General features: G+C 38.6%; 4 protein-coding genes across 4 annotated transcripts; 2 read left to right on the forward strand and 2 right to left on the reverse strand.

Moving 5' to 3' along the window:
* The first annotated feature begins 12,935 nt into the window (after nt 1-12,935).
* On the forward strand, nt 12,936-17,061 carry LOC103433283 (uncharacterized). Its single transcript, XM_070820547.1, has 8 exons — nt 12,936-13,264; nt 13,994-14,482; nt 15,223-15,388; nt 15,566-15,863; nt 15,990-16,062; nt 16,132-16,222; nt 16,349-16,428; nt 16,604-17,061. Exons 1-8 carry the CDS (start codon nt 13,187-13,189, stop codon nt 16,832-16,834), a joined length of 1,506 nt encoding a protein of 501 aa, XP_070676648.1. The 5' UTR covers nt 12,936-13,186; the 3' UTR covers nt 16,835-17,061.
* Nucleotides 17,062-17,127: 66 nt separating this feature from the next.
* On the reverse strand, nt 17,128-28,595 carry LOC103433300 (probable catabolite repression protein creC). Its single transcript, XM_029101090.2, has 11 exons — nt 27,952-28,595; nt 27,161-27,475; nt 26,962-27,070; nt 26,773-26,866; nt 19,625-19,712; nt 19,438-19,521; nt 18,792-18,888; nt 18,596-18,683; nt 18,320-18,425; nt 18,130-18,222; nt 17,128-17,857 (listed from the first exon to the last, which is right to left on the reverse strand). Exons 1-11 carry the CDS (start codon nt 28,117-28,119, stop codon nt 17,462-17,464), a joined length of 1,638 nt encoding a protein of 545 aa, XP_028956923.1. The 5' UTR covers nt 28,120-28,595; the 3' UTR covers nt 17,128-17,461.
* Nucleotides 28,596-34,376: 5,781 nt separating this feature from the next.
* LOC114824373 (fasciclin-like arabinogalactan protein 11) lies at nt 34,377-35,592 on the forward strand. The gene has a single exon (XM_029101092.2). It carries the CDS (start codon nt 34,728-34,730, stop codon nt 35,466-35,468), a length of 741 nt encoding a protein of 246 aa, XP_028956925.1. The 5' UTR covers nt 34,377-34,727; the 3' UTR covers nt 35,469-35,592.
* A 9,179-nt stretch (nt 35,593-44,771) lies between these two features.
* On the reverse strand, nt 44,772-49,878 carry LOC103433282 (dnaJ protein P58IPK homolog). The gene is made up of 9 exons (XM_008371533.4): nt 49,660-49,878; nt 48,167-48,332; nt 47,192-47,393; nt 46,856-47,016; nt 46,677-46,770; nt 46,258-46,470; nt 46,027-46,107; nt 45,685-45,903; nt 44,772-45,402 (listed from the first exon to the last, which is right to left on the reverse strand). Exons 1-9 carry the CDS (start codon nt 49,784-49,786, stop codon nt 45,175-45,177), a joined length of 1,491 nt encoding a protein of 496 aa, XP_008369755.3. The 5' UTR covers nt 49,787-49,878; the 3' UTR covers nt 44,772-45,174.
* Nucleotides 49,879-72,089: the final 22,211 nt, after the last annotated feature.

The raw sequence follows: 72,089 nt of genomic DNA on the forward strand, positions 1-72,089 counted from the left end.
CATTTGGTTGTACCTCATTATTGTCAAGCATCGGCATGATATGTTCACTTGTATACCTGTTCACGGCAGTTTGATAGGAGCATATTTATGCGACTTAGTTAGCTTGTTTCTTGGCATTTATGTTGTTAGTTCGTAGTTATTTTAGTATTTTAAGCTATTTTCGTGTGTTTGTAGGTCCAAAGGGTTAATGTGGCAAAGAAGTGCATTTTGGAGCATTTTGGAGCATTTTGGAGCATTTTTGGGCATGGAATTGATAGCATATGCTTGGAGCAAAAGGAATGGACGAAATTTGAAGTTTGTGCATCATCTTCTCCCTATAAATAACCATTTTAGCACACTCATTTCACCCAACACATCCATTCACCTACCACTACATCCACTCATTTCACCCAACACCTTCACCTACCACTACATCCACTCATTTCACCCAACACATCCATTCTCCAAACATCCATCCACTACACCCATTACATCCACTCATTACCAAACACTCATCCACTACACCCATTACATCCACTCATTACCAAACATCCACCCACTACACCCATTACATCCACTCATTACCAAACACTACTCATTATCAAAGACACCACATCATCTACACAACTCTCCACCCTTCACCATAACTCACCTATATCCATCCACCACCACAAGAGACCATCCATTCACCACTCACACCTTGGTGCCGCATATTTGCAAGGAATGAGGATTGCTTGGAGTTGTGCTAGTCATTCAATTTGGATTGGTGGAGCATTCTAGGTGTATTCTACTTTGGTTTTCAATGTTTAATTTCAATTGTTTCTATTTAATTGCAAGTATGAGGAACTAAACCTCTTTTGGCTAGAGGAGAATTCGAAACCATGAATATATTTGCAATATGAATTGATTTCTTCCAATTGTGATTTGATAAGTTGTGATTGCAATTCAATTATCTATTTTATTCATAACGGATTTGTGTATGTTTATTAAGGATGCATACTTAGTTTTCATGCATGAATTTGATGCTAGGATATAAATAAGTTTCACCTAATCGTTACAAGTTTATATTCATGAGTAGTGAAGGTTGCTTGTCACAATTGCGTTAATTGAATTCTTGGCAAACGTATCATGCATTCATAGTTACAATTGCCTCGTCAACGCTTATGATTTTCATGGAACGTAATGATCTTTAATTGTATCTCTATTATGCATTCATATAGGGGACTTTTAGAGAATGATTTGGGTTGTCGCATGCATTCATCCAATTCAATGAGTAAAGGAAAATCTGAGGGTTAATTTGTGCATCACGGTTAATCTGGGGTGTTGAGCATCATAGTTTATTGAAAAGCAATTGGAGATTGATTTGTATGCAAGTGTGTCATGTATGGAGAAAGACCTTCTAGCTAGCCCATCATCCATCCAAAACAACCAATTTCGTGCAAATCTGTTTAGTTCTAGTTTCTGTTTTGTTTTACTTAATTTTCGTCCAAAACCCAATCCCCCTTTACTTTAGTGTATCTAATTAGTTAGAATCTATTTTAGTTTGTGTTTTTAAGTGTTTTGAGTCTATAGAGTCTAGTTAAGTGTTTTTAAGTTTCTTTTTGTAAGTCAGTTTAGTTTAGATTAGCAATCTCTCCTAATCCCCGATCCAGAACGATCCCTACTTATATACATACTACAATTGTCAAAAGCGGGTTTAATTTGAGTGCTTAACTTTCATCGCATCACAGTTGAACCAAATTCGTACTGCTAGGAATCAAAGTCCACCATGGTAACCAAATCTATGTCATCACCATCTTCAAAAGGCACCTCCATAGGATCCAAAACCCTTACTTTGGCTGCTAAAGTAGTCGTTACTTCAAACGCTGGATCAAGGCATAGTGGGACCTTAGCGGAAGGTCAGTTCATACTGGCTAGCTTGTCAAGTATCGATACATAAATAGGTGTCACCCTCGTAGCAATAATTGTTCGGCTATACTCCAAAAAATACCGTATGTCACTATCATCCCGAATCATTACATGTTTGTTTGCATGCAACCCTATTGGAAGAGAGTAAGCAAAAGTAACCATGTCGATACCACTACACGCGATCTTTGAAACAATCTCCAAAAACTCCATGAATTTTATAGATTTAGACACAACAACTCCTTTCTCTTTACCGCATACATACTCATTTTCCTTATCGGATGTAACCTACCTCCCACTAAGACAAATCACTACAAGTACTTCCCCCATATTTTGTTGCACAAACCTAAAATTACATATAACATACGTGCATCAGGACTAGTGGACATTCATACTTGTCATATTAAGTCACAGTCATGCACAACATATGCATATAACGGAAAATTTTGTCAAATTTCTGAATTGAAAACTTGAAATAGAAATTGGAACATACGTAGTATTCTAGCACATAAAAAATAAAGCTTTTTACACAACCCATAGGCCCCAATATGAAGCATAAACCCTAATTTAACCCTCCAAAACCGAGCAGATGCCTGGGGTGCCAAAATTGCATGCTGAAACTTCAGTCGCCGAAAAAATGGAACTTTTCCAGCCAAAACAGGAAATATGGTACAAACATCCTATATTTAAGGATGGAAGAATTTGTTGTGTTTGGTTATGGAAGAATAACACGCATAGCTTACAGGTTTGAGGCCAAACCCGAAAACTCCAACCTCAATCTTCTCACCTCTCTCTCGACATCCATGTGTTCGAAATCAGAGCTCTAAACTTAACCCAAAACCCATATCCCACTCTTCTCACCTCTCTCTTAACTTCCCTCTCTTCGAAATCAAATCTCACACATCTAAGCTCAACCCAAAGCCTACAGCTCACAACTCTCTCTCTCTTGACATCCCCAACTTTGAAATCAGAAAATGACTCCACAGATGTGAGCTTTTACAATTAATATGTGGGTATTTTTATTTTTATTTTTATTTTTTTTTTTGTGCATGGTGTGCATGGAGTGTGCATGGTCAATTTGTTCCATTTGATCCCAAGAACAATAAAATGGCCCATTATTGTGTTCATTTCCTAATATTGTTTGCCCTTTTTTAGACCAGAAATGGACTCGAAGTTGGCAGCATAAAACCAGTCGAACTACATAGATTTCATATGATTAATAGGCTTGGACCCAAGAACAGTCTATAGAAACATGTTTCCCTGGCCCCATCACAAAACATATGATTATTGGGAACAAATATTAGTACGATAGATTAGGTAGTTAATCCTGCAATCTAAAAACAACATTATGCTGCACACACCTTTATAAAAGCAGAAAGTGTATATAGCACATGGAGGAAATGATTTTGTTTTTAGAGTGTCAATATCAGTTCCATAAAATTAAACAAAGAACAAGTGATTAATGAAAGGGGTTTATGAAGACTAGCTAGAGATACCAAAACAAATAACACAAACATATGAAAATTATATGTTTATATTTAATGTTTACTTCACCTGCATATCACTCTTTTTAGGGTAGTGCTATTCATCCACCCATTGTTACCTCCCACACAGTCTTATTAATTTTTGTTCATTGATCTTCTTCAATTCATTCAATCTGACGACTGTAAATTGAGAGATGTGTGTGAGAGGTAAAAAAGGGGTGTGTGAATAGCATCATCTTAAAAAGAATGATATGCAAGTGAAGTAAACATTAAATATAAACATATAATTTAGAGATACCAAAACCAATAACACAAACATATGAAAATTATATGTTTATATTTAATCTTTTCTTCACCTACATATCACTCTTTTTAGGGTAGTGTTATTCACCCACCCGTTGTTACTTCCCACACAGCTTTGTTAATTTTTGGTCATTGATCTTCTTCAATTCATTTGATCTGATGGCTGGAAATTGAGAGATGTGTGTTAGAGGTAAAAAGGTGTGTGTGAATAGCACCACCCTATTTTTAATCGTTAAAATTTGAGAATTTTTTTTTTTATGTACCTAGTATTATTCACAATAAACATTAACCACAAAAGCTTTCTTAATTGCTGAAAATTAAGAGCGTGTACAGAGTTATAGCAGCTTCATTAGTGATTAAGAGCGTGTATAGAGTTATAGTAGCTTCATTAGTGAAATCTGCTATATCCCACATCGTCCAGGGGAGTGGATTATGTAAGCCTTATATGTATATTCTCATTTCTATCTAGCACGAGGCCTTTTAGGAGCTCACTGGCTTCGGGTTCCATCGGAACTCTGAAGTTAAGCGAGTTCACGCGAGAGCAATCCCATGATGGGTGACCCACTGGGAAGTTCTCGTGTGAGTTTCCAAAAACAAAACCGTTAAGGCATGGTCAGGCCCCAAAATGGACAATATCGTGTTACGGTGGAGTCGAGCCTGGGATGTGGTGGGGGACCGAGCTGGGATGTGACAATTTGGTATCAAAGCCAATCCCTGGTCGGATGTGTGCCGACTAGGACATCAGGCCCCTAAAGATGGTGGATTGTTACATCCCACATCGCCTAGGAGAGTGGATCCTATAAGCCTTATATGTATATTCCTATCTCTACCTAGCACAAGGTTTTTTGGGAGCTCACTGGTATCGGGTTCCATCAGAACTCCGAAATTAAGCAAGTTCACGCGAGAACAATCCCATGATGGGTGACCACTGGGAAGTTCTCATGTTAGTTCCCAGAAACAAAACGGTGAGGGCATGGTCAAGGCCTAAAGTCGACAATATCGTACTATGGCGGAGTCGAGCCCGGAATGTGGTGAGGGCCCGAGCTAGGATGTGACAAAATCTCTTAGCATTCGATGGCTAGGAAATTATCATATATGCTAGGGATTTGGAGTGAATCGGTTTTCACCATAAATTTAGTGAGAACTTAACAACTTAAATAAAAAGCCTTGCTTTCAAGGTAATGATGTTAATCTTAGACGGGGGCGTGTTAGGAAGTAGGAAGAAATTTCCACGTCCATATTTGTGAGTACCTTCGATGCACGTAGTCTTCACAATATAAGGTATTAAAAGTTGACAATACTCACCCAACCGTGGACGACCATCCTAGAATCATCCCAACTTCTTACACATACCTAGTTGATATAGCTAGTTACTCATAATTTGGCACTCACAAAGTGGCAGGTAAGCAGGTCAATTCCACTAAATAAAATATGGGACCAAAACCAACCGAAACCAAGAGCATGTTGCCCTCAGCTAGCACAAAAACAAACATGTCAATTATTATCGAAACATTTTGACAAGGTTTTCCATATATTGCATTTCTGTAAGTGCCTATATAGCTACTCCTGGATTCTGATGACTTGGTAGCTGAACTGGGTGGTGTGCTGACATGCATAGGTTTTGAAGTCCCTTTCAAGCCAGATGCAAACATTTCTAGCAGAAGCAACAAATTCTAATATTTTTTTACAAACAGAGAGGTGGAGACTAAGCTTTCATTACATTCTGATGGGAGTATACACACACACATACACATATATGTGCGTGAGGATGAGTCACATCTTTTTACACATATTTCTTAGCGGAACTCCATAATATGTATTTCAACGATTCAAATGTTTCTTTAAATATCATTCTCATAAAAAATTGAAACTATATGACAGCTGGATTGAATGGTAGTCATTTTTAGTGTTTCTTGTAGAGCTGTATTCGTCCATTTTTTCACTACAATCGAATGTCTTAATGATTGATTTGTCTAATTTTTTTTTTCTTTTTTGTAAAGATAATATGTGAATGATATAATGTAATATAAACGGTTCAGATCCTTGAGACAAAGTTTTAAAATATGAACCACAAGAAAATGTATCAAAATATGTGTAAAAAAAATGTGTCCTAACATCTGACCATTATATATACTAGCAGATAGCATATACTTTGTGTGTGTATGAACAATTTCTCTTAATAAGTGCATTTTTTTAAATATTACATAATTACTGTTTTGTCCTTCTTATGTAAATATTATGTATCAAAAGTGAGGGTAAAATTGAAAAAATAAGTATAAAAAATAGGGTAAAATAGGAAAATAGGGATATGATTGTCATTTTATCCAAAGGTATAAAATTACTATTTTACGCTCATTTTGTCGATAGTTTGTATCAAAATGAGAGCAAAATAAGAAAAAAAAGAAGAAAAAAGTTGATAATAAGAGGTTTCTTAATAATAGTATAGATATAACGAGTTTGATAATGGCCAATGTGCCACATTAAAAAATTGGAGGATAAACCTGAACCATTACTTGCAAGAATGATTTTTGTGTACGTTGACGTCCACAATAATAAAATAACAAAGAGTATCTAATCCCTGGGCAACCGAGCTTTCAATCTATTTGTGTGCGATTGATACTAAATAGTAATCTAATCCCAATTATTACAATGTATATAATTAGGGGGTTGACATATACTGGCATAAAGATAAAGGGCCAGCTTCTTTATTGCTTCTTCTTTGCTTTATGTGCACTACCAATCTACCATATAATTTTGTCCACAAAAAAAAAAAAAATCTACCATATAATTAAGTGGAATAATATGTGGCAGCATAATGACCTTTTTGCCAAATGATTAATATTTTTTAATTTGATTCGATTAGTTTACTCTAAATTTGGTCACGTGCTACGCACATGTCTTTATTTCAATGAAAACTGCGATGTCGTTTTGTTGAAGTAACAAAACATTGGATATGAGAATTGAGGTGACAATTTTTTACAAAAATAGGTCCTTGTAACTCTTCCTTCCTGTTTGTTAAAAAAAAGGAACATGTGGGGTAACAAAGTAACTTACTCTTTCAAATTATTTACAACTTCGCTAAGACGGGCTAGCCCCTGCTTGGGCCAAAGCGAGTGAGAGATAGTCTCATTAAATTTAGGCCCTACAGGGAACAAAAACAGGACTGGACTAACCCTTAGTCCAATCTAGTGAACTTTAGCCGGGGAAAACAAACAACCTCTAATTATGTTAAGTACCTACAATAATTATGAATTTGGTTGATTTTAATAGGCATGATTTCATGTTTTTTTTTTTTTTTATTCTCCCGTGAAATCCTTATTTTCATCTAGTTTTTTCAAAATGTTAAATAGTAGGTGCATTATTTGTGGGAGGTTTTTTGTTTTTTGTTTGGTCAACGGGACTGGACTAATCCTTAGTCCAGTCCAGTGAACTTTAGCGGGGGAAAACAAACAACCTCTAATTATGTTAAGTACCTACAATAATTATGAATTTGGTTGATTTAATAGGCATGATTTCATGTTTTTTTTTTTATTCTCCCGTGAAATCCTTATTTTCATCTAGTTTTTTCAAAATGTTAAATAGTAGGTGCATTATTTGTGGGAGTTTTTTTTTTTTTTTTTTGGTCAAACAATAGATTCTGTTATATTAAATGCTAAATTAGGGAACCGATGGGGTTCGAACTCATGCCGTGGTACAAGGGCAACACTCATTTATACCACTGTGGTAGAGGGCCACCTACTATTTGTGGGAGTTAAAAATTGGAGCTTCTTTCAAGAGTTGACTAATACAATTATAATTTATGATATCCACATAATTTATTTATGTTCTTATGTAAAATATAGGTAAATTAATTTTGAATCAAATATGTCTATGCTTTTTTTACTAATTAATTTTACCTCTATATAAATATACATAGGATTAGCACATTATTCATTTTTATAAGTAAATTATATAGGATTAGCATATTTTTGCATAATCAATTCAACCCATCCTTGATCATTTTTGCACAATCAATTCAACCCGTCTTCGACCATTTTTACAGAATCAATTCAGCCCTTCTTTGATCATTTTTGTAAAATCAGTTCAATCAGTCCTCGATTATTTTTACAAAATCATTTCAACCCGTCCTCAACCATTTCTTCACAATCAGTTCAACTCATCTTAAACCATTTTTGCAGAATTAGTTCAACCCTTCGTCGACTTTTTTTGCAAAATCCTTCTAAATTTTCTTTTAGTATTTTCTGGATCAAAGTCTCTGTAATCCTGCACTATACTGTACCTGCATCCAATAATTATGTCTATACCTAATTGTGTTTATTCAAAAAACAGATTGTCATTAAACAAATCAACAATTGATCATATTACCAAATCGTTCATACTACACCGTTTTTCTGTATACATGATCAGCATTTTTGTTAATTTTTTTTGTATATATATGGGTATATCATTGCTTTGGCAATCAAACAATTACTCATAGAAGCTTCATCAAAAACAAGATCAAACGATTGACAGTCCGACAAATACTGTTTTAGCCAGTAATCCGAAATCAATGGTAGGTTCAACTGGTTTTAATTTCGGAAAGTGCAGCAGTGAAGAAATTGAGATGGATGATGGGCCATTGAGCAAGGAATCAGGCTCAAGAAACCTGGATTTGCAATTAGGGACCGTGAAAGTCATAGACCTTTTCGCATACACTTTCATCCTCTCCTATTTTATGCAGTCACGGTTAAGCCACGTCAACATTTTATATTAATTTTTTTATAGATATAATAAGACAAAAAGCAATAATAATATAAAATATTGACGTGACTTAACCGTAACCACACAAATAGGAGGGGTGAGAGTGTATGGGAAGTGGGAGGGCAGAGAAGCCAGGTCCATAGAAGAGACACTTGAAGGACACCATGACGTATGCAATGGGCACAAAGGGCCTACCTTGGTGGCCATTTAGGCGAAGAAGATGGTATGCTCACAACATTAAAGGTTAAACCGTCATATAAAGTTTGTAGTTCATGTGGCGTATTATCATTTGTCAGTGGTTAAATTATATCTTCACAATAAATTATCATTAATATATTAGTTTCGTATGATGATCGAAGAAAGTTAAGATTTCATCAAAAAAAATCAAATTGGTGTAAACTAGTTTTTCTAGATAATGAGTCAAGACGTAAGTGTTATGCTTGTATTTCAAGATTCTGATTATAAAATTGCTAACGCCATTCTTATCACAACCTTCTCTATGGTACGTTGTCTGCTGGCAGCTTCCTGGATTGTCTTCATTTCTCATGCGAAAGGGACAAGGTAAACTACACTACAAGTTTTAAATGAATTGAATCAAGGCAAATCTCAAATTTACATACCACCAAACGGAAGTGTGTACATAAAGCACCACAAATTATATAAAATGTGACATTTAACTCATTCGAAATTCATTTTTTTTCTTTTTATCAAAACCGATTTTGTATCATAATGACGTCTTTTGCTAAGTTAAACAATTAATCATATCTTACGACAACCAACATAAACCGTTAATAGTTTTGCTAATTTGGCACATAAATTTTAGGTTATTTTGCTTTCGATTTTGATTCTTTTCCTTGTGTAAGAGTTCATAGGTTATTGTCTTTGTAAGTTTGAAATAGGATCTGTAGACGAGCAAAGGATAAAAATGACGTCTTTGCTAATACAAATTACAAAAGAGGAAAAACGAACACAAAACCAATCTCTCATGCATAAATAATAAATATCTTGCTACTTGAGATTTATTTATTTATTTTTGAAACGAACAATGTTATCTACATTAAATAGGTGGGAAAGTGAGCTAAGTCTCATGATAGACTAGCAATAATGTGATTTAAATTCATCTTTAACGAAAGTCGAACCTAAGACATCTCACTTAGTAATAAAAATGGATACTGCTAAACTGTAATATTAAGTAACTGTTACTTGAGCTATTAGACAACTGATTATATCTTTTCTAGTCAACGTTAAGATGTACTCATCATTAGCACCTCTTGTACTTGGTTATTCTTGAACGTGATTATTGTCGTAAATTCAATGGGTGCTCGATGAAATATTGCAATGAAATAAAGTCTAACCCTCCAAGTTTACGATGTGCTTAGGAATTTTGAGTGAAACACCTGAGAGTTCAGTACTCGCGCTGCTAGATGGTCTACTATGAAATCGACCTTTTCCCCCTATGACATTGATGGCTCGGCGGCTGCCCACTGTTTTCAGTAACCACACCGTTGTTTTCTTTCCCATTGAACTAGATCTTGAAAGTTGTATTAACTTATTTATTATAAAAAAAAAATGAAAAGATAGGATCTTTTATCATAGCATACGTAAAACATGGGGTAAATTACATAATAGCTTCTTAGGTTTGAGATCAATTACAACCTCATACAACAACTTTAAAACATTTCATTTTCATACCTCCAGTACCATTTTATTTCAAAATAACACGTCCGTTAGATTTTCCATCCATTAGTCTGTTAAATGCTGACGTGGCTGCCACATTTGTGCTGATGAGGCTGCCACGTGGCAAAAAAAAAATCTAATCTTCTAAATATTAAAAATAAAAAAAAATAAAAAATAAACCTGAAAGCTTTACCTGCAACCCCCAAAACCAGAAACCAATTAATCCCAAACCCACCTCCCCATTAATCCCCCCAGAAACCTAGTGCAGCAACCTCCTCCTCCCCCCAACGACCCATTCCCGTCAAATCCCCCTTCCCCCGACGACGCACTCCCGTCAAATCCCACCCCCCCCCCCCCGACGACCCACTCCCGTTAAATCCCCCTCCCCGACGAGATGGTTTTTTTTTTCTCCTTTTCTTTTCTGGGTTGCAGATACTGGGTGCGGAGGAGGAGGTGGAGGATGGGTGCACGGTGGGTTTGGGGAAGACGAGAGGGAGGAGAAAGGGGTGGGTTGCAGGGAAGATGAAGATGGGGGGTTTTTTTTCTCTCTTTTTTCTTTCTGGGTTGCAGGTTGGGCTCGGGTGGGGGTGGGGGAGATAGGAAGATGGGTGTGCGAAGGAGGTGGAGGATGGGTGTGAGTGGTTTTGGATTTGGGTTACAGGGAGGGAGGACGATTGGGAAGATGAAGGAGATGGGGTTTCGGCGGGGTATAGGTTGGGGGAATATGAGAGTGGGGAAGAAGAAAGTTGAGGGTTTTTTTTTTTAATTTTTTTTAATAGGGTTATATTATAATATTTTTAATGTATAAATATTTTTTTTTTACCACGTGGCAGCCACATCAGCACAAATGTGGTAGCCACGTCAGCATTTAACAGAGTAGTGGATGGGAAATCTAACGGAGGTGTTATTTTGAAATAAAATGGTACTTGATGTATGAAAGTGAAATGTTTTAAAGTTATTGTATGAGGTTGTATTAGACCTCAAACCTGAGGGGCTATTATGTAATTTACCCTAAAACATGATATAAGTAACTGAACAATATGGTATTCAATGTTACCTCACAAACAATCTAAATCAATATATATCTTATTGATGATGAACTAATCTAATATAAAATGTTCTAAGTTTAAATTTCATAGACAACAATTACGAACAATAATTGTTTAGAAAGCAATTCGTCCTAGACCTAGATCTAACGGTGTTGTAGGAGTCGCCCATTAGCATATCTATTGTTGGTCATATTATAGAAGATGCAAAAACTTTGTTGTTGGGGTCATTGAAGTTAATTCTACTTATGTTCGTCATCAAGGCGACGTGTTGCCTACCGCCTTACTCACTTTATAATGTATATTGTCAATGTCGGTACTTCGACTTCAAGTATTTTTTCATTTAATTTCGGAGGCTTTATTTGAGAATGCAATTGTTAATTTGTTGGTTAGATATTGGAGGAGCATCGGGGGGGCATTTTATCAAGAGTTTCGTTCCTTCCAAGCCAAGCAGGGGGTTAAATAGCTTTTTTTTTTTTTTTTTTGGGGGGGGGTGTTGAACTCGCACCAGTGTGCATACATTATTGCTTTTCGTAAAGCATTATCTGCTTAAATTACCAAAATTGGAATCTCTTCGAGTTTGAACGATCTTGAGCACACTTGTATTAAATTAAAGAAGCTTTACTTAGTCATGCAACATCGTTCTATCCATAAATAATGCGACGTCGGTTACAAAAGTTAGTTTTAAAGTGATAGTCTAATAACATAATACATTATCATTTTACACAATGATCTGATAATATTCTTCTTCACTTGTAAGTGAAAAGTCTTAAATTCAATTCTTTTAAAAGGAAAATTCGAACCAATTATTATGGTTGACACAACTTAAAGCCCCCCACTAAAATTAAGGAAGGAACGAGTGCATAATAATTTCTTAATTTTTACTTAAAGATCATCTTTACAAACATTTATTAGAATCAAACATCGTTTAGTCATTTATAATATAAAACAAAATAACAATATAAATATTTATAAAACAAAATAACAATATAAATATTAAGTAACATAATTATGATAAACCTTTCATTTATATGGATACTATTCGCAATGATGAGATATATATCCATTTGGAAAAATTAGGTTCTCATCCCTATTTTCTCTACTTCATTGATTAAAACCTTATTCATTTTTAATTTTTTATCAACGTCCTTTGATTTTAATAAACGCCATTAATTATTTCAATAATAAAATATTTTTTATTTCTAAATATATTCATTTAGTGTTAGAAACGTTACATTTGTTATATTTATATTCATGGCTAAATTTTGATCATATATTTTTATTTTTTAGTTTGTACCCATTTTTAATTTGCAACCATTTTTTAATTTGTATCAATTTTCTTTTCAGTTTTAATTTGTACTAATATATTAATTCCTTTTTTTGCCCATATTTTTTAAACTTTTATTTGTATTTGTATCCATATTTTTTTATTTATTTGTACCCATTTTAAATTTTGCTAAATGTACCCATGCTAATTATACGTATTTATTTTATCTTTTAAAATATATCAATAGTTAATTTTTAAAATATGTTAATAATTATGTGGGTACATAATTTTTTTGAAGAACAATATTACTCTAAAATTAATTTTTAAGTATTTATTATATTTAAAAATATTATTTGAATTTGTTTAAATTTCATAATTTGTGGGACATTAAATGCATGAATTAAATATCTTAAATAAGACTAAGAACCTCGATCAAAATATTTAAATAAACAAAATTTTAGTCTAACAATTAATTAGAGACCGCAACCAAAATGAACCTTTCTATTTCCTAACGGAATGCAAAGGATTATCCAACTTTGTCACCGCAAACTTGCGAAGCCCAAAACATGCCAAAACGCTAAAACCCTTTTAATACTTGACGACGCCGAACGATCCTTCCCATCCCCCTCCCTTGCAGTAACTGCGGGCCCTTGAATTGCTTGAGACTCAGTCTGAGGAGAGAGACTCTCAGCTGCCTCTCTCTCTGCTTTTTTCAGCTCCTCTGCCCCTTCCCTCCAGTGGGTTTTAGTGTTTTTTGCAGAACCTATAGCAGTAGCCTTTGAGCTATGGCGACTGAAGATGAAAGCATCGTTAAAAATGGTGGCAACATTTTCACCAACGAAGCTGAGCCTTCAGCCCACATGGTACCCCATTTTTTATTGAAAATTCTTTGGTGGATTGTTCTTATATATTTGTTTCCTGCTTTCCGTTTTCCTCACTTGTTGCTTCAATCCGTTTAAGATTTTATCAGACGTTTGTTTGTGAATTGTGAAATTTCTAAGTTCGTATTAGTTTTCTTCCTTAATTTCTTGTTCTCTTTTACTTAAACTGGGTTAATGCATGATTAAACTGCCGATTATTATACTTTCAATCTTAAGTTGCTATCTGTATAACTATGAAATTCAAGTTGTAAGCATCCAAATCCTTTTAGAACTAGTCAGGCTTTACACTGTTATTGTTTTCGTGTTATATTTCTGTGTGTTTTTCTTAATTTTTTGGGTAAAAAGAACTTGCCTTTCTGTTTGTTTTCAAAATTCTGTGTTTTCATGATGTTCTTAACGAGGAACAATTCATATGATTTTGCTCTATTGTAATTTTGGTCTTATACACACACACACACACACATACATACACACACTGTGTGTGTGTGTGTGTGTGTGCGCCAGTTCTTTCCTCAATCTGACATCCATGCCAGAGAAAATATATTGACTCGTGCGAGTTCTTGGCTATTCATTTCTCATCTTGTTGTGCATCATAGACGTGATTGTCTGAGATTGTTGTATAACTAGTAGTTGATCAGGTAAAGATGTTGTGTTTGTAGAATGCGTATTTTTCTGATCCTGAATGATCTTTCTTTTGTTCTTCTCTCACAGGGTGGAGATTCCACTGAGATAATTGAAGAAGCTCCTCCTGACCATCCATGGAGACGACAGAACCTCGTGTTACAGATACCTCCAAGAACTCTTGAGGATGCCAAAGAAGATTTTGTGAGCATAAACATGCCCCCAACACCGAGTCCCACTCCCAAAAGAGTAAACTTCTCCCCATTACCCAGCCCCATTGTAGCCAAAATCAGTGGTTCCCCAGGTCCCTCATCATCAAAAACTAAATCAACCACAAAAAGAAGCCTCCTTCCAAAACTTAGTTTCAAAAATCGGAACACTACTTCGGAGATTCAGAAGGCTGCTGCTCTAGCACTAGGAGGCTTACCTGCAGGGACACGTGAAAAGCCTACAATTCCAAGGACCTGGTCCTTTACAAAGCTTTTAACTCCCAGGACGAAAAATACATCATCCTTGCCTGTAACTCCAATTGCTCACTCAAATCCAGAGTCTATGCATGGCAGGAACACAACTGATCTGGTGAGTACTGTTTTGTTGAGAAGAATTCAAGTTGACCATAATTTACGGAAATTTTATAATAACAAAGAATCTTAAATAGAATTTGAAGTCTCATGCTTTTCATATGTATAAATTTATTGAATCTGTGTAAGTTTTCCTATATTTTGGCAATTCTGCTTGCTTGCTAATCTTCGACAGTTTTCTGTTACAAGAAAACTAAGGTATGTTTATAGTCGGTTTCCTCAACATCGTATGTTCTAGTGGCGGTGCACCGCCCTTGTGATGGGTTCCCTGAAATTTCCCCCTTAATTTCTTGTACTGCTTCCACTGAAAATATCAATGGGACCAAAAGACAACCTTTTCGCCTTCTCTTGATGACTTAGAGAAATGAAGTGGGTGTAATCACAATCGATTAGCAGCTTAAGTTGTCCATTGGTGCACCACACAGAATTTTTTTAAGCGGAGGCTAAACATTGGTTCCTATTCTTTCCTCTATCAAGTTGAGTTCCTACAGTGGGTTGCAATGCCGTTTCATTTTATGATGTTCCCAAATTTTGTTCCTTTTAAAATTACTTCCATAAGGTGCTTTTCTTAGAACTTTCATCAGATCAGCGCTTTAAGCCTTGAGCTCTGCATCCGGAGATGGCATCTGAGTGCGTCTACTTGTTGCACACATTTTATAAGGAACAAGTATTTCTAGCATAGTTATTTTGTCTCAATTAACCCTCACAGATATGTTTACATGATTCTCTACTTTGCAGAAAGCAGAGGCCCAACGACCTATTCACCGTTCACATTCAGTCCCTGCGATTAATAAAGATGGAAGCATATATGTAGGCAGTGTCATTCGTGTAATTCCAACCACACCACGAGTGGCTGAAAGGACTGTCACGACAACATCAAGCACATCCCCTGTAAATGACACTGGTAAGTCCTTCTAATTGTCTCTGTCCATATCGACAAAAACCATTCCTATTCCTTTACAAATGCACCTGAGTGCCATGATATACCAATTGTCCGTGTTTTCAGATTGTAGCTACCTTTGATCCTGCTTTTGTAACTTGTGATAACCAACCTATGCCTTATCTTAGTCTTGCGGTTCAGGTGGAAGCGTTGATGGTGGTGAAGATATTGCTGAAGAAGAAGCTGTTTGTCGAATTTGCTTAGTTGAGCTGGGTGAAGACGCTGACACCCTCAAGATGGAATGCAGCTGTAAAGGCGACCTTGCTCTTGCCCACCAAGAATGTGCTGTAAAATGGTTCAGCATTAAAGGTAATAAAAAATGTGATGTGTGTGGAGAAGAGGTTCAGAACCTACCGGTCACCCTTCTACGAATTCAAAATTCTCAGGCCGTTAATTTTCGAGCAAGTAGAGCACAGCAGGCTGAGGCTACTCAATATAGGCAAGTGAAAATTTTCAACTGTTGTAATGCTCGGGAAGCGGAAATTTCTGCACTTTCTGTGTCTTTATTGTGTTCGATACCACCTCCTAGGATGGTATAACTAATAATGCATGCAAATTTTGTCAGGGTTTGGCAGGATGTTCCCATCCTTGTCATAGTCAGCATGCTTGCTTACTTCTGTTTTCTTGAGCAACTTCTGGTAAGTCATTCAACTTCGTTATGCTTTTCTTTCTTAGCCTTTCAAATTCTAATTAAATCACATGGACAGGTGGGGAAAATGGGATCTGGTGCAATTGCTCTTTCTCTTCCTTTTTCCTGCATTTTGGGTCTTCTGGCATCCATGACATCGACCACGATGGGTAAGCTAACTTTGAAATACTGTCATGCAATAGTTTGCGTTGCATGGATTCAGTGATTTTCCTTCCAGTATAAAAAATAGAATTCAATGATCGTTCTGTTTTACTGACTGAGAAATTTGTGCTCAGTGAGAAGAAGATATGTCTGGATTTATGCAACTATTCAGTTTGTACTGGTGGTTCTCGCGGCACATCTACTTTATTCATTGGTAAGAGTTACTCCTGTGATCAAGTAGCGGGTAGGATTTTTCAAAGTTTTGGCTACAAATGCCTAGAACAAAAAAATGCTGATCAAAATAGCGAGGGACGTGCAAATGCACTTCTTGAATATGCGCGTTCACCTTATTGGTAACAATGTCTTAAATTTTCTTGTTCGGTCCACAGATTCACATGCAGGCAGTTCTGGCTCTTCTCCTCGCCACCTTTTCAGGATTTGGAGTTACAATGTGTGGAAGTTCTTTTATTGTCGAGGCTTTGGGATGGAGGGAAAGATGGCGTTCTCAGCAGTCAAATCAACAGCGTGGTTCTCAGGAGGTGGCGCAGCCGAATCAATCACCCCAGAATACACAACATACACAGACGAATCCCCAACAGCGGGAAACTGAACTCGAATGAGCAGAAGTTACTCATGGCAGCTGACTTCTCTACCTTAGCATGCACGAATGCCACCGCGGCGTACTAAAGGAAAGTCTGGCTGTAAACTGCTACGAAATATAGCACATGTTAAGCGTTGTACATAAACTATTTGTACATATAGGTTGGCCTTGAGAGCCACATTGTTCGGCTCATCCTTCGTTATGATTTCGCGAAAAATGATCAGAACTTCCTCTGTTCTTCGTAGACGTTAAGACTGCATTACGTGCTGAAAAGTAGATTATTGTTCCGTTGCACTGATGAGATGAAACATATTTCAAGGGAGCAAACATCGTATTATTCGTGTAGGTCAGCAAATATATTCTAGCTAAAAGCCGTTTCGTAATTACAAATGGGGGTTTTCTCCCTCCCAACCTCTTGCTGCCTTCAATGACATTTTTGTCTGTACAATTGAAACAGTTGGTTGCATCGCAATGCCAATCAGATTATGCTCACGAAAGTGCTTTTTTTTTGTCTGCAAAACCAACTAGACAACAAGAGAAAAATTGCTACACAGGCAGATAGGTAGAAACTGTAACTCGATGGGAAAAATCATCGAAAAAAGAAAAAAAAGAGAAACTTGCGTTGCTTTGTCTGACGACAGTCTGGTCATTGCTTGTAACTCGAACTGCCAACCTTGACTGAGGACAAAGGCTTTTCCTTCGAGCTGGTACTTAATTCGGACGAGTTGTTTGATTGGGTTTCTGAAACCCCAGGTCTCACCCAAACTTTTATATGCCCCTCTCGGCAGACAGTAAGAACGGATTCTTGGGTAAACATCACGCCAGAGAGGGGTTCAGTGTGTACCCGGTGAGCAACCAGCGGTGATATTTTTGGAACATCTCGCAAGCTTGGAGCAGGCTGCAGAGTACCTACTGGAAGTGCATTGTCCCAATGAGATGACTGGCTTCCAGCACTATATGTGGGGGACCCGCCAGGAGGACATCGCCGCAATGGCACAACAATCTCATCCATTTCCAGGTCCCACAGAAGCAACTGTGTGTCCTGCACTCAAACGAAAAGTGTAAGCTGAAAAACTAACAAGATTAATCAAAGATCATCAATTCTCACAAATTCATTTTCAGCTCGGACTATCTTTCTTTTCTAATAAACTTAAGCCTTGTATTTTGAGTTTTAGGACGATGAGAAACGCAGTGACCAATAAAAGTTTACAGAAAAGGATTACAACTAATCAAACTGCGGCATTTTTTTACATGAGATATCTGATTATGTAAATACACAAATTTTGACACATCCAACAATTATTTTTCTGATACCTGACCGACGGAGCCAAACCGGTACATGACAGTCTCCCCCATACCATCTGAATTTGGTGACGACCAATACGAATCAAATGCCACTCCACTAACCTGCCAACATCATCCAGTAAGAACTTAGTAAACAAGTCACAATCGGGTAATATAAGCGCAATGCTATTAAAAATAAATAAAAAATAAAAACACTAACCCAAGAGTTGTGCCCCTCTCCCCATGCTACAACTTTCCGATCTTCCATGCTCCAAACTTGAACTAGATCATCTTCACCTCCTGTCAGTATGTATTTTCCATCCATGCTGTTCCAATTTCAATCAATCATACTATCCTCTCAAAAGTATAATAATATCTTTATGCAAAAAAGGCCAAATAAAAAAGAAGTTCAAAATTCACTGGTCATTTACAAGATCGGAACAATATTATAAAAACTAGCTGCAAGCTTCAATAGAAAACCAGTGAAGATGCACACCTCCAAGCGCAACATAAAAGGGCCCCATAGTAACTTTTGCCACCACATATAAGTTGCTCTTTTGAGTAGTCAAAAACACGTAGATAACCTGCATTCAGTAATTAAATTTAGCTCATATTTAACCTAATGCATAAAAGGATCCTTGAACAGGGAAAAAAAAAAGAGCAATTGCACAGTGCAAACAATGACATTATACCATCTCTTCCAACAGTCGCTAAATAGGACCCATCAGTCGAGAAAGCAATACCATTTACTGAACCTTGGCAGATATGCCATCTGGCAATTGGGTTACTCTGCACACACATAACAGGAAGTCAACAGCAAAATGGTAGTTGGAGAAGGAAATAGAAATTCCGCTTTTCAGATATAAATTTCCCCCTTATAACTATCTGACATTTATCAGTCATATGTTGATGCAATGCAGCCTTCGGTAAGTAACCACAATGATATTCCAGTATAATGGACATGAACCTGTAGGATCTCACACAGAACTTAATTAACTGATAAATTTTGTTTGGACAACTTAACATTTGAGAACATTGTAGGTTAAAATAGCCTAGCAAATGAAGACCGAGTTTCACAAGTCTCAAACAGTGCCTGTAGTAGACTAGGAATCTATACTGTCGATTAATAACCAAAATACAGCACCCAAAAAAATTTATATCTCAGAATATGATACAAAATTTGTTATCAAAAGGTCAACATAGCGTCTATTAACTGTCAGCAGTCTTAAATTCACCATGTTGACATAGCAGCTGCATGTTGAGCCTTATCTAAATTATATAAAAACTTGCACAGCCACTTTTAGAAGAAATAGGAACATGGGGAACACAACTTAATACCTTATTGTAACGTGCATGCGAAACTGAAAATTGAGCTGGATCTTTGATAACAGGGAATGAGGAATCGCCTGCCCCATCTTTGCTCTAGAAAGAAATAAAGATAAATAACAATCAAATCAAATTACCTAATATACATGGAACAAAAGTAAAGTTAGCAAAAAGCATTTTCCAAATAATAGAGGCTTGCCTTTTCATATACATACAGATTCCCATCGGCATGAGCAACAACAAAAGCACCGTCACCACCAGGAACCCATGCAATACTAGTACAACGGCTGTTGAAAACAGGTATTAATCAAGCTACTCCACAAAAGCATCCAAAAAAAGTCAAGGAGTCACAATGCTCTCAAATGATACCCATTGAGGAAATGACACAACAACAACAACAACAACAACAACAACAAAGCCTTTTCCCACTAAGTGGGGTCGGCTATATGAATCCTAGAACGCCATTGCGCTCGGTTTTGTATCATGTCCTCCGTTAGATCCAAGTACTCTAAGTCTTTTCTTAGAGTCTCTTCCAAAGTTTTCCTAGGTCTTCCTCTACCCCTTCGGCCCTGAACCTCTGTCCCGTAGTCACATCTTCGAACCGGAGCGTCAGTCGGCCTTCTTTGCACATGTCCAAATCACCGGAGCCGATTTTCTCTCATCTTTCCTACAATTTCGGCTACTCCTACTTTACCTCGGATATCCTCATTCCTAATCTTATCCTTTCTCGTGTGCCCACACATCCCACAAAGCATCCTCATCTCCGCTACACCCATTTTGTGTACGTGTTGATGCTTCACCGCCCAACATTCTGTGCCATACAACATCGCTGGCCTTATTGCCGTCCTATAAAATTTTCCCTTGAGCTTCAGTGGCCTACGACGGTCACACAACACGCCAGATGCACTCTTACACTTCATCCATCCAGCTCGTATTCTATGGTTGAGATCTCCATCTAATTCTCCGTTCTCTTGCAAGATAGATCCTAGGTAGCGAAAACGGTCGCTTTTTGTGATCTTCGCTAGATTGCTCCGGTCATTAGTGTGGATAAGTATATAAATGGATAGAGATAGGAAAACAAACACAAGATGTACGTGGTTCACCCAGATTGGCTACGTCCACAGAATAGAAGAGTTCTCATTAATTGTGAAGGGTTTACACAAGTACATGGGTTCAAGCTCTCCTTTAATGAGTACAAGTGAATGATTTAGTACAAATGACATTAGGAAATATTGTGGGAGAATGATCTCGTAATCACGAAACTTCTAAGTATCGGAGTGTGGTGTCGTCTTGACTTGCCTTATCTGTCTCATAGGTAGATGTGGCATCTTCTCTGGAAGTACTCTTCCTCCATCCAGGGGTGATATCTTTAACTGGTGGAGATGCACAAGGTAATGTATCAATTTCACTTGAAGCTTACTTGTAGTTTCAAGCTTGGTCAAGCGCGATACAAACCATGTAGTAGGAGTCCCCCAAGTCGCCGAGCTAGGGGGTCTGCTGAAAGAGGTGACAGACAAGGTAAGCAATCAGAGCTCCGACTGATTGTTCACCTTCTCCCCATCTTGCAGCAGCATGAAGGATAAAGAGAAGAAAAATGAAAAGAGATGATATGAGATACTTTTGCTTTTGAAGAAGTAACTTTCCACAGGCTTATTCTTGAACTGAGCTGGAGGGTTTTCTGGTTTCCTCCAGAGTATAAGGCCGACTGAAGAATTTGAGGGTCAAAACAAGTCCATCAAATCTAGAGTACGTTCCAACCTGCTGATATGGGATACTTTTGCTTTTGACAGAGTAATGGATGTATCGGCACGTGTGCTGTTACGCTTGTCTCCACATGCTTCCTTGTATCCTTCGCACTTGCCCTATCTGTTCCTCAAGCAGATGCAGAAATCTTCCCTGGAAACATAAGATGTTGAAGATGAGTACTCGAGAGCAATGTCAGGTAAGTAATCAGGTAAGGGGTTCCAGGCAGTCAGTTCCTGGCTGGAAGCTTGATTCCAAGTGCTGACTGATTGCTCTCTTTCTCCTTGTCTTGCAGGTAAAAACAAGGCCAAAGGAAAAGACAGGGAAAAAGCATGATATGGGATACTCTTGCTTTTAACCCTGATGATATGAGATATTCTTGCTCTAGTATAGCTTGTTTGCAGAGGTATTATCGGGGGAAAAGAAAGCTGAATATTTCGAAAGGCTTCGTTGGGAGTGCCTTCTCAGATATGATGAAGGGTTGAGCATTTTTGCAGGTCTGCCTGTCCGTTGGGGATGGAGGTCGACATATATAGGAGTCTCCCTAACAACAAGTAGTAATGCTATTCATTTACCCTGCTTGGTCATAGCACGGTAGTGGGAGCTGCCAGTTTCACATGTTTTAACTCAGTCAGAGCACTTTGAAAAAGTGGTCTGTGGTATCTGGCTCTCGAGATTCGGAGAACGATGCCTCTTCGATTTTTGAGAAAGCAATCATGCTGGGGGTCTGGCTCTCGAGATTCGGAGAGTAGTGTCTCTTCGATTTTTGAGGAAGTAATCATGTTGGGAGTCTGGCTCTCGAGATTCGGAGGGCGGTGCCTCTTCGATTTTGGAGCAAGCAATCCTGTTGGGAGTGTTGTCTCGAATGTGAGTAAAGGTTGGGCATGTTTGCTAGTCTACCTTGCCCCGAAGCACAAAGGTTGACACACAGGGACTTTCCAATTATCTAGCAATGGTACTGTTCCTTTACCCTATCTTCGCTTTTGAGAAAGTAGTCATGTTGGGAGTCTGGCTCTCGAGATTCGGAGGACGGTGCTTCTTCGATTTTGGAGCAAGTAATCTTGTTGGGAGTGTTTTCTCGAATGTGAGTAAAGGTTGGGCATGTTTGCTAGTCTACCTTGCCACGAAGCACAGAGGTTGACACACAGGAACTTTCCAATTATCCAGCAATGGTACTGTTCCGTTACCCTTGTGGGTAATAATATGGTAGCTAGACCTTCAAAATTTATGTGTCTAAACTTTGTTAGTGCTGTTTCTTTGCTATTCTTTTACCTTTCTTGGTCAGAGCGATGTAGTGGGAGCTGCAAGCTTCACGTGCTCAACTTTGGCAGAGAACTTTGGCAAAGTTATCTGTGGTACCCATGAGCTATTGTTGCGTGTGGGAAGTGGGTGATTGAACAGTAAGATTCATGTGCTTTCTACTTCACCAGAAGTCTTCGACAGAATGCCCATAATTTCTGCAAAGCTGAGTGTGTGTGTGACAGGTGCTGACAAGGCTAGAATAGTAGGTGCCTCTTTGATTTCTGAGATCGGCCCTCGTGGTCTCTGAGCAGCCCAGCTTTTGAGAAAGCGAGCGCCTCTTCGATTGATTCGGAGAACGATGCCTCATCGATTTTTGAGAAAGCAATCATGCTGGGGGTCTGGCTCTCGAAGATTCGGGGAGCAGTGTCTCTTCGATTTTTGAGAAAGTAATCATGTTGGGAGTCTGGCTCTCGAGATTCGGAGGGCGGTGCCTCTTCAATTTTGGAGCAAGCAATCTTGTTGGGAGTGTTTTCTCGAATGTGACTAAAGGTTGGGCATGTTTGCTAGTCTACCTTGCCACGAAGCACAGAGGTTGACACACAGGGACTTTCCAATTATCCAGCAATGGTACTGTTCCTTTACCCTCTCTTCGATTTTTAAGAAAGTAGTCATGTTGGGAGTCTGGCTCTCGAGATTCGGAGGACGGTGCCTCTTCGATTTTGGAGCAAGCAATCTTATTGGGAGTGTTTTCTCGAATGTGAGTAAAGGTTGGACATGTTTGCTAGTCTACCTTGCCACGAAGCACAGAGGTTGACACACAGGGACTTTCCAATTATCCAGCAGTGGTACTGTTCCTTTACCCTTGTGGGTAATAATATGGTAGCTAGACCTTCAAAATTTATGGGTCTAAACTTTGTTAGTGCTGTTTCTTTGCTATTCTTTTACCCTTCTTGGTCAGAGCGATGTAGTGGGAGCTTCAAGCTTCACGTGCTCAACTTTGGCAGAGAACTTTGGCAAAGTTATCTGTGGTACCCATGAGCTATTGTTGCGTGTGGGAAGTGGGTGATTGAAAAGTAAGATTCATGTGTTTTCTACTTCCCCAGAAGTCTTCGACAGAATGTCCATAATTTCCGCAAAGCTGAGTGTGCGTGTGACAGGTGCTGACAAGGCTGGAAAAGTAGGTGCCTCTTCGATTTCTGAGATCGGCCCTCGTGGTCTCTGGGGAGCCCAGCTTTTGAGAAAGCGAGCGCCTCGTCGATTTCTGAGATCGGCCTTCGTGGTCTTTGAGCAGCCCAACTTTTGAGAAAGCAAACGCCTCTTCGATTTCTGAGATCAACCCTCGTGATCTCTAAGCAGCCCAGCTTTTGAGAAAGCAAACGCCTCTTCGATTTCTGAGCAGGCGCCTCTTCGATTTCTGAAGCTCCGTCGAGTGCAGATTTTTATAGGGGCTGGCATTAAGTTCCAAAGCACACTTGAATCTCCACTAGTAGAAGCTTCATTCTTGCACTTCTAAGATCTTGATTTGTCCGACCTCTTCTCTCTTCAACACCTTTGAAAATGTCTGGCCCCTCCGACCGTCGTTTTGACTTGAACCTTGTTGAAGAGGCAGCCCCGCCTTCTCCAGACAACATATGGCGCCCATCATTCGTCTCCCCTACTGGTCCTCTTACCGTTGGGGATTCCGTGATGAAGAATGATATGACCGCTGCGGTGGTGGCCAAGAACCTTCTCACTCCCAAAGATAACAGACTACTTTCCAAACGGTCTGATGAGTTAGCTGTTAAGGATTCGCTGGCTCTCACTGTTCAGTGTGCAGGTTCTGTGTCTAATATGGCCCAACGCCTATTTGCTCGAACCCGCCAAGTTGAATCATTGGCGGCTGAAGTGATGAGTCTCAAACAGGAGATTAGAGGGCTCAAACATGAGAATAAACAGTTGCACCGGCTCGCACATGACTATGCTACAAACATGAAGAGGAAGCTTGACCAGATGAAGGAAACTGATGGTCAGGTTTTACTTGATCATCAGAGATTTGTGGGTTTGTTCCAAAGGCATTTATTGCCTTCGTCTTCTGGGGCTGTACCACGTAATGAAGCTCCGAATGATCAACCTCTGATGCCTCCTCCTTCTAGGGTTCTGTCCAGTACTGAGGCTCCAAATGATCCCCCTCCGGTGCCTTCTCTTTCTGGGACTCTACCGACTGCTGAGACTTCTCCTAAGCAACCTTTGTGAAGGCTCCCTCTTGTGTGTTTATTTTGACTCATGTATATGTACATATTTGTAGCTTATCGGGGATATCAATAAATAAGTTTTCCTTCATTTCAACGTATTGTGTTAAATACACCAAAGCCTTCTTCGCTAAGTTCTTTGAATTTTCTTTTGTTGAAGCTTGTATGTTGAAGCTTTCTGAGTAGAGCATGTAGGTTGGGGTAGTGTTCCCTTAATTTCCCGAGTGAGGAAAACTTCTCGGTTGGAGACTTGGAAAATCCAAGTCACTGAGTGGGATCGGCTATATGAATCTTAGAACGCCATTGTGCTCGATCCTGAGTCATGTCCTTCGTTAGATCCAAGTACTCTAAGTCTTTTCTTAGAGTCTCTTCCAAAGTTTTCCTAGGTCTTCCTCTACCCCTTCGGCCCTGAACCTCTGTCCCATAGTCGCATCTTCTAATCGGAGCGTCAGTAGGCCTTCTTTGCACATGTCCAAACCACCGTAACCGATTTTCTCTCATCTTTCCTTCAATTTCGGCTACTCCTACTTTACCCCGGATATCCTCATTCCTAATCTTATCCTTTCTCGTGTGCCCACACATCCAACGAAGCATCCTCATCTCCGCTACACCCATTTTGTGTACGTGTTGATGTTTCACCGCCCAACATTCTGTGCCATACAGCATCGCCGGCCTTATTGCCGTCCTATAAAATTTTCCCTTGAGCTTCAGTGGCATACGGCGGTCACACAACACGCCGGATGCACTCTTCCACTTCATCCATCCAGCTTGTATTCTGTGGTTGAGATCTCCATCTAATTCTCCGTTCTTTTGCAAGATAGATCCTAGGTAACGAAAACGGTCGCTCTTTGGTATTTCTTGATCTCCGATCCTCACCCCTAACTCGTTTTGGCCTCCATTTGCACTGAACTTGCACTCCATATATTCTGTCTTTGATCGGCTTAGGCGAAGACCTTTAGATTCCAACACTTCTCTCCAAAGGTTAAGCTTTGCATTTACCCCTTCCTGAGTTTCATCTATCAACACTATATCGTCTGCGAAAAGCATACACCAAGGAATATCATCTTGAATATGTCCTGTTAACTCATCCATTACCAACGCAAAAAGGTAAGGACTTAAGGATGAGCCTTGATGTAATCCTACAGTTATGGGAAAGCTTTCGGTTTGTCCTTCATGAGTTCTTACGGCAGTCTTTGCTCCTTCATACATATCCTTTATAGCTTGGATATATGCTACTCGTACTCCTTTCTTCTCTAAAATCCTCCAAAGAATGTCTCTTGAGACCCTATCATACGCTTTTTCCAAATCTATAAAGACCATGTGTAAATCCTTTTTCCCATCTCTATATCTTTCCATCAATCTTCGTAAGAGATAGATTGCCTCCATGGTTGAGCGCCCTGGCATGAACCCGAATTGGTTGTCCGAAACCCGTGTCTCTTGCCTCAATCTATGCTCAATGACTCTCTCCCAGATCAAATGCATAATAGTCCAAGTTACAAGGACTAAATTCATTAGTTCAGTTAGACCCAAATCATAGGATACAGGGATGTTAGCTAATATTTTATAAACGAAAGATCCAAAATTTACAATAAGGCATCAAAACGGCCTCAGCCAAGCATCTACTAAAACATTCTTAAAACCAAAAGATCCAGACTCCACATTGGACTACTGAAAATGGTTGGTGTGAGAGAACAAGAATCAGTCCTTGCAAGAGTGATGAAACAAGACAGTACGCACCAACTTGCAGCCATATGTAGAGAGAAAATTATACTGGTCAATGTGAAGCCTAAACCAGAAATAGACTAAGATCCACAGCCACTTAGAGTGTTCTTTCTTTTTCGATTGTTTAGCTACCTTCTAAACTCTACAGAAGCCAACTTAAAAATTCAAATATACCAACCTGTACTGCATCAATGAACAAATTGTAGAGTAGTTCTTCAGCTTATTCTAAGCCATTCAACATTACAGAAACAACCATTACTTTCGAACCTCCTATAAAGAATGCATTTAATGATTTAATCTACTTCTAGTTTCACACTGTCTTTGAAATATATAAGCTAAAAATGAGTAAAAATTTTACAGTTGTACTATATTCATCCAAATTATTAAAAATATGAGAGAATCCTATTCTTACCTGTTACTAACAGAGCCATCTTTGTTATAATGCTGAGCACCTACAAGCTTCTTTCCAACATCCTGCAATTGCTGTCTCAGTGACACTGAGTAGACTACAAAAATAAACATACAACCATTCAAAATATTTGAACTTCATACAAAATAAAATTAAAAGATTGTCATTTCAAATGCAAGCAAACATTTGTACCATCACCGCAACTCAACCCAATAATCAAATCATGACCATCCTTCGCGTCTTGATCAAATGCATGGCAGACAGGGTTTGAGTTACTGAAATGTATAGACTTTATTGGATCCTACATGCACAAGAAACCAATCATAAACCAATCCCAGCTCCTAATCTACAAAAGCAACTCCTAAACCTACAAAAGAAAATCCTAAAATACCTTGTCTTGAGAATTCAAATCACTGATGAAGATCGCATCCCCCACATTGAAGATCAAATAATTCCCTTTCCCATCAAAATTCGAAGTAGAAGTCGAAGTACTCGAACTGGAAGCCACCAAAGAACCAACTCTACTACTCGCACTGACACTCTTACCCCCTCCATTCCCTGCAACAAAGCTAAGCGCCCGGGTTCCATTACCACCACCCAACAACCTTGCTGCAGCCGAACGTACGCCACTTCCAGTGCTGAAGCTCGAAGATGGCGCAGTCGGGGTTGATGGAGCAGGTTTATCCTTAAGATTTGCTAATGTTGCCTGATAATCAACAACCCAGAAAGCTTTTAACTTACATATCACGAATCGGATATGAAGAAAATACTTGCAGAGTAATGAACTACAAACTATTTACAGGTATAAGTTAGTTGAATTCATCCAAAACTGCACTAAAAAAATTAAACTTAACGAAAATGTCAGAGTAGGATTAATTATTTCGAATACTGGGTCTTGAAGCACCTCATATTTCCAGCATTAACATTTCTTTCAACAATTAACCTCAAAAATTACACACTCCAAACAAATCCCAGAAAATTAAATTCCAATCTTCAATTTTCTAGCACATGGGTCATAAATATTGATAAAACCCCTAAACAATCGCCATTACCAAAAACAGAAAAGGCCACAGCTTTACGGAAAAAAAAAAAGAAAAAAAAAACCCCAAAAATTGCTACTCGAAAAAGAAAAATTCCCAATAAGGGCAACGAAAGAAATTAATGGCGGAAAATTCAGTGCACCTGAGTGACGGTTTTTCCATGGGCGTAGTGAAGGAGCCCCGAAGGATGCGTCTTCTCGTACTGAAGCTTATACTTTCCCTCAGGGGTTTTGAAATAGGTCTTGAGACCCGGCGACTGAGCGTTGCTAGACGACGCCGTTTGCATCATACCGTTGGCCGTACTGATCATGGTGTCGTCGTCGTCGATTAGAATATGCCTGGGAGCATACGATCATGACCCCTCCTAGGGTTTGAAATGCTTCAACTTTTTGGTTCTTCTGGGTTCGAAATCGATAGGAGAGACGTGGGTTTTGCTCTGTTTTTGCGTTATCGTGCTCTCGCGGGGGCTTCAATGGCTTCCGGATCAAATTGCTTGGACCGTCTGGTTTGCGGCTTTTTTTTTTTTACCTATTTGCGGCTTATGTGAAAAGTGTTTGTTGGTAAGTTTTCAAGGATGTAGATTTAACATTGTGCTACCAGTCAATGGAGTGAACGGCTAGGATCCGAGTATTTTTTGTTTTTTCGGAGGGTAATGTAACTTTGGATAGTGAGAGTTTGAAGAAGCAGCAAATAGGAGATTGGATTTGATGATTCAAACTGGGGAAAGAGGTTGGTTTTGTTCACTTTTGGGGGCTTTCCTTGATGCAAAAACAAAACTGGGACTTCAAACAATGTATTAAATTTGAAAGAGACTTAAACAATTTTCATTTGCACTTGAGATTCCAATTTCGAATCACATTTCTTTGATATATCTTGTAGAAGAGTAATGCTAGAGAAATCAAATTTTTTAAATCAAATGATATATCACCAATAAAAATACAAGCACGTTAATCGACATTTAATTAATAATTCAATCATTTACAACCACATCATTTAGTTTGCAAATTTGGTTTAAAAAATGTAGTCTACTCAGCATTACTCCTTGTAGAAAAAACAATTAATTCAACTCATAGTCATATCATAATACTAAAATTATGGGTATATTACACTTTATCACATCAGGTTTGTGGTCGATTTCAATTCTTTACAACATCTTTAAAACATTTCACTTTCATACCTCAAGTATTATTCTATTTCAATATAATACATCCGTTACATTTTTCATTCATTGATTCGTTAAGAGTTGACGTAGCTGCCAAATGTGTGCCACATGGCAAAAAAAATATTTTTTTAATTTTTTTTTTAAAAAAACCTAAAAAACGCATAACCCACCCCCACATCCTCTTAATCCCTCCCCACCCTTCTTCTCCCTCCTGAGCCTCCCAACCACCTCCATCTCCTCCACTCTCTTCACCCCCGATTTCGACTCCTCCCCCAAACCCTCCTTCAATTTCAAAAACGTCAAGCGGATTGCAGATCCCGACGATGGGATTGCAGGGCTCAGAGCGTGAACTTGTGACGATTGAGGTGCTATACAGAGTCCTCAAGGGTTGCACGACGTTTGTGATGTACGGGCTAACTGTGCCGTTGATGGTGAAGATGATTATGAAGATCTCGAAACGGGTGACAGAGTACATGGCGGAAGTGCTATTGTCGCTATGCTGGATGTCAAAGAAGAGCCAAAACGAGGCCGTGGGGACGAGGTTTTTGACACAGGTGAGGGAGATGAGGGTGAGAAGAAATAAGGGGTTAGATATGAGGGAGTAGACGAGTGTGGGGGAAAAGGTTCAGGGGATTTTGGATTTTTGGGAGAATAGGGTGCGTGGTGGGGAAGATGAAGGGATTTTGGGTTTTTTTTTATTCTTTTTAGAAGATTGAAGTTTATAAAAAATAAAAAATAAAAAATTTTGTCACGTGGCACACATTTGGCAGTCACATCAGCTCTTAACTTATCAATTGATGGAAAATGTAATAGATGTATTATATTGAAATAAAATAGTATTTGGGTATGAAAGTGAAATGTTTTAAAGATGTTGTAAGAAATTGAAATCGACCACAAACTTGAGGTGGTAAAGTATAATTTACTCTAAAATTATAGTTCTGAGCATCTTAGTATTTGAGTTTCTTATTTTATTAAAAAAACAGTTTGTAATCAGTTGTAGTTTTATCTTTAATTTAATCAATACAATGAAAAAGCCAACTTGTCCGCTTCTTAATCTTGAAAAAAATCACAACTTCAAAATGACGGCTTCTTAATAAAGAATTCGATGAGTAGAGGGCATTATTGACAAAAAATACAACGACTTGAAATATAATTTCTTTTGTCACTTAGTTCAGTGATATTTCTCTTTACATATAAGTAAGAGGTCTTAGGTAGCGAATTCGAACCATATTATTTTTAACTCATTGTAAAGCTTAACCCACTCTTCCACCCTTTTAATGTAGATTATATCACATGTTAAACAAAACAATTCTTTTTTAATAAGTAAGAATGTTAAACAAGAAATGCAAGTGTGACGGTTTCTTAAGAGAGTTTAATATTGTCACTCTATTTTGAAATTTACTTTAAGTTTACGCCACTTGTCGCAATTTTTCCAAAACTACGAATGAATTTTTCCGATGATTCTAGTATTATTTTATATTTAATGATTAAAGTTTCGGAAAATAATGAGCCTTCGAATTAGGGATATGCTATCCATACATTTCTTTTTACTTCTCACATACATTTCGTTAATTTATGTCATTTGATCATCTTTAATTTATCTGATCTGACGATCGAAAATTGAAACAATGTGTGAGAAGTAAAAAGGGATGTGTGGATATCATACCCCCAGAATTATTGTTAGAAGAAAGGGAAATATTAGGACCACTGAAGAAGCGGATGCAGGTGCAGCTGCATAATGCATAGATGCCATGGCCCTCATGGGTCTTGGAAGTAAATAAAGATCAAAGTTGAGGTTCACAATTCACCAAATGGAGAGATTTTGGTGAACAAACATACCCTAATTCGGATATCTAAGTGGATATCAAAATTAAGACGTATGATGGACACCTAGAAGGTAACAAAGTCATATTATAAAAATGATGGGCAAAATTGTGAATAAATTAAAACCGAAGCCTAGAACTAATTTAAACTAAGGGTGAGAGTGTGAAAAGCAAGATGTACCCTTATTACAATGTATGTGAATGAAAAATTAAAAATTCCTACATTATTGGAGTGTATGTCAAAACCGTCCAAGATTCCTCGCTTGCCACAAAAATCTAGCTATTAAATCATCGAGAGCGCAAAACAGAAAGTGTGAGTAGGCAAAAATAAGGATATAATAAAACCTTTGTTTTTTTTTCTCAACATAATAATCCCTCGCTGTAAAAACCCATATAGTTTCCAAAAATCCTCAATGTAAAAACCCACAAGTTTCCAAAAATATACTACTTATAAGTATGAAAATCCAAGTACCATATAAAACAATTATCTCCCAGTATATGGTATACCACAATAGCTTAGCTATATAAAATATGCTTTGCTCATATCATACTATGTAATAGTAAGAAAATCCAAATATTCAAATGTACGGTAAACCATAGCATCTCAACTATATAAAATAATATGCTCATCACAATTATGCAGACACACAAGTCCATACAAAAAGTAGTTACATGGAACAAGCTGGGTGTAATAATCTACACTCAAGTACTACCTGCACGTGAAGTTACTGTTAAGCGCATCACATATGAGTTCTAGTTGCCTACTGAAAATTAGTACAGGTTGACACCTACAATGGATCCATAGTGAGTGTAACGGTGCGATGTGAACGTATACGTGAAACTAGTCGGCCCAAACAAGTACTATAGAAACCAATGTAAATGATGAGTACATAAAAATATGTATGGTCATGCCATCATAATTTTATAAATCTAAACATCTTCAAATAATACTTATAAGGGTTTTTATCACAAATGACCCCTAAAATTGATCCTCACCATCAAGATGGTCTATGAACTTGAAAATCAATCAATGTAGTCTCTGAAAATAAGTGTCTCAAATCAATGTGGTCCTTTCATCATAATTATGTTAAAAATTCTGTTAAACGCTGATGTGGCACATAAATGGCCCTACAAGATTTATAGGTTTTTATCACAAATGGTCCCTGAAATTGACACACACCATCAAGATAATCCTGAAATTGACCTACACCATCAAGATGATCCCTAAAATTGAAAATCGATGAATGTAGACCTTGAAAATAGGTGCTACCACAATTTTGTAAAAAAATTTGTTATGTGCGGAGTGGGTTTAATAATTAATTAAAAAAAGTTGTCTAAAAACCTTTTTGCACAAGGAATTTTTTTTTCTTATAGTAGGACGTACTTTGAAGAGAGATACATCCCATAAATTCTCAAAGGCACAAGGCTTAAGAGGGGTATGGAAATAGTTTTCAACCAACAATAGACGCACCTCGGTTATAACCTTATTATCTCAAGGCAGATCTCGTTGTTCTTTGAGTCACAAGACCACCAGGGAAACGCCGAACAAGCTCTCCAAGATTAAGGTTGTTGATTGCCTAAATGTTAATGGTGATGTCCCAGAAGTTGTTACAAATTAGCCAAGCCATCACCAAATATGATCTCGATCCAGGTTCAATTCAGTGAAGGGTGTCGAAGTGTATAAAGATGAGTGTAGTTTTTTAGAGAATAGATAGCGAATGAGGTAAATGAATGTGGACTGGGATTGGAGGTGATTGTAGAACTTGGTTTTTGGGTTCACAACTTTTTATTAACTATTAAATTATAAAAATATTTGTAATTTTTAAATTTAATTGGACTTGTGCAATCCATTTGTCATATCAACATATAACAGAATTTTTGACAGAATTGTGACATAATGACTACATTGATTTGGGACACTTACTTATGGGACTAAATTGATCGATTTTCAATTTTCAGAAACCATTTTGATGTCGTAGGTCAATTCCAGGGACCATTTTGATATCATGGGTCAATTTCAAGGATCATTTGTGAGAAAAAAAGACTTATGGGACCCATTTATGTGCCACATCAACACTTAACAAAATTTTTAATAGAATTGTGACAGACGGACCATGTTGATTTGCAATACCTATTTTCATAGACTATATTAATTGATTTTCATTTTTAAAGACCATTTATGATAAAACCCCTACTTATAATCATAAGAAAAACATGGCATGGCATGATGTAAAAGCATTCGTCAAAGTGAATCAATGGAAACTATATATGTAATTTAAGTTCAAAAACAAAGCCCATCTACTCATTGATATGTAGTCAGGTTTTAGCCCATCCAATCACTATACTAATCATTAAACTACCCAAAATCCGTAAATACTAAGGAAAAGACTCCAAAATCTTTGTTTGCTCAAAACGAGGGTCGAAAGTGTTAAAAACATGGCTCACGTGCCACCACATGCCGACCGAAGCCGCCACATGCTAGCCACGCATTATCATGCGCTTGTTAGGAATATTTTGTCAAAGTTAGCGGTGTTACCTGATACCTGTTACGAATATTCCATCAAACTTAGCAGAATATTTTGTCTTCTTCTCCCGCGAGATGGTCGCGGTACCGTCACTTGTGTTCCTAGATTTTGGGTATTTCAACCGAGAATTTTCCAAAAATAAATGAGTGTTCAAAACTCAGCCGTTTAATTAGAATGTCAAACACAAGAATTTGTCCTAGAATTAGTCGTTTAAAAATGTAGTTCACATGGATCTTGCGATCTATTTGGGCCAATTTCGAAAAGAAAGAAGAAGTAACAAGAGAGAGAGAGAGAGAGAGAGAGAGAGAGAGAGCAATTTTTCATGACCAAAAACACATGATGGAAAAAGGATTGAAAGGCTTTTTGGATTATGACTTTTGGGCATTGCCTAGATAGGGTTGGCCTAATTTCTTCTAAAACTTGAAGAAAGTTGGATTTCTAGCCCACTAGTTGATACAATAATACATTAACATGACATTTGGAATTAACGGACCCATTGGTGGTTATTGGATCTATTCTTTTGAAGTGAGAAAGATGTAAAATCAGATTAAATGGTTGAAATTGCCTGCTCAACTGTTTTTCATTTGTTTGCTTAAAATTTTTACAAATGCTAAACATGAAAAGTAGTTAGTAGTTGGAGTTCGAAATTCTAGATTTTCACCTTTTTAGATTGTTAATTAAAGTTTCACATGTTATTTGACTCAAGATTAATGCACTCATAATAATTCATAATCAAATTCTAGATTTGAAGAGCTATTATTGATACTTTAAAATAGTGATCATACACTCTTCCTAAAAAAAAAATAGAAAATAACCGTTAACTATTTTTTAGAGCATAATAATAATTTCCGAGATTTACTATTATTGTCAACATTGATTTGTTTGTGGTAGTGACAGTTCCCCCTCCTTTTTTGAATGCCATATCAATTTCAAGGGTCACCAAGAATCAAAGAATGGCAGAAAGTGGTCCCATCCTAGCTGCTTATAATAAAAATACTTGAACTGCAAGCTTTCTTCTTTAAAGTTGCACCAAATAGAAGCAAAAGAACCCCATCATTCTCACTCACGTATATCCCCACTCCCTTCAATCACATATCCAGCTATTTTTCCTCCCCTACCAAGCAAAATCTCTCTCTCTCTCTCTCTCTCTCTCTCTCTCTCTCTCTCTCTCTCTCCCCCCATATTTCACTATTCCTCTTATTTGCCAAGTAAAAGATGCACATTTTGTTAAGATGGCATTGTCTAGCCACCTTAAAACCACTCCCTTTCACCTAATTCTCCACTCTCATTTACTCACACTTTCAAACTATATATCCTCTCCCCTCCCCAGCTTATACACCAAAACCAAGTCACAAACATTTAAAAAAAAAAAAATTCACCAAAAAAAGAGGAAAAAAGAAGGAAAAAGATGGCACCCCACTCTTTCTTCGTTTTGCTAGTCTTCTTCCTCTATTCATTTTCATCCAATATTTCAGCTCAGTCTCCGGCAGCAGCCCCCGCCCCATCCGCCACCAACGTGACTGCTGTCCTTGAGAAGGCCGGCCAATTCACCACTTTGATCAAGCTCCTCAAGTCCACCAAAATGGACGACCAAATCAACACCCAACTCAGCACCTCAAACCAAGGGATCACCATCTTTGCACCAACTGACAACGCCTTCTCCAGCCTCAAAGCCGGCACGCTAAACTCGATTTCCGAGCAGCAGAAGCTGCAGCTGGTGCAGTTCCATATCCTGCCATCTTTCTACTCTGCTGCACAATTCCAAACCGTGTCCAACCCTCTGCACACGCAGGCTGGGAACAGCGATGACGGGCAGTTCCCGTTGAATGTGACAACGTCAGGGAACCTAGTGAACATAACAACAGGGGTGGTGAATGCAACCGTGGCTAATACCATTTTTACTGACAGTCAGCTGGCTGTGTATGAGGTCGACCAGGTGCTCCTTCCTTTGAGCATTTTTGGCCCTGCAGCACCCGCTCCTGCGCCATCTAAGCCCGAAACAAAAGTTAAAGGTGCTGATTCACCTTCAGGGTCCTCGGATAGCGGCAGCACTGCTGATTCTTCTGCTGCAATGGGGCTGGAACAGCATGGGATTGCAGAAGCAGCATCGGTGGGGATGATAGCAATTCTTGCAGCATTTTTGTTGTGATTTTCGAGTTGAATTGCTGTGATCGTCTCAACTTTTTGTTTTGTTTTGTTTTCTGCCTTCGATGCTAAGAATTTTGTAACCTTGTTATTGTTTGGAATTAATTAGACTTTGTTCTTTGAAATAACCCCGTCCCTTCAACACTGATACGACTTATGCAGTAAAACTGTTATAACTAGAGAGTGCATTCCCAGCTTCACCTCAAGAAAAATCCAAGCTGGTGAATTTGATGCATAAGCATAACTTAAGAGTCAAATATCATTGGATTTTTGTGCAATATGAAACTTAAAAACCACTTTTCTTTCAAGCTCATAGTTAAAACCTTTAAGCAGATTTCAATGACATTAATTCCCAAGTAACGTAGTGAAATAAAAAACATAGGGAGCAATTTTTCGGTGTGACCGTCGGACAATTGAAATTAGATGTGTGGGCACACGAGAGAGAACAAGATTAGGAATGAGGATATCCAAGGTAAATTAGGAGTAGCCGAAATTGAAAATAACGTGAGAGAAAATTGGTTCAAGTGGTTTAAACATGTGAAACAATGACCTACAACTCCGGTTGGAAGATGCGATTACAAGACAGAGGCTTAGGGCCAAAGAGATAAATGAAGACTTAGGAAGACTTGAAAAGAGACTCTAAGAAAAGACTTAGACTACTTGGATCTAACGGAAAACATGTCACAAAACTGAGCGCAATAGCATTCTAGAATTCATATAACGGAGGCAAAGGGATAAATGAAGACCTAAGAAGACTTGAAAAGAGACTCTAAGAAAAGACTTAGACTACTTGGATTTAACAGAAGACGTGTCACAAAGCCGAGCGCAATATCATTCTAGGATTCATATATCCGATCTCTCTTAGTAGAATAAGGTTTTGTTGTTGTTGTTGTTGACCATTAGACAATCATGTTGGAGAGGCCAAGGAAAAGGATTGGATCGAGAGCAAACATATGCCTATGCATCTGCTTTGTCGATAAGATTTCGATCATTTGCGGTCTCCAGCCAAGGAGACACGGTGGTCAGAGCAAACAGACAGAATACACAACTTCATATTGGTTGCACACAATGCAATTCCTATCGCACACACAACACAATAGCTAATGTAATTTGTATTTGAGCTTTAAATTTGGTTGGTTATATGAATCCTAGAACATTGTTGTGCTTGGTTTTGCGCTAAGTTTTTCGTTAGTTCCAAGTACTCTATGTCTTTTCTTAGAGTATCTTTCCAAGTCTTCCTATACCCTTTTTGCTCTGGGCCTGTCTTTCATAATCGCATCTTTTAACCAGAATACCTATAGGTCTTTGGTTTATGTGTTTAAACCACCTTAATCGACTTTCTCCCATTTATCTTCAATTGTGACCACTCCTACTTTACCTCAGATACCTCTTTCTTAATATTGTCCTTTCTCGTGTGATCACACATCCAACGAAGTATTCTTATCTCCTTTACACTCATTTCTGTAAGTGTTGATGCTTGACCGCCTAACACTCTGTGCCATAAAGCATTGCTAGCTTTATTGCTGTCTTATAAATTTTTGTCCCTTGAGCTTTAGTGGCATACACATTGGTCGCACATCACACCCGATGCCCTCTTCTGTTTTATCAATCCAACTTGTATTCTATGGTTGAGATCTCCATCAAATTCTTCATTCATTTGCAAGATAGATTCAAGGTAAGGAAAGCGCGCACTCTTTGATACTTCCTGATCTCCAATTCTCTTCTCTATCTCATTTGGATCGCCATTCTCAAACAACTTGCACTCAATTATTCTGTCTTTAACCTACTTAGGAGAAAACCTTTAGATTACAACACTTTCACGTTTACTTCCTCCTACGTTTAATCTATCAACATTGCATCATCTGTGAAAAGCATGCACCATGAAATATCATCTTGAATATGAGATAGCTTTCAGTTTGTCCTTGTTCTTACTACAATCTTTGCTCTATCGTACATATACTTTATTGCTAGATATACGCTACTCGTACTCATTTCTTATCTAGAATCGCCCAAATAATTTCTCTTGAGGCCCTAACATACATTTTTCCAAATCCATAAAAACCATTTGCAAATCCTTTTACATATCTCTGTGCCATTACATCAATCTACGTAAAGGAATGATAAAGTAAATTGATTTGCAATAAACAACAACAACAACAACAACAACAAAGCCTTTTCCCACTAAGTGGGGTCGGCTATATGAATCCTAGAACGCCATTGCACTCGGTTTTGTGTCATGTCCTCCGTTAGATCCAAGTTTTTATTCTTCTGTTGAGATCTCCATCTAATTCTCCGTTCTCTTGCAAGATAGATCATAGGTAGCGAAAACGGTCACTTTTTGTGATCTTCGCTAGATTGCTCCGGTCATTAGTGTGGATAAGTATATAAATGGATAGAGATAGGAAAGCAAACACAAGATGTACGTGGTTCACCCAGATTGGCTACGTCCACGGAATAGAGGAGTTCTCATTAATTGTGAAGGGTTTACACAAGTACATAGGTTCAAGCTCTCCTTTAGTGAGTACAAGTGAATGATTTAGTACAAATGACATTAGGAAATATTGTGGGAGAATGATCTCGTAACCACGAAACTTAAGTACCGGAGTGTGGTATCGTCTTGACTTGCCTTATCTGTCTCATAGGTAGATGTGACATCTTCTCTGGAAGTACTCTTCCTCCATCCAGGGGTGGTATCTGTAACTGGTGGAGATGCACAAGGTAATGTATCAATTTCACTTAAAGCTTACTTGTAGTTTCAGGCTTGGTCAAGCGCGATACAAACCATGTAGTAGGAGTCCCCCAAGTCGCCGAGCTAGGGTATCTGCTGAAAGAGGTGACAGACAAGGTAAGCAATCAGAGCTCCGGCTGATTGTTCACATTCTCCCTATCTTGCAGGCAGCATGAAGGATAAAGAGAAGAAAAATGAGAAGAGATGATATGGGATACTTTTGCTTTTGAAGAAGTAACTTTCCACAGGCTTATTCTTGAACTGGGCTGGAGGGTTTTCTGGTTTCCTCCAGAGTATAAGGCCGACTGAAGAATTTGAGGGTCAAAACAAGTCCATCAAATCTAGAGCATGTTCGACCCTGCTGATATGGGATACTTTTGCTTTTGACAGAGTAGTGGATGTATCGGCACGTGTGCTGTTACGCTTGTCTCCACATGCTTCCTTGTATCCTTCTCACTTGCCCTAGCTGTTCCTCAGGCAGATGTGGTATCTTCCCTGGAAGCCTAAGATGTTGAAGATGAGTACTCGAGAGCAATGCTAGGTAAGTAATTCCAAGCAGTCAGTTCCTGGCTGGAAGCTTGATTCCAAGTGCTGACTGATTGCTCTCTTTCTCCTTGTCTTGCAGGTAAGAACAAGGCCAAATGAAAAGACAGGGAAAAAGCATGATATGGGATACTTTTGCTTTTAACCCTGATGATATGAGATATTCTTGCTCTAGTATAGCTTGTTTACAGAGGTATTATCGGGGGGGAAAGAAAGCTGAAAATTTCGAAAGGCTTCGTTGGGAGTGCCCTCTCAGATAAGAGGAAGGGTTGAGCATTTTTGCAGGTCTGCCTGTCCGTTGGGGATGAAGGTCGACATATATAAGAGTCTCCCTAACATCAAGTAATAATGCTATTCCTTTACCCTGCTTGGTCATAGCACGGTAGTGGGAGCTGTCAGCTTCACATGTTTTAACTCTGTCAGAGCACTTTGAAAAAGTGGTATGTGGTATCTGGAAAGCTGATGTTGTGTGTGAAGATTACAGACAAGCTTTATCCAAGGAGATCCAGCTCTTGAAGTTGGGAAAGTGGTGCCTCTTCGGTTTTCGAACAAGCAATCCTGTCGGGGATCTGGCTCTCTAGATTCGGAGAACGATGCCTCTTCGATTTTTGAGAAAGCAATCATGCTGGGGGTCTGGCTCTCGAGATTTGGAGAGCAGTGTCTCTTCGATTTTTGAGAAAGTAATAATGTTGGGAGTCTGGCTCTCGAGATTCGGAGGACGGTGCCTCTTCGATTTTGGGGCAAGCAATCTTGTTGGGAGTGTTTTCTCGAATGTGAGTAAAGGTTGGGCATGTTTGCTAGTCTACCTTGCCAAGAAGCACAGAGGTTGACACACAGGGACTTTCCAATTATCCAGCAGTGGTACTGTTCCTTTACCCTCTCTTCGATTTTTGAGAAAGTAATCATGTTGAGAGTCTAGCTCTCGAGATTCGGAGGGCGGTGCCTCTTCGATTTTGGAGCAAGCAATCTTGTTGGGAGTGTTTTCTCGAATGTGAGTAAAGGTTGGGCATGTTTGCTAGTCTACCTTGCCACGAAGCACAGAGGTTGACACACCGGGACTTTCCAATTATCCAGCAGTGGTACTGTTCCTTTACCCTTGTGGGTAATAATATGGTAGCTAGACCTTCAAAATTTATATGTCTAAACTTTGGTAGTGTTGTTTCTTTGCTATTCTTTTACCCTTCTTGGTCAGAGCGATGTAGTGGGAGCTGCAAGCTTCACGTGTCTCAACTTTGTCAGAGAACTTTGGCAAAGTTATCTGTGGTACTCATGAGCTACTGTTGCGTGTGGGAAGTGGGTGATTGAACAGTACGATTCATGTGCTTTCTACTTCGCCAGAAATCTTCGACAGAATGCCCATAATTTCCGCAAAGCTGAGTGTGCGTGTGACAGGTGCTGACGAGGCTGAAAAAGTAGGTGCCTCTTCGATTTTTGAGATCGGCCCTCGTGGTCTCTGAGCAGCCCAGCTTTTAAGAAAGCAAGCCTCTTCGATTTCTGAGATCAGCCTTCGTGGTCTTTGAGCAGCCCAGCTTTTGAGAAAGCCAATGCCTCTTCGATTTCTGAGATCGACCCTCGTGGTCTCTGAGCAGCCCAGCTTTTGAGAAAGCAAACGCCTCTTCGATTTCTGAGCAGACGCCTCTTCGATTTCTGAAGCTTCGTCGAGTGCAGATTTTTATAGGGGCTGACATTAAGTTCCAAAGCACACTTGAATATCCACCAGTAGAAGCTCCATTCTTGCACTTCTAAGATCTTGATTTGTCTGACCTCTTCTCTCTTCAACACCTTTGAAAATGTCTGGCCCCTCCGACCGTCGTTTTGACTTGAACCTTGTTGAAGAGGTAGCCCCGCCTTCTCCAGACAACATATGGCGCCCATCCTTCATCTCCCCTACTGGTCCTCTTACCGTTGGGGATTCCGTGATGAAGAATGATATGACCGCTGCGGTAGTGGCTAGGAACCTTCTCACTCCCAAAGATAACAGACTACTTTCCAAACAGTCTGATGAGTTGGCTGTTAAGGATTCTCTGGCTCTGAGTGTTCAGTGTGCAGGTTCTGTGTCTAATATGGCCCAATGCCTATTTGCTCGAACCCGCCAAGTTGAATCATTGGCGGCTGAAGTGATGAGTCTCAAACAGGAGATTAGAGGGCTCAAGCATGAGAATAAACAGTTGCACCGGCTCGCACATGACTATGCTACAAACATGAAGAGGAAGCTTGACCAGATGAAGGAATCTGATGGTCAGGTTTTACTTGATCATCAGAGATTTGTGGGTTTGTTCCAAAGGCATTTATTGCCTTCGTCTTCTGGGGCTGAACCGCGTAATGAAGCTCCAAATGATCAACCTCTGATGCCTCCTCCTTCTAGGGTTCTGTCCAGTACTGAGGCTCCGAATGATCCCCCTCCGATGCCTTCTCTTTCTGGGGCTCTACCGACTGCTGAGACTTCTTCTAAGCAACCTTTGTGAAGGCTCCCTCTTGTTTGTTTATTTTGACTCAAGTATATGTACATATTTGTAACTGATTGGGGATATCAATAAATCAGTTTTCCTTCATTTCAACGTATTGTGTTAAATACACCAAAGCCTTCTTCGCTAAGTTCTTTGAATTTTCTTTTGTTGAAGCTTGTATGTTGAAGCTTTGTGAGTGGAGCATGTAGGTTGAGGTAGTGTTCCCTTAATTTCCCGAGTGAGGAAAACTTCTCGGTTGGAGACTTGGAAAATCCAAGTCACTGAGTGGGATCGGCTATATGAATCTTAGAACGCCATTGTGTTCTGTCCTGTGTCATGTCCTCCGTTAGATCCAAGTACTCTAAGTCTTTTCTTAGGGTCTCTTCCAAAGTTTTCCTAGGTCTTCCTCTACCCCTTCGGCCCTGAACCTCTGTCCCATAGTCGCATCTTCTAATCGGAGCGTCAGTAGGCCTTCTTTGCACATGTCCAAACCACCGTAACCGATTTTCTCTCATCTTTCCTTCAATTTCGGCTACTCCTACTTTACCCCGGATATCCTCATTCCTAATCTTATCCTTTCTCGTGTGCCCACACATCCAACGAAGCATCCTCATCTCCGCTACACCCATTTTATGTACGTGTTGATGCTTCACCGCCCAACATTCTGTGCCATACAGCATCGCCGGCCTTATTGCCGTCCTATAAAATTTTCCCTTGAGCTTCAGTGGCATACGGCGGTCACACAACACGCCGGATGCACTCTTCCACTTCATCCATCCAGCTTGTATTCTATGGTTGAGATCTCCATCTAATTCTCCGTTCTTTTGCAAGATAGATCCTAGGTAACGAAAACGGTCGCTCTTTGGTATTTCTTAATCTCCGATCCTCATCCCTAACTCGTTTTGACCTCCATTTGCACTGAACTTGCACTTCATATATTCTGTCTTTGATCGGCTTAGGCGAAGACCTTTGGATTCCAACACTTCTCTCCAAAGGTTAAGCTTTGCATTTACCCCTTCCTGAGTTTCATCTATCAACACTATATCGTCTGCGAAAAGCATACACCAAGGAATATCATCTTGAATATGTCCTGTTAACTCATCCATTACCAACGCAAAAAGGTAAGGACTTAAGGATGAGCCTTGATGTAATCCTACAGTTATGGGAAAGCTTTCGGTTTGTCCTTCATGAGTTCTTACGGCAGTCTTTGCTCCTTCATACATATCGTGTATAGCTTGGATATATGCTACTCGTACTCCTTTCTTCTCTAAAATCCTTCAAAGAATGTCTCTTGGGACCCTATCATACGCTTTTTCCAAATCTATAAAGACCATGTGTAAATCCTTTTTCCCATCTCTATATCTTTCCATCAATCTTCGTAAGAGATAGATTGCCTCCATGGTTGAGCGCCCTGGCATGAACCCGAATTGGTTGTCCGAAACCCGTGTCTCTTGCCTTAATCTATGCTCAATGACTCTCTCCCAGAGCTTCATTGTATGACTTATTAGCTTAATACCCCTATAGTTCATGCAATTTTGTACATCGCCCTTATTCTTGTAGATAGGCACCAAAGTGCTCGTTCGCCACTCATTTGGCATCTTCTTCGTTTTCAAAATCCTATTGAAAAGGTCAGTGAGCCATGTTATACCTGTCTCTCCCAAAACTTTCCACACTTTGATTGGTATATCGTCTGGGCCTACTGCTTTTCTATGCTTCATCTTCTTTAAAGCTACAACCACTTCTTCCTTCCGGATTCTACGATAAAAAGAGTAGTTTCTACACTCTTCTGAGTTACTCAACTCCCCTAAAGAAGCACTCCTTTCATGTCCTTCATTGAAAAGATTATGAAAATAACCTTTCCATCTGTCTTTAACCGCGTTCTCTGTAGCAAGAACCTTTCCATCCTCATCCTTGATGCACCTCACTTGGTTTAGGTCCATTGTCTTCTTTTCCCTTGCTCTAGCTAGTTTATAGATATCCAACTTTCCTTCTTTGGTATCTAGTCGCTTATACATATCGTCATAAGCCGCTAACTTAGCTTCTCTCACAGCTTTCTTCGCCTCTTGCTTCGCTTTTCTATACCTTTCACCATTTTCATCTGTCCTATCCTTGTATAAGGCTTTACAACATTCCTTCTTAGCCTTCACCTTTGTTTGTACCTCCTCATTCCACCACCAAGATTCCTTTTGGTGTGGGGCAAAGCCCTTGGACTCTCCTAATACCTCTTTTGCTACTTTTCGGATACAACTAGCCATGGAATCCCACATTTGGTTAGCTTCCCCCTCTCTATCCCACACACACTGGGTGATTACTTTCTCCTTGAAAATGGCTTGTTTTTCTTCTTTTAGATTCCACCATCTAGTCCTTGGGCACTTCCAAGTCTTGTTCTTTTTTCTCACTCTTTTGATATATACATCCATCACCAACAAGCGATGTTGATTAGCCACGCTCTCTCCTGGTATAACTTTGCAATCCTTACAAGTTATACGATCCCCTTTCCTCATTAGAAGAAAATCTATTTGTGTTTTTGACGACCCACTCTTGTAGGTGATCACATGTTCTTCTCTCTTCTTAAAGAAGGTGTTGGCTAAGAAGAGATCATATGCCATTGCAAAATCCAAGATAGCTTCCCCATCCTCGTTTCTCTACCCAAAACCATGGCCACCATGAAAACCTCCATAGTTGCCTGTCTCCCTGCCCACGTGTCCATTTAAATGTCCTCATATAAATAACTTCTCCGTATGAGCAATTCCTTGCACCAAGTCTCCAAGGTCTTCCCAAAATTTCTCCTTCGAACTCGTATCCAACCCTACTTGAGGTGCGTACGCACTAATCACATTGATAAGTTCTTGTCCTATTACAATCTTGATTGCCATGATTCTATCTCCTACCCTCTTGACATCTACAACATCTTGTGTCAAGGTCTTGTCCACGATGATGCCAACACCGTTTCTCGTTCTATTTGTGCCCGAATACCATAGTTTAAACCCTGAGTTTTCTAGATCCTTTGCCTTACGACCAACCCACTTAGTTTCTTGTAGGCACATAATATTTATCCTTCTCCTCACCATAACTTCTACTACTTCCATAGATTTTCCCGTCAAGGTTCCTATATTCCACGTTCCTAAACGCATTTTGCTCTCTTGAACTCTACCCTTATGTCCTAGCTTTTCACCCTTCCCTGTCTAATAGGATCAAAGTACTTCTTTTGTGTGTCCCGTGTAAAGTTGATAGGAGCATATGCTCCCAAACAACTTTGAGTGGAGTCGTTCGAAAAGAAGTTTCTATAGCCCCCTTGCTCATTTAACACTGCATCCGGGTGCCGATGGAGATACAGCGACCCTTACTCACTTATCACTGTGCTCGGGCCACACAGCGCGCCACTTACGGGTGACGCCCTAGCTTTAGCGCAATTTCGTTCTGGATTCATTTTCATAAGGATTCGACGTAATCATGAAGTGCCGGCTGTCGACTACATGACGCCCTCCCCCTCCTCCTTTATCCGGGCTTGGGACCGGCAATGTAAGATAAACTTACACGGTGGAGTTTGATTTGCAATAAACCAAAAGTAAAAATAAAATAAGACGAATTGTTGTAGTTTGAACTAAATATACCTTACATATACCTGATAATACAGTTTAATCAACGAACATATTTCTTGTGAATAAAAAATTTCACTAAAAAGATTCACCCTCACCTTCTAACAAGAACCATGCAAAGTCTGATGAGAAACCATTATCGAAAGCGTACAAGGCAACATATACAGAAATGGTCTCATCAAATTTCGTTAATACAAGTTCTAAACTCTTGACATTTCCGCGTAGCAACTCTCAAAAAGGTCGTACCCAGTGCACAAGGCTCCCGCGAAAAATCCATGTAAAACCTATCAAACTTTTTTGGGGTGGCCGCAGTATATCTCACCGAGAATCTGTCAGCAATTAGTAAAACTGCTCTGGGGGCTCCCTTCGAATGGCACAGTCGTTTAGGGATAATCAAAACTGGAAGTCAAATCCACCAGGAAAGCCTCCTCCAAATCCACCACCGCCACCGCCACCGCCAGGAAACCCCCCTTCGAAGGTGAATGTAAATTGCCGTCCACCACCACCACCACCGCCACCACCACCAAAAGGGTTGAAACCACCGCCACCACCACCCATTCCCATTTCTTCAATATCTTCACCTCTATCATACCTCGTACGTTTGTCTTCGTCGCCGAGAACCTGGAAAAGGATTTATACTAGAGTCAAATGGATACAAGTAGTCCAACATTTTGATGTTTTCTGGAGCACACAGTCAACAGAAAGGGAAGATTAAAGGGAACTTTAACGAAAAGCATCCGGTACTGTTCACTTTAAAGAAAAACCACATTTTTACACTAAAAAGTCAATCTTGGTACTATTCACTTTACCTTTTATTTTGTCCTTATCATTAAAACTCAAAGTTTTCAAGCCATTTTTATTAGTTTTCCTAAGATTAAAAGGAACTTCGTGGGATATACAGACCTCGTATGCAGCAGCAATTTCTCTGAACTTGTCCTCTGCTTCTTGTCTGTTCTCAACATTTTTATCCGGATGCCACTGTAAAGCAAGCTTCTTGTAGGCACGTTTAATCTCAGATATGGATGCAGTTTTTGATACTCCCAAAATCTTGTACCAGTCTTTGCGCTTGCTCATCTTTAAGGCTTTCTCGGCTCTCATCAATGCTTCTCGAATATTCATATCCTGCATAATCAGCAAGCATTAATCCAAGAAATTACTTATTAAAGTACTAAAACGGTAGCTGCAAGTGTGAGAAGGGCATATTACATAGATCGCATATTATAGGCATAAAACATAATCGCTAACCTGAGGCGATTGTTGAGCTGCTGATTTGAGATCTTCCACAGCTCCATCCCAATCCTCTGTCAGAAGTTTAGCTTCACCCCTCTATAAACACAAAATAGCGAACAAACTTGAGCACGGCCATATTCTATACATCACAAAATAGTACACAAACTGGTAAATTTTAAACACTACCGTAATACAAAATTCTACGAATACCAAGGAAAACAAGGGATAATTGAAGCACTAGCTAACCTGAACTAAAGCTTCTAGAAGCTCCTCATCAATTGTAAGTGCTTCATTGCAACTGCTTAAAGCATCCTTTCCCCTCCCAAGCTTGACCAAAGCTTTACACAAGCCAAGATGAAGATGTACATTATGTGCAAGATGATTAGGGTCCAACGCTAGGGCTGCCTTGAAGTCCTCTACTGCAACACGCAGCTTGCCCTTATTTACATTATCTTCGGCCTGGCGTAAAGAAAAATTGTCTGAGAAAGAATATCACATGATGCACCACATGGAGAATTGATAATGGTTTGCATAAGCTCTAAAAAAGATCAAGTAAGAAAATAGATTTGCTATCATTGCCAAACTTCTCACCATCCCCCACCCCTCAGGGTAGAAGAAAAAAGTTAACAAAAACAAAAGTTCAGACGAAATCTGTTAAGACTTACACTTTTAGTCTTCTTGAGTAAGTTCTTCAGTCCAAAATACGCTTTCTTCAGTTCACTATGCTCTGGATCTAGGCGGAGACCCTTTTGGTAATGCCTAAAGAAATTATATATATTTGTTTATACAACTGTAACCAAATTATAAAGAAAATACTCAAAATATAAAAAGGTGCCGATCAAACCTTTGAGCAACATCATGATCAGCTAAATAGTAGTAGGCACGGCCCCGGAGTAATAATGCCTCCAAATTATCCTCATCTTCTTTGAGAATGTAAGCAGCCTCAGAAATGACACTAGAATAGTCTTTAGTTGCTAACAACAATCTCACCTTCAGCAATTTGGCCTGCAACAAACAACAAGATCAGAATTATGAGGTCTCAGAATACCGAATTTATAAGATTCTCAATCCCAACTCTCTTGGATCAGCAACACGCTGTTTGGGTATAAGATAATAAATACACGGAACTGAAATTAAACAAATAACGACAACCAATAAGAAATGAAATAGATTTGATTACCTTTGAGCATGCAGGAGAGAAAACCAGTACTACTTTTTCAACATATTCCGAAGATTTTGCATAGTTGCCTGATTCAAAGAGAGTCATAGCCGTATCTAGAGCATTCTGAGCCTGAATCAATTGAGAAAGCTCCTTTTCTGCAACCGACTCTCGTGGTTTTAGCTCCAAAAACTTTTTGTAGCTCTTCTCTGATTCCTCATATCTACATCAGCCAAAAAGCGCCTGAATCATATAAGTTTCCAATCATTAATTGGAAAGACAAGGGAGATGGGGGTTTCTACAGACCTTTGGAAAACTAATGAAATTAATACAAGCTACATAAGTTATGATAAGTTCTCTTCTCTCACAATGTCTGTCTCAACATAGACCTAATGAAAAGATAAGGGGTAATAATTGAATTGACCACTGAGTAAAAGCCAAGAACAACAGTTTTGGCCTAATCAGCAGTATCATAGCGGCTGACTAGTGGTACGCTGGTAGCCCAATTAGATAGTGCATGAATGACTATGGATATTAGCCCATGGTTCAGTTGCTTTTGGCTTTTGAGCACACACAGACATAGCTTATGTGCTGCACTCTAGAAGCTTTGAGACAATGGACTTTTGGGACCACTAATTATACAAAGAAGATCACAATGATAGCTACTAGAGAGTATGATCACAGCAACACGCCAAATAAAAGCAGTTTCCATAATAAGAAGGAATAATATCAGTTTAAGGAAAAGGTGGATTTGTTGTGAATAAACTAGTACCACAGATAGACAATGCTAAGAAGGGAGGTCCAAAAGGAAAACATAGGGGAACGAAAAATCTTCACCCATCAATGTATTCAACATTCCTAAATTTGATACCGTAAATAATTGCTCAGTAACATTCTAATTTTCTCCAAAACTTTAAATAGAAAATGGCATATGCTGAAACAGCCTTCAACGAAACCAAAATTATTCTGCCAGAATGGTAATTATTTAAAAAGTACCTGCATATTTGACGAAGAACGGATGCCCGATGATAATATGCTTCTGAAAGTGCTGGGTCTGCCTCTATAGCAGCATTAAGATCATTAAGTGCCTCGCTATAACGCTTCACCTTTATACTCTGTGAAACCCTCTCAAGCAACTCAGCCGTATTACCAGGTTTTCCATCTGCACATGCAAGGTTCACATTGTGTAAGCCATTACCAACACACCTCACCAAGCTAGAGGTAGAACTCATCAACTCAAAACAAAGCAAGCTTTGCATCTCTGTGGTTACAACATATTCGATTGTTGGGTTTTTATGGCTCAAAATTAGGATGATGCAAAGAATTAAGTTTGTGTTACCTATTTGTTTTTGGTGTCCTATTTGAGTTTGGATTTTGACTTCTTAGTTGGTTTCCTTGGTGGAGGGATTTTGTTATTACCTATTTGATTAGGATTTGGATTTACTTCCTATTAGGATTCTTATTGTAACCTAAGTCCTATGCACTATGAATAGGACCTTAGGGTTAGTGTATTTCGATGTGGCTCATTCGTGTGGCAATTTGGTGAGAGTCAATTTGTGAGTTTGTGAGTTAGAGAGCAAATTGGGAGAACCTTCTCCGTTTGTTTGAGTTCTCTACTCGTTTGGTTTAGGGTTTGTAATTTGTGGGATTTGGGTTGTTAGAGTTTAAAGACTCTTTTGTAATCTTCGTTTGTTTAGTGAAATTCCTTGCGGTGCTTAGCCCGTGGAGTAGGCTTTACGTCGAACCATGTAAATCTCTTGTGTTAGTTTGAGATTGTTTGTTTTAGCTTTCACCTACGACGTTGATATTGGTACTTTGTTAGAATTCACTTCTAAACGCGCATAAAAGTACAACATCGATACCATGCCAACACCATACAATTCGACAATGTATACATATGAAGAACAATTTTGATTCTAGACACGCAATCTCCCAATTTTATACTAAAAATATAGACCATATAGATAATCAAGATTCGTCAATTTTCTGCCCCAATATGATTACAATCTTCAAAATGCCAAAAAGAATTCATCTCAAACCTAAACATTCCTAATGTTAAATATTGAGCTGTAACGCTCGTTCAAGTTTCAAACTTTGCATACTTAATTAATGCAAATAGTACACGGTTCGGTCCCGTCCCACGTATTAAGATGATTCTTTGATTGACACAGTCCTAGGAATACTGCAATCTAATAAAGCCCAGAATACAACATTGTCAAAAACAAAACCACCTTGTACTTTTCCTAGTACAATGGAAAGTGATAACCTAGAGAGCCGTTTGAAGAATCCAAACACAATAATACAGCAAATAGTTTGATTTCCCCTGAAGCCCAGAACACCAATAACCTTAAAAACAGCCATAAAGCAAGAATCTTTCAAATTTGGCGCAAAAATTAAGACAACCCAACTGACAAAAAGCATGAAATTTAACAAAAATCAATAGATCAAAGCAAGAAGAAATAGATCAAAGAGTGAGAGAACCAACATACCCAGAGCTGAAACCAGAGGTTGCAGAAGGAGGAGCTGGCAGACGAACACGAAATGCAGTAAGAACCCAGTATATATCAGCCCTCTCCAAGCCACCATATCCATGGCGGATGAGCAACTCCAAATCATCACCCTCTCCCTCTCTCCCCCCTCAATTCTCGAACAGAGTTTTTGAGCGTAAATGTTTGCTAAATGTATTTTTGTGAAAAAAACGTTAATACAAAAACATATAAATTGAAGTACTTTGCGTTTTATTGTAAGGTAGAGGAAGACGGGGTGTTTTCGTCCCACGTCACTAGGACCTATCAGATAGCTACACGTGGATTTTGACCTTCGAATAACCGAGAGTTTTGTCGCAAGTCATAAAAAAGTTGCCAGCCCTAATCGTTCCTCCAGCGGAGAAACTTTGAATTTGAACTGAAATCCTCACGAAGCATTCCATGTCGAAACCTATTGGGCCTTAATCAGGCCTCTTTAATTTTCTCATTGTGAAAACCGAAAACTTCTTATGGGTTTTTGAAATTTGGCCTTCAGATTTTTATTTTTATTTTTGGTTTTCAATTTTTATTTTTTTCGAAATGAAAGTACTCACCAAACAAGATTTATTTCGAGGGTGAGCCCTTTATTTCGTATCACGCAGTCAAAGGCATTGTCTATTGAACCACTCTTGCACGCATTAGGATTTTCGATGCAGTCCAAACCCTGTTGCTTGGATACGACTACTGTGAAGCTTTTCTACTACAGCCACAACAGCAAATGCCCAAGAAGAACATGTATATATATATATGTGTGCGCGTTGTTGTGAATATCGTGTTTAAGAATGAGAAAAGAAAAAAAACAAATTCGGGAAATCGAAAATTCAAAATAACCAAGATAAATCAACACCAAGAATTATTATACCAGATAACCTTGCCAAGCCTCTAGGATTAAGAGTTGATGAAAAACTTTAAAGAACAAGAAATATACTCTTATCTATTTTCTTTTCTCTTGTACACCCTTTGCTCTTCTCTCACCACTACTATAATTAACAGTTGCGCGAAGAAGCACAGTTCGTCAAAAAGACAAAAAATGTCGCCTGAGAATTAGCACGACGAAACCTTTGTCTCATGAAGCTCGTCGCGCAAAGGTCTTGAAAAAAGGGTTTGCATGACAACGACATAAGCTACGTTGTGCAAAAGGTCTTTGTGGGATGACAATAACCTGTGTAGTGCGAAATCTTTTGCGCGACGTAGCTTTCTCTCATTGTCGCGCAAAGATAGGTACACGACGTAGGTTATTGTCGTCGTGCAAAGCCTTCTTGGACAACGTAGCTTACGTCGTCATATGGAAAAGTTATTATTATTATTTTGTTTTTTTACAATATATTATTTATTTATTTTTTATAAATATTTTAATTAAATTATAAACAATAATTAATAAACCAAGAAAAAGTATTTAATTATAAATATATGAAAATGTACGTATAAGCTGTCCGAAAAGAAAAAAAAAACAACAAATAGTCGTCCAAGTTTGATGCATTAGGCTATTAGGTATCGGTTGGACGAAGCGGCTAGAAGGTCGAAGGTGGAGCAAAATCAGGTGCTGGCATTAGGATTTGGAGGTTGGACAACTCGAAGGCTCATAAGATCATGCTCATCTTCTCGTCAAGGCTGCCACTTCATCCGTGCATCCCGGGTTGCAATTTGGGCTTTCTAGGCTACAATCTTTCCTTTCAAGGTTGCCACTTCATCCGTCAAGGCAACGACTTGTCTCACGGTCAGTTTGAAAAAGGAGGCACTCATCTCACGAACTCGAACCTTCCCCATCCCCTAAATAGCCTTGCCATGACGACGACCGAGCGTCTGATCCAGGGTCTCAGTCAGGATCTGAAGACTCACATCCTCGAGTATAGTGACATCCTCGATCAGGGTCTCTGGGGGAGGCTGTAATGCCACTTATCAGCTTGTAATAATAAGAAAAGAAATTAATATTTAATAAAAAAATGTAATTAATATTTAAGCGGTTCATAAATATAAGAATAATAACAATTACATATACTTAAATGGAGCTACTTAGCGGTCTCATCGCTTGGTTGAACATAAACTTCCTTGAACATGTCGAGCTTTGGGAACTTAGAACCCTCTTGAAGCAAAAAAAAAATGTTATTAATCATAATAAAAAATAAATTGTAAAAATTTTAATCAATGTACTTTTACATGATGTCATGCCTCAACCCTATAGGAGAAGGACATCAATCGAACTGGAATGGTGGAGAAATGTCTTTGACTCCCGAGCTTTGTTGCTAGCAACAAATTTCTTCTGTTAAAACGCACAATATACATGTTAGTGTAACTATTTGAAAGAAATTATTAAAAAGTTTTAAAAAATAACTAAAACAGTAATAAATTATTATTAAAATATTAAGTACATACTTACCACAAATTTTGTGTCCGTAAAATGTTTGCACAGCCACTTCCAATCCTCAGACCGCTCTAACAACTCCATTGGGAAACCCACTAGGAAAGCAATCTCTAGAGCATCCCATCTCTTAAAATGTGCATGGAGTTCGTACTTCCAATGTTTGTACCAGGTTGCTAAGTTCTCCTCTAAGTAGGTGGTGGCCTCGGGGGATATGTCCTTAAGATTATAATTGTACTACAAATATGAAAATAATAAAATAATAGTAAATTTTTTAATAATATTAAGATAATATACTTTTGTTTATAATATTTGTAAAAAAAATTAAAAAAGATAAGGGCTAAAAATGAAAATACTAACCGACAACTCATGTCGCACTGCTGCCTTCGTCTCCTCCAAAATTTATGCCGAAGACTCCCACTGCATAGGACAATGCCACCGAATAACAAAACCAATGCTGGTAGTGATCTTGATCATTTTGTTGGACACACATATGTTGTGTGTCGGCTTCAGCATTCGATTAGGCCCCTTGGTGTTTTTTTTAGCTGCCCAAAAAAAATTACTTGGTCAAAAACCCTAATTTTAAATTTCTACCAAAAATTCAGTAGAACCTCGCCTAATAGTATATCATTTCCCAAAACCTAGAAATAGTAAAATAACAGTAATTCATATCCACAACACATTTTCACAATCCAACAATTTTTCACAATCATAAAAATAATAGTTTTAAAATGAAAAAAAATACGATGTAGTGCGAATTAGAAATAACTACCTGGCTGGGAGCCCCCACCCTCATCTGTGGATGCCGATGAAATGTGATCAGAAGGCTCCAGATGACGGCAGTGCCAATGAGGTTGCCGTGCACTGAGCGGTTGAACCGACACCCCGGGAGCAGCCTGAGTAATTGACGTAGGCTCCCCAATTTATGCAGCACCTATAGCCGCAGCGGTAGGTGCTTAAGATGTGGGAGACGCATTGGTCACACCCTAACAAAGAGTGATCAACTGCAACATCAATACATTTTTGAATCATAAACAAACATTTATAAATAATCATAAAGACCCACATATATCATTATGAACGATGAATAAGACCCCGATAGAGAACAATACATTTCAGGTACTATAGTTACTAGTACAAAGTAAACAAACATTTATAAACAAGTTGATGAATTAATAGATAATCAAATTTACTTGAGGAAGTGAAGAGGGTAACCTACTTTCGATTAACTTTAGTGAAGAGGAATTTGGTAAACGTCAATGAGTCCGCTAGTAGGGGATATTAACGGAGTGCTGAGGCACGAGTGAATTGAAATTGGTTTGAGTGAGCAATTTTTTGTTTTGATTTGCAGTGGAGCAAGAATGAAACGGTGGAGGAGGAAGGAGAGACGGACTGAGAGAAAGGGCGAGAAAAGGAGGGGGATTCTAATATTAAAAAGACCTTGAAATTTGGAAGAAAAAAAATGCCATTTCTTCCAATTAGAGCGCCAAAATTTAACAAATTGCATGACGCATGTATACAACATCGCGCTATGGGTGGTTGTGCGATGAGCCTTATACAGCATCGTGCAATGGGCTTCTACACAACAAGCCATTATGCGTCGCTTTATTGGTTTTTGCATAACGATCCCTTCATGGCATCGCGCGATTAGTTTTTGTTCAATGACCCTATTGTGGCGTCGCGCAAGTTATAATAAAAAAATGATTATAAAATTTATTATACATACAAAATAAATAAAATATAAAGCTACTTAATGAATATATATACCATTCAATTTAACAAGTTTACATTAATCCTCATCAAAACTACAATAATAACTATTGATATCCATATTACTATCATTTTCGGATTCCTATTCGTCCTTGTTGATGCACAAAACCGGAGGGTCTTAGAACAACGTAAATCCAACCGTGAATTTGCAAGAAAGTAAAGAACACAAGATGTATCGTGGTTCACCCCAATGTTTGGGTTACGTCCACACTGATGTTGGTATTGTTTCACTCTAAATGAGGAATATACAGGAAGGCCAGAGGCAGTATGCTCTCTCACCTATTTTCTCTCTTCCTATAGCCTAAGCCTTGCCCTCAATCTTGGCCTGAAACTTGGCTTCTCCTAATGAGGAGAGTGAGGAGTACTTTTATAGAATAAGGGCTCCTCACTTATTACAGATTTACCCCTTCATTTATTACATAATTATATTTGAGTCACCCGAGTATTTATACGAGGTCTAAATACGGAGGCCCTAAGTATGGTACAAACAGTAGTCCCCCAAGTCTTCAGTTAAGAGAGTCTTTTGGTTGGAAACTTGAAATTCAGTCTATGTGTGGGCCAAAGTAACTAGATGTCGTCTAGAACTGAATACTCGATATAAGGCGGTGCTCAATGTGAAATGATGCTCAACTAGAAGTAGCACATGTTGCGAGGCTGCTCGGCTTATGGCTTATGTTGCCTTGGTTGGCTCGGCTTATGGCGTTGAAGGTGAGAGAATCCTTTTTATATAATAAGGGCTCGCTCCTCAATACATAAATGATGGGCTAGAGTTGATGCTCGCGTCAAGGCGGCTGTTCAGCAGGCGGTGATGCTCTCTAATGATGGTGAGGAAGTCTCCTTTATAGAATAAGGGCTCGCTCCTTAATACATAAATGATGGACTAGAGTTGATGCTCGCGGTGAAGCGGTTGTTCAGCAAGCGGCGATGCTCTCTAATGATGGTGAGGGAGTCCCTTTTATAGAATAAGGGCTCGCTCATCAATACATAAATGATGGGCTAAAGTTGATGCTCGCGGCGAGGCGGTTGTTTAGTAGGCGGCGATGCTCTCTAATGATGGTGAGGGAGTCCTTTTTATAGAATAAGGACTCGCTCGTCAATACATAAATGATGGGTTAGAGTTGATGCTCTCAGTGAGGCGGTTGCTCAGCAGGCGGTGATGCTCTCTAATGATGGTGAGGGAGTCCCTTTTATAAAATAAGGGTTCGCTTCTCAATACATGAATAATGGGTTAGAGTTGATGCTCAGGGCGAGGCGGTTGCTCAGCAGGCGGTGATGCTCTTTAATGATAGTGAGGGAGTCCCTTTTATAGAATAAGGGCTCGCTCCTCAATACATAAATGATGGGCTAAGTCCCCCAAGTATTTTTCATGAGGCCCAGTTGTAGAAGCCCAATATATGGTACATAATGTAGTCCTCTAAGTCTTTAGTCAATAGAGTCTGTTGGCTAGAGACTTCAAATTGAATCCATGTATAGGCTGAAGTGGCGGTTGTTCGGAGGCGGTATTTGTATACCCTGCACTGAATCTTTGTAGGTGAAGCTTTGCAAGTGAAGCTTTGAAGCTGGAGCTTTTGTAAATGAAGTTTTTGAAGCTGAAGCTCTCGAAGCTGGAGCTTTGTAAATGAAGCATTCGAAGCTGATTGACATGAGTGATGCTTATGAATGTTTATGTTGATTAACATGAATGATGCTCATGGATGTTGACATGAGTGATGCCCATGAATGTTGACATGAGTGATGCTCATAAATGTTGACATGAATGATGGTTATGAATGTTTATGTATGATTAACATGAGTGATGCTAATGTATAATTTTGGAGTACCGGACATACTTTTGATCACCTAGTTGGTGATAATAGCAGCAGGCTGCCAAATAATTTTGGAATACTGGACGTACTTTTGATCACCTGGTTGGTGATAATAGTGGCAGGCTACCGAATAATTTTTTTTATAGTACTGGACGTACTTTTGATCACCTAGTTGGTGATAATAGCGGCAGACTGCTGAATAATTTTGGAGTACTGGACGTACTTTTGATCACCTGGTTGGTGATAATAGCGGCAGGCTGCCAAATAATTTTGGAGTATTGCACGTACTTTTGATCACCTGGTTGGTGATAATTGAGGGCTTGGCTCTTTTGGGTATATGGGCCTTCGCCCACCACATAACATTCCAGCCCATTATTTTGGACTTGCCCTCTTTATTTATTTATTTATTTTATTTTTATTTTTTATGATTATCCTCTGATGGGGTTATACAGATGTCTCCGAAAGATAAGAAAAATAAATTAAATCATTCAAAAATAAATCTGACCCTCTGCTCAATGGGTCACGCCCATAATTCATTTTTCTGCATGCCATCATCATCGCAATTATGTCTGCTTCTTTTTATCTTCTTTTGCTTTCTGCTTTGCTTTTACTTTTATTTCTGTTTCTTCTTTTCTCTTTTCTTTTCTGCTTTGCTTTTGCTTTTGTTTCTGTTTCTTTTTTTTTCTTTTTTTTTTTTTGAAATATTCTCTCAACAACATCGTAGTATAGCCCACATGTATCCCATCCTTTGGTGAAAAGCACGTATTCACTTGCAAGACCCACGTGCAAGACCCACGTTTAGCTCATCCTCTAGCCAAAAGTGAAGACGATGTGCAAAACACCTTCGACGGAATTCGATATGCAGAGCACCTTCCACAGAATTCGAGTAAGCAGCACACGTCATGCCAGAGACTCTGACTTGAAAACTCTTCATCCTCGCTTCAACTCCTTCCGCATTCTCAGACTAATCCAGAAGCCTTACGTCCTCCAAATCGCCGAAGTTGCCGGTGACAACCATCGACGTCGGAGCTCGGGCGGAGATTTGGGAAAGCTGGAGGTCTTTGGGATTCGACGCCTTTGTATCACAAACTCCTCAAGATTCGACAACCCTCATAACGACAAGGGTATAATTCCAAACAAAGAATTTAGAGAAAAATCAATCATTCTCAAGCTGCTACAGTTCCCAATCTCTTCTGGGATTGCACCAAAAAGACCATTTTACCACAGTAGCAACTGCTGCAGCTTCTTAAGCTTCCCGAGCTCACATGGGATCGAACCAGAGAGGTTATTTTTGTAAAGAAACAAGCTTACAAGCTCAAAGCAGTTACCTATTTCAGGTGGGATTTCACCAAAGATCATTGTGGTGTAAATAGACAGGGTTTGGAGATTGCTAAGCTTTCTCAATGAGGCAGGTAAAGTGCCTGAAACTTGGGTGTCTGCCAACCCTAAGACAGTCAAATTGCAGCAGCCTCCGATCTCTTCCGGGATTTTCTCACCAATGTACTTGTTCCCTCCTGCTGTCAGCATTTCAAGGTCGATGAGCTTCCCGAGCTCTGGCGGGATCAACCCGGTTAATAGAGAGTTTGAGCTGAGGTCAATGACTGGCCGCAACGAACCGCGGGTCCCGACGATAGGAAAGAAAACACCGACACAACCCATTAAAGCTGCTTCATTGAATCCGAGAAAATCCTCGCGAAAATAACATACTTTTCTTTTCTCTGTTGTAGTAAAACTGAAAGAAATTTAAAGGGATGAACTTTAAGAGAGAGAGTACTTTCCACCCCACAAACCAGATCTGGGTTTCGGGTCTTTCTCGGGTTTCTTGCTTTAGTCGCCATTGTAAGATCTCAGTGTCTCTGTTTGAAAGCTCGGCATCGGTGAGCTTGTTCAGATCGGGGATGCCCTTCGCCTTAAATGCCTCATCGTTTGGCATGAAAATTATCAGTCCCTTGTCAGTCCTAGAGAGAGACTACAAGACAGAGAGATGAGAGAGAGAGACCTTGCGGTGGAAGATATTGAGTTGTTTTCGTGTTTCATGACTTGTTCCTTCAACTGGAGGCCTTCGAGGACAAGCTTCGTGGTTTGTTTTAGGTCAGTGAAGCGGACTCTTGGAAGCTTGCGGACATGAATGACAGTATGTATGGTTTTGTTTGAGGAAGAACAACATGAGGGGAAAGAGACGAGAAGAGACGAAGAACAACAAGAGCACATCTATTTTTTATTTATTTCTTTTTGTTTTGGTTTTTGTGCAACTGACTGAGAGAGGAGGTGGCTCTGTGGGTTTTCTGGGAAAGCTTTGGGTTGTTGGGTTTTTGCAGATTCACGGTGGAGGTGAAAAATTGAGAGAGAATCGACATAGCTTTTCGTGTCGATTCCCACAGACGGCGCCAAATGTTGATACACAAAACTGGAGGGTCTTGGAACAACGTAAATCCGACTGTGAATCTGCAAGAAAGTAAAGAACACAAGATGTATCGTGGTTCACCCCAATGTTTGGGCTGCGTCCACACTGATGTTGATATTGTTTCACTCTGAATGAGGAATATACAAGAAGGCCAGAGGCAATATGCTCTCTAGCCTATTTTCTCTCTTCCTATGGCCTAAGCCTTGCCCTCAATCTTGGCCTGAAACTTGGCCTCCCCTAATAAGGAGAATGATGAGTCATTTTATAGAATAAGGGCTCCTCACTTATTACATATTTGCCCCTTTATTTATTACATAATTACATTTGAGTCCTTCGAGTATTTATACAAGGTCTAAATACGAATGCCCTAAGTATGGTACAAACAGTCCTTATCTTCATTTGCCTCTTCCGGTACATTGTATCGTGGCAGATCACCGAGCTTAATTGTTATTAACTATATTGGTATTTCGATTTCAGGAACTCCAGCTAATTGAAATGATTCTTGGACAACATTAGTATCCTGTAGTGTTTCTTTACCAATTTCTATTGAAGATGAAAGCTGTTGGTCAACGATATTGTCGTTGTCATCATCATCATCATCTAGTTCTGGAATATCATATAGCTTTCTTTGATCAATCTTCTGAACAACTTTCCAACCACTGTCGGCTTTAGGGTTGTTTAGATAGAATATTTGTTTCGCTATAGTTGCCAAAATGTATGGGTCTTCATCGTACCAATGTCCGGTAGTGTTTACTGATAGTAAACTATGGTCTCGCTTAACACTCATTCTATTACATGGGTTTGTATCAAACCAAAGAAAATTAAACAGGATCACTTGACACCTATCTTTGTAAATCAATTGTACTACACTAGTTAGTTTACCATTAAAATCAACGTCTTCATTGTCGCCCACACCCGGGACAAGGACACCACTATTTTGCGTAGACAACTTGTTATCACGTGTTGCCCCCAAGAACTTGATCCCATTGACATGACAACCTAAGTACAATTCAGCGTGAAGCGGTCCTCTTGCCAAGTTATATAATTCTTCATTATAAGAGGGTGAATTCAATTCCTTCAATTTGTTCATCTAACATAACATATACAAAAAGTTAACTTGTTAGTGTAACCAAATTTAAGGACGGGCATGAACAATTTGAAAAATACGCTCAATACAAAACACATACAACCTACATATTCGCGAAACCAACAAGGAAACAATTTACGGTGCTTCTTAGCATATAAATGTGAAGGATGTTCCTGCTTCATCAATTGTTCATGCTCTTCAAGGTTGTTGGTGGTATGCCCACAAAGCCACTCATTTGATGTAATAACTTTTGAAATACTTATTGTGTTAAACTATTATATGTTTAATGAAGGGCAAAGCTTATTATTAATCACTATTTATGGTATTATGTGTTTAAGAAATAAAGGAATCCAAGGAATGTATTTAATCTAAGAGAGAAGTGATCTAAGTAAGTTAGATTAACGAGACCTTTCTTTTATGTTCATTCCTAAAACGTTCCTAGCCATAGGATTGCCAATTGGACATTGACAATCCGCTAAGGTTAGTATGTATTATGTTAACTCAAGCGTGAGTATGACTAGTCTCAAGTCATTTAGTGTTGGACACTGAGACAAACACATAGGTGCTCAAAATGGTAATCGAGTACACTGAACTACGATCAAAAGAGAGTTCGAACATACATGTCATGTAAGAACTAGTAAGTTGTAATATGCAAAGAAGTCATTTGACCTGAAGCATCATAGATGTCTAATGGTTAGGTCTTTGATCTTTGATCATGTCTATGGCATTCCATTGAAAGTGTCCATGACATTGTTGGGGTCAAGCTATCTAGTCATGTAGGCATATGAATGCACAACAAGGGATCTCTAACCTTCCATGGTGGATGGAGAATACTCTGAGATATGATTCGGGAGTTTTTGGCTAAAACATATGAATATGACTTAGGAAGTTTGTTCCAAATCATATTCAATTAAATCATATAGAGAAGTATCACATTGGATAGTAGACATTAAACAAACTATCACTCAAACAATGTGATTAAGAGTATTGTATTAGAGAATGACCGTATTACATTGTAATTGTAACTTGATAGGTTCTCCAACCACTTCTACTTAGCTTGGGTAGCCATGACATACTGTTAGGTGTCACTCATGGTTTGTGGAAGCCCTAAAGATTAGCAAACACTAATCTTCATCAAAGGGAGAATTGAAATGTAGTTTTAATTCATAATTAATCGTTAAGAGTAATAATCGCCCACTGCCTCGCTAATTGGAGCCTAATGGATCGTACACCAAGTAAGGATGAATGTGAAGATGTAAATGAGATGGACAAGCAATTAAATAGTTTAATTGAGAATGGTCAAGATTAATTAATTAGTTAATTGATCTTACGAAAGGTTCGTATGGGCTTTCAAGTCGGTTTTGGGTTTCAAGGTCCAAAAGGGTTTTGGTCCACAAGGCCCATTGAGTTTAAGTTGTGTGACAACTAACACTAATTGGAAATTAACCCAAATACAAAGTCAAAACCGGCCATAGGGTGAGTGGTAGCAAACTTAGGTTAATTGCAAGTTTGCCACTCACATGTGAGGTGGTATAAAGGCATCTTTATAGCCATTCTCTCACTAGGGTTTTCTTGAGGCAAAAAAGAGAAACTTTTTCTCCTTTTTCTCTATAGAGGCCAGCCTTCCTAGGGGAGTTCACTATCATCCAACTTCATCTAGGTAATCCATTTCATCTTCACACCATCGTCCTTGGTGTGGAGACTTAGAGGTACCAAACTTTTGATATTTTTGGAGTTCCTTTCCTCACATCCTCAAGGAGCAAAGAAGCATCAAAAGGGAAGACAATCACAAGGAAGATCTAAGGAGCTAGGAGGTTACTTGAAGGCCCTCCACTTGGGTGAATCCCTTGTGTAAACAAGGATGAGCTTCAAGGGTAATGAATCTCAAAATCATTTCTTCGCTTTAATGTTGTTAAAGAGTCTTGTGGTTCGCCATTCACTAGGCTTTGAAAGTCATGAGTTTTAGAATTGTTTTTTAATGCATGCCTACTTTAAAGTGTTAATAGTTTGCTTTTGTGTTCAAATGTTTTTACATGTTCTTAGCTAGGACAAATAATTTCCTTCAAAGGTATGGCACAATCTTGTCAAATTGTTGAGTATGAACCAATGCGCTACCTCCATGCTCTTTTTGGTAAACAATTCACCTTTTAGAGGATCCCTGAAGGGTCTCGCGATTTAGTAAAAAAAAAACAGATAGTTTGTCTATTCTAATACCATCGTCATTATTGCGTTAAGGATGATTGAAAGCCGTCTTAGCATCTTCAAGATACATTGCATAAAAAGTAAGCAACTCATATGCGACCCATGCCTCCAAAAGTGATCTTTCGGGCTTTGCTATGTTTTGGACACATTTATTCAACTCACCTAAAAATCTGCACAAATAAAAGGTATGATATAAACTATTTAAAGCGTTTGTAGATCATGAATCTATTATATATATATAGACGCCTAATTAAGTACCTTTCTATGGATACATCCATCGGTAGTTGCTTGGTCCGACAAGCAATGCCTTATCTGGCAAGTGAATCATGTGAATCATACTTGTAAAGAAAGCTGGAGGAAATATATGTTCGAACTTGCATAGGACGTTCATAATGTCGTCGCGCAACTGTTTAACATCCAACTTCCACAAACAAATTGTAGTTAATTGCAAAAAAAAAAAATCTTGACAGCTTGATTAGTTTCACTACATTAAGAGGCAATAGGTGTCGAATACCAACCGGAAGAAGGCCGTTGGAGTATCACATGACAGTCATGACTCTTTATTCTAGAAAATTTACATCCCCTCACGTTCACGCAATGTGAGATATTGGAAGCATGCCTATCTGGAAACTTTATAGACGAAATAAAGTTGAAAAACTCTTTCTTCCCATTCGGCTTAATTGAAAAAAAACAGATGGCTTTTCTTCAATGCACTATCGACTCTCGTCATCCACAAGTCTGACTTAATGCCTATTGATTCCAAATCAAGGTGAGCTTTGATCGTGTTTTTTGTTTTTCCTTCAATGTCTAGAATTGTCCGAACCAAAGTATCAAACACATTTTCTCAATATGCAAACATCAAGGTTATGTCTCATTTTTAACTTTGACCAGTACGGGAGCTCAAATAACATACTCTTGTGCATCAAGTTCAGATGTGTAGTTGGTTTGGTAGTATAGCCCCTTTGTCGAAATGACTAAAATCCAAACAGTTTAATTGGTTCAAAATCTCATCTCCAGACCATTCTATTGGTCTTGGGCGAGTCTTTATTGTGTTGTGGAAGGCATTATTATTCTGACACCACGCGTTGTCCTAAAGGAGCCATCTACGATGACCAAGATAACAAACTTTTCCCGCATACCAAGACGATGTTACGTTCTCCTTGCATATTGGACATGCCAAGTAACCCCTCGTCATCCACTTGAAAATCATTGCATATGCGAAAAAATCATTTATGGTTCACATCACTGCTGTTCGCATGGTGAATATCTGCCTAGTATACTTATCGTATGTACTAACACCATTTTCTTATACATCCTTTAGCTCATCAACCAATGGCCACAAATAAACATCAATGGACTTTCTTGGATCTTCGGTAATTAATAGAGTCAACATCATGTATTCTTTTTTCATGCACTTCTAAGGTGGCAAATTATAAGGAAACATGATGACATGCCAAGTGATGTGGGTTTGGTTTATAAACCTGAATGGATTAAATTTGTCAGTGGCAAGTCCCAATCTGATGTTGCGCGGGTCAGCTGCAAAATCAGGATACATCTGATCAAATTCTTTCCATGCCTCTCCATCTGCAGGATTCCTTATAACATCATCATTTACTCGTCCTTCCTTATGCCATCTTATGTCGCTTGTGATATGCATCGACATGTACAATTGCTGCAACCTAGGCTTTAATGAAAGATAACGCATTACGTTTTTGTGGAATCTTGGCATTTCTATTCTATGATATCATTTTAAACATCAGCGCATTGCATACAAGGCATTTATCCAACTGTTTGTTCTCTTTATATAAGAATATATAATTTTTTACACATGTGTGGATTTTTTTCATACCCCAATCCGAGACCATTTAACACTTTTTGGGCATTTTTATGATCTTGAGGTAAACAATTGTCCTTTGGAAGCATCCTCTTGATAACCCTAAAAAAGTAATCAAAACACTTGTTTGACATACGAAACTTGATCTTGCCATGTATCAACTCCACAATTATCGTGAGCACCGAAAAGTTCTCGCAACCCGGCTATAATTCTTGCTTGCCATTTTTCAATAATTTTCATAGTTTTTAATGCCTGACTGTCTATGGTTTGAGGGACGTCATCTCCCCTTTCCTGATTGGTATTGGTCAAGGCGTGTAGATAAATGTCATTTAGGATATCCATAACTTGTTCATTAGGATCCACATTATATTCAATAGTCTTCACTCATGTCACGTATGAAGACAAAGCATGGTCTAATTGTTCCCCATGATGATTCCAAGTAGTATAGGTCTCCATCATCCAATTTCTTACTAAATGAAATTGAACATTTTTGAATCTCTCCCTCATTGAGTTGTTACACCTGTTACATGGACATCAGATATGAGTTGAACCCATGTTGTGTCTACTTGCGAATTCAATGAACTTATCTATTCTATCCAATTACTCAGCTGCATATTTGTTCTGATTCTATATCCATTGTTTGCCAATTTTGTCTGCAATCACAATAAAAATACAAGAATTACTTATAAGACTTTTACCATCTCAAAAGTAGGATAAAAACATGTAAAATACTTGCAAGAGTACAAGGTAGTCGTAGTATAACAGCTCTAGCAAGGTAATTTCCATAGGGATTGAATGAATAATTTATATAAAATCAAATCTTAGTTAATTATTTAAAACAAAGTTTGAGAAAATGTTGATTTTGTGATTTAAATTAATAAATATGAATTTAATAGAATTAATTAAATAAATCGGCAAAATAAAATAAAGTAAAACAAAATGGTTATTGAAAATTAAATTGTAAAAGCATTAGGGTTCTGCCGTCACCTTAATAATCGCACAATTCTTCCAATTACATATGAATTACACATGCATATTTTGAAGATTAGGTTTTTTTTCCTAAAGTATGCCTACTTGGACCCCAACATAGAACATATATCAAACATGCAACCCGTTTGTGTTATTCAGATAAAATCTAAACATGCAAGACTCATTAAGTTTTGTGAAGCCTTTTGAAAAACCATGCAACCCTTAAGACGTGGTATTTATCCTAAACTACAAGAAACCTTCTTCAATTTCAGGGACCGACCTCTGACCAAAATTGCATCAAATTACTTTTCTAAATATCCTAATGGTGATCAAGTATTAAGACAAATACATAGTTTAAACCGGTGATTAATAATCCAAAACAACCAGAAATAAATCTTGAGATGTCCCGAATATAATTGCAGAAGGCCTCGAACCTAAAAGTCACTTTGACAGCACTGCGCACTGCTTCTTTATTTCATTGTTAGAAAATAATCGTTTGGTAGAAAAAGCCAAAATTTTGACACGAACAAATTGGACACACAAACGTCCTCCAATTTGAATCACTTCAAAATTTGTTCGTTTGATCACGTTTTGCTCTAGAGGAAATCGAATGTCCTATATTGAAAATATAAAACAAAGTTTCAAAATTCTACCAAAATAATTACCAAAACATAATAAGAATAGGGTAAAATATATAATATGAAATTGACTCATCAATTACAAGAACTTCAACTATTGTCTTGTCACCTTATGCCTCCAATAAGGGCCCTATCCCATTCCAGAATGCACAGTTATGTCCCGTAATTTACGGTTCCATTGGAATAAATTACAACGTGGGCAAATTTCAGCAGCATCTCCTTACAGTTCTTCAAGTGCACTCGAAGAACATCATGGAATGTTACCAAAATTCCCATTATCGAAACCTAATCCATGAACCGTAAACTACGACACATATCTATGCATTCCCAAACTGTCCAAAAAATGGGACAATTCAAGAATTAATTGGACTGCTATCATGCTTTCGCATCCATGCACAAAATCTAACTAATTCGCAAACGGGAAGCTAAGCTTTTCTTGAAAAAAAAAAGTTATGAAGTTCAGTAGTATTAACTCCGTACAACACAAAACAATTTTGTATGCGATGTACAAAAATATTTGCATACAAATAAATTAAATCACAATAATTACTAAAACTGAATAAAATAGATAAAATTAATAATGATTGATTTAGTGAAAAAAAAACCTTCAAATTCGTTCTTCAATGATATTCGTATACAAAAATCCTGTACAAAACAAATTTAATTGTTTTAGCTTGAATTCTCAATTCAAAGTTACATATACAAAATCAAATCACTTACAGGATAAGGATAGATCGATTTAAGAGCAAGGGAAGGATTGGAGAAGGTTTTCAAAAGAGATGAGAAAGGGAGGCAGCTACTGCAATTTGGTTTGCAGTTTCTGCCTCCCAGATGTTTTTGTTATCTGGAAATACTCATTGACTTTGTGTGATGAAGGTTAGTCACACAAAGTATCAAATTGTGTCGCGTATATTGTTTGGCACGAAATATTACCGCATTTTTTCCAAAAAAATACGTTACAGATCAATCGTGTCGCACAAAGAGTCTTTGCGCAACGAAGAACTATAACGTTGCACAAAAATCCTTTGCGCAACATATTTGGTCCATTGTACAATTTTCTGGCGCCAAATCAAGATTTTACCACCTTTTTTTAGAAAATTGCAGGAGGGATCAACCGCGTTGCTTAAAGACCCTTTGCGCAACAGAGAACTATAACGTTGCACAAAACTTTGCACGACGCATTTGGTCCGTTGCCCAATTTTCTAGCGCCAAACTAGGATTTTATAGCTTTTTTTTTTCCAAACATTGCGCAATGAATGTGTACCTGAGGAAAAGCTTCGTCTTTTAATGGCCCGTCTCACAAAATGTAACAACTCATCCCGATATTTATTTACAGATTTTTGGAACGAGGGTCTTTTGGTAATTTTACCCTTATAGGCTAGATATTTTCTTTTGGGCCTTATTTTGTGTGCCTTGTGGGGCCACTTGCTTTTGGGTTGTCCCCCAACCCACTCTCCTTTCCTCCTTTTTGGACCCGTGCTCTCTCTCCAGCCACACAATCTCATACCTCTCTCTCTCTTCCTTACTTTCTCTCTTAAGTTTTCTCTATGCTTTCCCTTCTCTCGTGACACCAATACATCCACCTATACTCATATATTAACGGCAACACTTACCAGCCATCAAACCCTGACGCCTTGGCCAGAGGGGAGTGGTTAGTGATGGTTCAAACACGAAAATCAACTCGGCGAGTCCAACGGCTTTCGAGCCAATTTTCGGCTAGCTCCAGCCACAATGAGGGATCACAAAGGTACAATCTCATTCCTTATCTCTCCACCTTCATTTGGCTTTTAAGTCTTTGGAAATGGTCAAGAATCGTTGTTGATCGGAGCTTGGGAAGCTCTGGTATTCTTCTTTGTTGAAACTCGCTTAAAAACCGGGTCGACCTGACCCGGTAACCCTAAACCCAAACCCAAAACCCATTGTACCAGCCCAAGCACTTAGGCTGGGCTTCCAAGCCAAACATAATGTAACCCAGCCCTAAATCCTTTAACCTAAAACTCAAACCGAAGCCTCTGGGCCATGGAACCTTTGGCCCAAAACCTGGGCCGAAGCCCAGTTGCTCAGGCCTAACCTTGCGGTCCATAACCCTCTACCCAATCGGATCCCAGAACCCAGGCCACGCGTGAGTGGAACGTGGGCTTGTATGAAGGGCCTCCTGTGCCGGTGTGTGTAGCACATGCGCCTTCATCACCTTCCATGGCGGCAATCATGACGACACCAGTAACTTTTCCGACGAACTTTCCGAAGACCCATCTCGGGGAGTGGCCTTCGGGGTCACCACCTTACGGTGGCACGTGGGAGTACCCGAGGTCTCCCCTTATGTTTTTCAACATCCTATATCCATTTATGATGTTTGTTTTCTGAAATTCAATTGTTATGGTAGAGTTTTATTAATTGGACACTTTATGTGCTTAGGTGCGTTTATTAACAGCGTTTTCGTCCTTCCTATTTCACACGGCTCATCGATGATGGAATATCTGTAAGGGGACCCCTTCCAAAATGCATAATTTTGCTATTAAAATGCATACATGAAAAAGATGATTTAATGATTACGTTTTATGAGTAAATTAGATTTTACTTTTTATGAGATATCATGCTTTACTGAGAATATTTTGGAATACCATGCTTTATCGATTTCATATTCCTTGTAGTGTATATGATGGATGACTATATACTATGAAGATGTTTTGAGATATGATGTTTAAGCTACTGAGCTCCGTTGAGATATATGTACTTATGTTAGAAAGATTATATACTGTTGATGCACAAAATCAGTGAGGACTTTGGTATAACAGAAAGTGTTAAGTTTATGACCTTCGCTAAATTGCTTCGGTCATTATTATGGATAAGTATGTAAATGGATAGGGAAAAGGAAGCAAACACAAGATGCACGTGGTTCACCCAGATTGGCTACGTCCACGGAGTAGAGGAGTTCTCATTAATTGTGAAGGGTTTACACAAGTACATGGGTTCAAGCTCTCCTTTAGTGAGTACTAGTGAATGATTTAGTACAAATGACATTAGGAAATATTGTGAGAGAATGATCTCTATTTATAGAAGAGAGTTTCTAGTTTCATTCTGCCATTGACATGTGTCATGTTGTGATTGGCTTCTGATGTTGACATGTGTCGCACTATGATTGGCTTCTGATGTCGACACGTGTCACGCTGTGATTGGCCTCCTGGTTAGAGGGAAACTCTTCTGGGTCCTTGACGGTATAACGTTGACCGGTGCTCAGTAGTTTCGGGATTGGTCAAGTATGGTACAAACATATACAATATTTTTGTGCTTATCTAGTGGTCATTGTTTTGCTTACGGGTGTATGTCCTACCTATGAGCGAATGATCTACCTACGGGTGTGTGATGGAAAGCCTTCTGACAATTTTGATACCAATACTAAGGATACTATATATGATATATGTTTTATGAAAGGTTTTATGGCATGCTAGGGTTTTCGGAAAACCAATTACTTATTATACTACTGAGTTTTCATAAACTTTGGAGGTTAGTATGTTGATGAATAACTACTTCAGTATTACTTATATATCAACTTGGTTCATTCATGTTTTGTTTTGTGCCCCCTTAGGTCTTAGATTTGAGGCCTACAATCCTGGGCGTCAAGGTACTCATGCATCAGCATCTTCAAGTCCTCTCGGTGTAGGACCCATCTCTTTGTTCATTCTATTTTATATAATTCCTTTTTAGTGTTTCAAATTAGTTGTATGCTCTGAACACGTTCCACAATTGCATATTCATTATAATTAAATTTACAAGTTTTAGTCTTGTCGGTTAATTGTTTCTAGTTCTCATGCATCCTAATATGGCTTCGTCACCTTCGGGTGTCGACTAGCACGTGCTTATCCTGGTGTTTGGAGAATATCAGGGTCGAGAGTGTGACAAAACATCATTGTGTGACACTTCTTTGTCAACATTGCGCGAAACTTTTTTGCAACGTAATACGCTTCGTCACGAAATTTTCCATCGCACAAGTGTGTTGTTGTACTAGTGCACTCTAACTCCTATAGTGGTATACAAATTATTATTTTCCTCCAATTCAAAACTAGTGTAATAGCCCCTTTATATAGACACGATAAAGGTCTTCTCCAATAAGGATTATTAATCCTAATTAGAATCTAGTTGTGAACCCTTCTCTGATTAAGAAAATAACTCCAATTGGGTAAACAACTTTAATAGGAAAATAACTCCAATTAGGAAAACAACTTCAATTGGGAAAACAATTTCAATAGGAATAACTACTCCAATTGGGAAAATCACTCCAATTGAGAAAACAATTCGAATAGGGAAAACCACTCCAATTGAAAAAACCACTCCAATTTGGAAAACCACTTTATCTTCTAAGACTATAATTCTTAATAGACTAAGGACAACTCATCATGAGCTATAAAAATCCAACAATCTTCCCCTACAGACCATGAGGAAAGTATACCAAAATAGGATTGCTCCTCTTGATCAAACTTTCATTGATCGAACTTCTCATAACCAAGCTCCCCGACCCTGATTGAATTACTCATGACCAGACTCCCCCTGATCGAATTAATCATAATCAAGCCTTTCCTAATTAAATTACTCATGACAGACTCCCTTGATTAAAATTCTCTTGACCAAGCTCTCCCTGATCAAAGTACCCATGACCAGACTTCCCTTGATCGAACATTTTTTGACCAAGCTTCTTTTGATCAGACTTCTCTTAACTAGGCTCCTCCTGATCGAAGTACCCATAGCTAGACTCCCATGGTCAAACATCTCTTGACCAACCTCCTCTTGATCAGACTTCTCTTGATCAGGCTCCCCTTGATACGAAGTACTCATCTTTATGGGCAAGGCAATATAGTTATGAATCATTCTCCAATTGAGAAACTATCTCCAATTGGGAAAGCAACTTAAACATGGTAAACAACTCCAATTGGGAAAATCACTTCAAATGGAAAAATAACTCCAATTGGGAAAACCACTCCAATTAAAAAAACCTCTCCAACAAGGAAAACCACTTAATCCTCTAAGTCTATAATTTCTAATAGACTTTAAACAATTCATTATGTGCTTGGAAAACCTCAACACACAATGTTGTAAATGCAAGGACCAACCATGTACTAAAGGACAAAATAAAAAAAAATTCAAGTACAAAATAAAGAATAGATTTTAACTAACTAAAAGTGAATAAAAATCTTACCACAAAGACCTTAATCTCTCATCGGAGTACTGTTCACTTTAACGAAAAATCACATTTTTACACTAAAAAGTCAATCCTGTTACTATTCACTTTACCTTTATTTTGTCCTTATCGTTAAAACTTAAAGTTTTTAAGTCATTTTCATTAGTTTTCCTTAGATTTATCGAGCTTCTAGTGAATGTTGTCAGGAACGTGCACGTCAAGATACTCCCAAGACGTAGAATTTCCTAGTGATGACGAGGTAGAGACTGAGGGTGCGGGTAGATTGCCGAGAATTCTTCGCCTGTCATATCAGAAAACTTGCTTATGCTATTCTCTACGAGCCTTTCCCTTCTTCTTGACGGTTGAAATTTCGACGACCTCATATTTTTTCTTGAAGATGCCAAAACGCTTCTCCTTTTCAGTATCATTGGATGTTTGTCACATTTTTGTGATACAAGTGATACCTTGTTTTGGCCATTCAATAAAAAGTTTACTTCTTAATGTTCTCTTCGTTTAATATACTAGTTACTCTTAAAACCTTAAGAAAAATGTAAACTATTTTACCAACATTTAGACCATTGCAATAGCTCTACAAAAAGAGGTAATAGCACTTTATAAATGCTATCAAACCATACAATAGCACTTTATAAACACTATCTATTATACATATAATAGCGTTTTAAAATGCTATATATGGTATGGTAGTTTTTGTTGCTTTTAAAAAATGCTACGAAAATGCTTAAGGCTATTATAGTGTGGACTGACATGAAAAAATAAGGAAGTGAAAAACCCCATTACTATTCTCCCCTCACCCCCCAGCTGCCCCACACGCGAAGGAAATTGACTCAAACTACAGAACCATCTTCCTAATATCAAAAAGGACACTCTCAATCTCCGTGTCAGGTTGCCTGCCATGTTTGAAGGTTTGTATAAGAATAGATGAGTCCGATTTCGATGATTAAGTATAGAAGAGCATATAAGGATCGACAGAGAAAGGGAAAAAGAGGAAGGTAAGCGAAGTATGACAGAGTCAAAACACAATTAACTATTGAAGAGAGAGAATTAAAGTCAGAATTAAAAATTTTCAAATTTTAATTTCTAATGTATATTTGTTTAAACACAAAGAAAATTAATTGTCATGACATCTTAACCATTCAAAGTGGGTTAATCTAATGATCTAAAATTTATGTCAAATATTGTATAAAAAATATGGTGCCACGGATATATATTTCTGTTCTTGAGCCAAAAGCAGAAGAAAAGAAGTCGTCTGGGTTGATCTAGGCAGAATCTAGACAGCAGTATGCTGCCGGATTGATCATCATGCCAAACTAAACAAACAAAAAGAAAAGGAAAAAAATGGGGGCCAGGACAGCTGTGTGATTACCTTGTCAACTGCCACTTGATGGCTTGGTAGAATCACGGAATGAATGTAAATAGATTACCTAATATAAAATTTCCTATTCTCCTTCACTCACGGGGAGAGTTCAAATCATTAACACAAAGACTGATCTTTTGAAGAAAATAAAAATGATAGGCAATGTAGTTCTCAAAGTTTCTTGGTTTGGTAGTTTCTTCTACTTCATTATTAATTTATGGCATTCAAGTGTTTATCTTAAAAGTATCCAGTCACTACAACACAAACTGTCATTTGTAGCATGCCAGAAACGCTATAATACATAGGATATGATAGGATGTATGTTTGAACAATACTATGAGAAAAGAAGAACAATTCTTACCACCGCTGCCACCATGTAAAGTGGTGGGTTTGTTTCTAAAAACTGAAAATGATTACTAGGCTGCAACTCAAAAACAACCACAGATGGTGATTGGTGATTATGGACAACAAAATAGGGGGACTAGTACAATCAAATAGTAACTAGTTCTTGAAGAACTTCAACAAAAGACATGAGATTGCAAAAAATTCGAAGAGACAAAAAACAAAGAGAAAATTGCAAACAAACAAGAAAGAGATCAAGCAGATCATGTTAAAAAGGTCGTACCCAGTGCACAAGGCTCCCGCTTTACGCAGGGTCTGGGAGAGGTGAATGTCGGCTAGCCTTACCCCCATTTATGGAGAGGCTGCTCCCAAGTCTCGAACCCGAGACCTACTGCTCATGGGCGAAGGCACTTGCCATCACACCAAGTGCGACCTC

The sequence above is a fragment of the Malus domestica genome, chromosome 04 (genome assembly GCF_042453785.1).
Source record: "Malus domestica chromosome 04, GDT2T_hap1".
Classification (NCBI taxonomy): Eukaryota; Viridiplantae; Streptophyta; class Magnoliopsida; order Rosales; family Rosaceae; genus Malus; species Malus domestica.

Excerpts from the sequence above, each read along its gene's own strand:
- LOC103433283 (XM_070820547.1), top strand. The coding sequence starts at position 13,187 with ATGGCGACTGAAGATGAAAGCATCGTTAAAAATGGTGGCAACATTTTC. Across the intron at positions 14,483-15,222 it reads GCAGGAACACAACTGATCTG|AAAGCAGAGGCCCAACGACC; the intron begins GTGAGTACTGTT and ends TCTACTTTGCAG. Across the intron at positions 15,389-15,565 it reads ATCCCCTGTAAATGACACTG|GTGGAAGCGTTGATGGTGGT; the intron begins GTAAGTCCTTCT and ends CTTGCGGTTCAG.
- LOC103433300 (XM_029101090.2), bottom strand. The coding sequence starts at position 28,119 with ATGATCAGTACGGCCAACGGTATGATGCAAACGGCGTCGTCTAGCAAC. Across the intron at positions 27,476-27,951 it reads ATGGAAAAACCGTCACTCAG|GCAACATTAGCAAATCTTAA; the intron begins GTGCACTGAATT and ends GTTGATTATCAG. Across the intron at positions 18,889-19,437 it reads CGCATGCACGTTACAATAAG|AGTAACCCAATTGCCAGATG; the intron begins GTATTAAGTTGT and ends ATGTGTGTGCAG.
- LOC114824373 (XM_029101092.2), top strand. The coding sequence starts at position 34,728 with ATGGCACCCCACTCTTTCTTCGTTTTGCTAGTCTTCTTCCTCTATTCA.
- LOC103433282 (XM_008371533.4), bottom strand. The coding sequence starts at position 49,786 with ATGATTTGGAGTTGCTCATCCGCCATGGATATGGTGGCTTGGAGAGGG. Across the intron at positions 48,333-49,659 it reads ACCTCTGGTTTCAGCTCTGG|ATGGAAAACCTGGTAATACG; the intron begins GTATGTTGGTTC and ends TTGCATGTGCAG. Across the intron at positions 45,904-46,026 it reads CAGCTCAACAATCGCCTCAG|GATATGAATATTCGAGAAGC; the intron begins GTTAGCGATTAT and ends CTGATTATGCAG.